The sequence below is a fragment of the Haplochromis burtoni genome, unplaced genomic scaffold, assembly GCF_018398535.1.
Source record: "Haplochromis burtoni strain Fernald_Lab_line unplaced genomic scaffold, NCSU_Asbu1 Contig_48, whole genome shotgun sequence".
NCBI classification, from domain to species: Eukaryota; Metazoa; Chordata; class Actinopteri; order Cichliformes; family Cichlidae; genus Haplochromis; species Haplochromis burtoni.
The window spans coordinates 170,707-231,654 of NW_024582409.1; the positions used below are offsets into that span (position 1 = coordinate 170,707).

General features: G+C 40.1%; 4 protein-coding genes across 9 annotated transcripts; 2 read left to right on the plus strand and 2 right to left on the minus strand.

Moving 5' to 3' along the window:
* Positions 1-1,661: 1,661 nt before the first annotated feature.
* Positions 1,662-20,540, plus strand: itga6a (integrin, alpha 6a). Of its 3 annotated transcripts, XM_005921505.2 has the most exons (26): positions 1,662-1,924; positions 9,538-9,662; positions 9,783-9,862; positions 9,950-10,211; positions 10,330-10,461; positions 11,398-11,608; positions 11,820-12,013; positions 12,096-12,190; positions 12,735-12,862; positions 12,949-13,038; positions 13,124-13,185; positions 13,273-13,439; positions 13,750-13,890; positions 13,985-14,103; positions 14,388-14,550; positions 15,738-15,824; positions 15,916-15,995; positions 16,093-16,167; positions 16,259-16,361; positions 16,861-17,037; positions 17,159-17,254; positions 17,330-17,440; positions 17,542-17,634; positions 17,730-17,858; positions 18,804-18,927; positions 19,432-19,527. In XM_005921505.2, the coding sequence occupies exons 1-25, from the start codon at positions 1,737-1,739 to the stop codon at positions 18,909-18,911; spliced, it is 3,216 nt and encodes a 1,071-aa protein (XP_005921567.1). In that variant the 5' UTR covers positions 1,662-1,736; the 3' UTR covers positions 18,912-18,927; positions 19,432-19,527. The 3 variants fall into 3 exon arrangements, with proteins under 3 accessions (XP_005921567.1, XP_005921565.1, XP_005921566.1); XM_005921503.3 differs by lacking the exon at positions 18,804-18,927 and having other exon boundaries at positions 19,432-20,540; XM_005921504.3 differs by lacking the exon at positions 18,804-18,927 and having other exon boundaries at positions 17,162-17,254; positions 19,432-20,539.
* Positions 20,541-21,980: 1,440 nt separating this feature from the next.
* Positions 21,981-24,519, minus strand: nup62l (nucleoporin 62 like). Its single transcript, XM_005921499.3, has 3 exons — positions 24,123-24,519; positions 22,471-24,006; positions 21,981-22,378 (listed from the first exon to the last, which is right to left on the minus strand). The coding sequence occupies exons 2-3, from the start codon at positions 23,998-24,000 to the stop codon at positions 22,220-22,222; spliced, it is 1,689 nt and encodes a 562-aa protein (XP_005921561.1). The 5' UTR covers positions 24,001-24,006; positions 24,123-24,519; the 3' UTR covers positions 21,981-22,219.
* A 371-nt stretch (positions 24,520-24,890) lies between these two features.
* On the plus strand, positions 24,891-31,887 carry pdk1 (pyruvate dehydrogenase kinase, isozyme 1). 2 transcript variants are annotated; one of them, XM_005921501.2, is made up of 11 exons: positions 24,896-25,374; positions 26,429-26,570; positions 26,673-26,744; positions 26,834-27,018; positions 27,872-27,961; positions 28,069-28,146; positions 28,267-28,343; positions 28,440-28,538; positions 28,665-28,775; positions 29,131-29,244; positions 29,344-31,887. In XM_005921501.2, exons 1-11 carry the CDS (start codon positions 25,266-25,268, stop codon positions 29,482-29,484), a joined length of 1,218 nt encoding a protein of 405 aa, XP_005921563.1. In that variant the 5' UTR covers positions 24,896-25,265; the 3' UTR covers positions 29,485-31,887. The 2 variants fall into 2 exon arrangements, with proteins under 2 accessions (XP_005921562.1, XP_005921563.1); XM_005921500.3 differs by having other exon boundaries at positions 24,891-25,374; positions 28,440-28,775.
* On the minus strand, positions 31,472-57,736 carry ppp1r9ala (protein phosphatase 1 regulatory subunit 9A-like A). 3 transcript variants are annotated; one of them, XM_042220389.1, is made up of 20 exons: positions 57,556-57,736; positions 55,008-57,038; positions 44,189-44,321; positions 43,506-43,626; positions 42,327-42,431; positions 41,817-41,952; positions 40,483-40,641; positions 40,333-40,386; positions 39,013-39,242; positions 38,054-38,150; positions 37,835-37,964; positions 37,555-37,706; positions 36,936-37,260; positions 36,791-36,848; positions 36,633-36,704; positions 36,113-36,314; positions 35,570-35,614; positions 34,626-34,742; positions 33,602-33,790; positions 31,472-32,614 (listed from the first exon to the last, which is right to left on the minus strand). In XM_042220389.1, exons 2-20 carry the CDS (start codon positions 56,868-56,870, stop codon positions 32,456-32,458), a joined length of 4,347 nt encoding a protein of 1,448 aa, XP_042076323.1. In that variant the 5' UTR covers positions 56,871-57,038; positions 57,556-57,736; the 3' UTR covers positions 31,472-32,455. The 3 variants fall into 3 exon arrangements, with proteins under 3 accessions (XP_042076323.1, XP_005921559.1, XP_005921560.1); XM_005921497.3 differs by lacking the exon at positions 35,570-35,614; XM_005921498.2 differs by lacking the exons at positions 34,626-34,742; positions 35,570-35,614 and having other exon boundaries at positions 57,556-57,735.
* Between the last annotated feature and the right edge of the window lie 3,212 nt (positions 57,737-60,948).

The window sequence follows — 60,948 nt, forward strand, 5'->3', positions numbered from 1 at the left end:
TTGCTTTCAGGTGAACTCAGGTAAAGGCAGATAACACACCTTTTAACTCTCTCATAGACACGTAGACAAAATCTAACAACAAAAAAAACCTCTTAGTTTCTTTACTGAGCATAAAATGAACACAAAAAAATGAATGATTATGAATAATTATTGGAAATAATTATATCTGCAAATAAATACACTGTTTATGCTGAATAGTCAAGATGTTAATAATCCTAAATGCGTTGTCAGAGTCAAGAATGGTGTATTAATCAGTATTAAATGCTTTAAATTACAGGAAGAAGTTATAACCTTTTTTTGCTACTGCCCTGCTGTGAAGTTAATATTGAGCATTTGCCATACCAGATCTTGACTGTAAATATAGTTATCTATATTTTAATTGATCTGCTATAAAAAAATTTTATGCCCGCACTCAGTGAAGAAAATGCGGATGACATCAGTGAACATGATCTGATCTGACGCATCTGTGACCGAACCCACCAACAGAGATGCCTTTCACATATCTTACACTAGAACCCCCCAATCTCTTGCCACATTAGGAATGTGGCTAAGACCCTGACGCAGACCCCAACCCCCTCACACAACCCCCGCCCGACAACACACACACACACACACACACACACACACACACACACACACACACACACACACACACACACACACACACACACACACACAAACTGGGCACTGGGCTTTCTAGTTTCAACAATGCCCACATTGTGTCGTCTTCTGCTGTGTAATTGTGGCGGTTCAAACTTCACACCCGCACCGGCAGCTGATGCAGCGGGAGAAGAGAGCAGACAGAACAATGGATCTGTTTAATGCTCCTGGTTTTGGAAGATGTGACACAAAACGAATCAAATGACAATTTTCAGGGACTCAGCAGCTTCTGCTCAGCTGTTTGTGAGACTCCTTTATCATTTCCTCGTCTCCAGAGAGAGTACTCTGCGATACTTCAATAAGAGTTAAAACATGACCAGAAGCAGAAAGAGGAGCTTCGGACAGGAATGACTGCTGATATTACTAATTAGTTATTTATGAACACGGAGCAGAGCAGGTGCTGCTAATGACAGCCCACATAAATATTTCATTATGATTTTCTTAGACGATTGAATACAAGATCTTTTATGATAGATGCTAACAATGGCAATTTTAAGGTAGTATAGCTATATAGTGACCTGCAGCATCTCGTCTCTGTTGTCTGCCTGATTTTGGAGGCTTTATTTGTCCACCTGATGCAAACATTTGCTGTTTACGTGCGTCCATTCAGCACAACCTGAATCAGTGCGTTTAATCTGAGAGCTGTCTTTTTAAGCATTTATCCGAGAAATAATAAATAGAGCAGTTCTTATGGCATTATTCTTGTTATGTGTATTTTTATTATACACATTTTATGAAGGAAGTATTCTTAAATTCACTTGTGAGAATATGAGGAGTTCTGTAAAAGGTAGGTCATTTATTTGATATTTTTAAGGACTATAATTTAGAGTAAAACACGTGTCATAAATTAAGCCTGCTTATTTCAGCTGAGACTAAAAGATATTCAGTTTCTAACGTGTAATTATGACACTGATAAGTGATTCAGTGACACACTCCGCCATCATGGCCAGAGGTGGCGCCGTGGAGTACCACCCTAACCCGGTGGGGTTCAAACAGAGGCAGCTTTCAGTCATCAATTGACAGAGCAGAGACGAGCCTAATTTTGGGACGGTTGGGCAGATCTGTACGACGCTGCAATGCTGCCGCAGGGAGGACGCTCTGCTGCTCACGCTGCACTTTTATTCTTCGTTTATGTCCTGGAGGCAACTTTTGTGCTCGGCTTTAACCTGGACACCGATCATGTCCTCAGGAAAGACGGAGAGCCTGGGAGCCTGTTCGGCTTTTCTCTGGCCATGCACCGGCAGCTCAACCCGGACAAAGTCATGTGAGTGATGTCTCCAGATGTTCACGTCTGTAGAGCTGTCTGAGCTCCTTGGAGCACCTGAGCGCACAGGTTCATTTAACAAGCAAGTTTAGGGACTTTTCTGTCAGGTGGCATCAGCGCAGAAATTCAAATGTGACTGGAAGTGCTGTGAGGACTGACTGGCTTACACTCTACCTACTTTCTGTTTAAACTTTAAATAATGAGAGAAAATAACTCTTTAACCCTCTCACGTGTTACAGTCGTGCGTTAGAGCAACTTTCTAATACAATGTCCTTTAACTTTATCTTTTTTTTTTTTACCCAGTTTTCCCCAAACCCCACAGGGTTTCTCACACGTTTTGTTTCAATTCTCGGTGATATCAGCAGTTTCCCCGCTGATACTTTGAATATGAAGTAGGGAAACAGCCAAAGGATAACAAGTGAATTTACAATGCTTGTAGTGTCATGCAAATGTGCCTGCAGGGTCAAACCGAGGCAGCACTGCGAGGAGAGAGGTAATAGGAAATAAAAGGGTCTCAGGATTGCTTTGCAAACGAGTGGATTTTTCAATGTACATAAAAAGGATCGAAGCTATTATTCCTGACATTTCATTCACCGATTACAAACAGCCAAAAAATTTCCATTCAAGATGCTATAATAATGTGGCTTTCATTATTCTCTTGTCTTTTAATCTTCTAGGTTTCCTGTTATCAGCTTTGTTTGCTGGCGTTCTGCACGATCCTGGCAGTTTTTAGATTAGATTAGATTTTTGCTCTTGTGAGACAATTAAGAAGAGAAATCAGAACATGCTGACTAATGCAGCCTCACTCACATGTCAGTGAGTTTTGTTTGAGCAGTGCAGAAGGGGCAGAATCGACAGCGGTGTAGTGACCCTGATCATCCTGCCTCCTCAGTGTTGAGAAGAGGGTGTGGTGTATAAAAATGCTGGCACTCACGGGACCCTGCAGCAGCATGTTGAGAAAAAGAGATCAGGGATGAGAAGCCCTGATAACACGTTTACAAAAAACCCAAGAGATTCCTCAAAGACGGCAGAGATTACTCTTAAATTGTGTAATTTAATCTAACTGCTGTTTTGACCACCGTGCCAAGACAGGTCATGTTGAAGTGAAGTTTTTAAAGCTGGATTTTTCAGATCGCTTTTTCACAAACATTTCTTTGTTCACAAAGAAGCATTCAAACTGAAAAGAGGAACTTTAACATTTGTCTGGCTTGGCAAGTCTAAAGGGAGGGAAAAGTCATGAAACTGATGTCATATTTGTCGGGCAAATAGAGCCTTGAAATGTGACACTGGCTTGAGAGTTTGTTTTCAGCCTGTAAAAGTCTGGGGAGCGTGCCTCTTTTACATCCTGCTCAGTGAGGAAGCAAACCTTATTTAGGGGAGGAAAAACCAGAGTATCTTTTTTTATGTGAAAGGAACCTGAATATTTCAGGTTTTGGACTGTTGTTTAGACAAAAAATAAAAGCTTATAGGGAAAGCTGAGTGATGTGAGCATTTTCATATAGGAAATGTTTTCTTCCTAATCACCAAGCTCAACAGCTGTGCAGAAGTAAGCGCACATCTACCTGACAAGAGGCCTGTGCTTATTACAGGATGTAAACATAACCGCCTCGCTTGGTTGAGCTGTAAGGGCAGCAAGCTGCACGTTTTCATATGCTTGTCAGATATAGTTTGCAGTAAAAAAAAAAAAGAAAACAGTACTCACAACAAGGTTTATGGAGCTTCAAGTAACTTGGTTTCATGAGCTGTTTTGTGTAGTCAAGAGAACTCCCTTCAAAATAGTTTACATGTTTAAATAATGCCAGAAGAAAATATGCACTGCTAAAGAAATGTATTAGACCAGCTCTCGTAAAAACTAGAAAACACAAATATTTCAGAAATCTTTAAAAAACTTGTTTAAAACTAAAAATGATCCAAATTCATGTTTTCATACCGAAGTTTGAGTCGGCATGTTGAACTCCTCTGATAAGTCAGAGATAAAGCAAGCATAACCACTTGAACCACTCAAACAACTTCTTCTTTGCAGGAACCACTTTTTTTTTTCCATATGTGAGCTAATTAATATTTGATTTAGCATTACTTAACCAGCCACACCCCCAACCACAGGGGGCCACAAACCAGTGTACCGTACTACCAGTGCCCATAAAAGGGGAGGGTTGTGCCAGGAAGGACATGCTGTGTAAACTCAAAGATACGCATCATCTGTAAAATTTCCATGCTGGATCAATCAAAGCCTGAGTAACAACAGCTGTCACTTGTGCAGCTGACCAGCAAGATGTTAGTGGAAATTGTGCTATTGTTGGCTGAAGACAGATGAGGACATGTATGGGTTGGTGTGACACTGGAGGAGGCTAGGAATAAGGTGAGATGGAGGTAGACAGTCCACTGTGGGAGACCCCTGAAAAGAAGAAGATAACTCCACAGAGTAAGAATGAGTCCTCCTGATCATATAAAAGAAAGATATGTTTATGGTTTTATTTAAAAACTGACTTAAATAATTACTTTGTTGTTTTAGTTGACAAAACGTACAAGCACTGAAGTGACTCATTAACTGGAGCCCTAGTTACAATGAGCTCACATTGTTCAGCTCTTCTTGGTTGAAACTTCAGACACTGAGACACTGAGAAAGTGTAGCTGTACGGAAATAATAAAAGGACAGTAATGACGTAATAAACAGCAGCTCAGTCATGATCTTAGCTCTAGATCCTTGTGTAACCCTGAGATAATCAGTCAGACGAGACAAGAGGAAGCTCGGCAGAACAGCAGAACAGCTCTGCGTGACCTAAAGCTCTGAGGACCTCTGAGCCGGCGAAACCGCAAGTCAGGGATGCGTCACGCTGTCCAACATCCGTCGCTCCCGATTTTTTACGAAAACGTGTCATGACAATCGCCGGCAGCTGCAAATCTCTGCTGGCTATCACTACTTACTGTGCATCAGTCTGATTATGATAAATCATATGTGACGAGAGGAATGCTGGACTTCACTGGCTCTTTTTTAGGCCCTCTGCCCTGATGAGTGGTAGATGTAACTCCTCTCATGCCAAACCTACACAGGCTGAATTTCAGCTAAAAAACACATTTTTTTGACTCTTCTGATGATTAAAGTGCTGGTGAATTTAATAATCAGGGAAACCATCGCGTTGGTTAAGTATAGTCATAAGGTGTTTTGTTTTTGTTTGATTTCTAAAGAGATAATTAAAGCAAAGTAGACTCTCGTTTCCATAAGTCACTGAAAGTATTGCAAAAAGTTGCTATTTGGCATTTTGATGCCTCTTTCATGAGTAATATGTTAAAGATGGTTTTAACATTCTCTCAATGAAACCAGACTGGGCATGCACGGCCATCTGTGCACATGTAACCCGATAGATTAAACGCATCAGTGAATCATCAGTGGAGATACTCCAGTCAAACTTCACACCAATGCCTGGCTAGTGTCAAGATAACAGATAAGTGGTCAATAAACAGACCCCCCGAAAATCCTCTAAAAACTTTAATCTTTACTTAAAGTTGACACGATTCTGTGATGTGTGTCAGCCAATCACAGGTCAGCAACAATCAGTGTGCGATGTGTAAACTGAAACAGTTGGAACAGCTGTGAGTTTCTTCTTGCTTTGAGTGCACAGCTGTGAAGGCATTGGAGCACATCTGTTAACAGAGACCAGTGAGATCACTGTGAAAGCCAACACCCGCCACTATGCATTTACGCCGCAGTGAAAGACACCCCACATGATGACTCTGAGTGGGACATTTTACATCTGACATGGTTACATTTTTCCTCAGTAGCCCAGAAAAAACGAACAAACTTTCACAATCTTTCTTCATTTCTTGTTACTTACATACACATGCACATCCATGATGCTAATATCAGCATGTGTGGTCCCTGTTTCGTTGATTAGGCTGTGTTTTTGGCAGTTTACAAATTGGACCGTGCAAATTCTCATATGTTGCTCAATATGTTTTTTGTACTGAGTCTATCCTCATCTGTTCGGTATTAGTGTCTTTTTACTGTCCACTCTCAGATTAGGCTTTTTCTTTGCAGCTCTGCCTAGATTCTCGTCACCTCCTCACTGTCACTGTTGGGGGTCTTTATTTTACAGGAGCCATTTATTAAAGCTGCGAGCTGAGGATGCTTTCTCAGTTTAGATCGATGTACTTGTTTTCTTTCTTGGTTGTACACAAAGGCCTCCCACTTCTGTTTCTATTCTGGTTAGAGCTTTTTATGCACATCTTCAGAAGAAAGTTCTGTTGGCAATATCATCACATGCACCAAGACTGACAGATACTCAGCTAACTACGTTGTTGCTTCTTTAATCATCAGTTTTCAGCTGTGCCAACATAATTAGCTTTTTAAGGTGATACAGTTGAATTAAATAACATGATGATGATGTGCTACAGGAACATAGGAATGATGGATCTTGAAAATGGGCTTCCATAGGCACTAGATATGTTGATATTCTGTTAAAAATGTCTTTATGACTGAAATTATATTTCAGAAGGAAAAACAAACAAAGCAAAGTGAGGGGTTGATCCTGACAACTACAGGTCATCAGTCAACGAGCATTCCCTTCATATTCCTTATTTCTAACACTTAAAATGACCTTTGTTTACAAAATGGAGTTAATGATTTCATCAGCGTGGCCAGAAATGAGTGACTGAGCAGACTGGCAGAGAAGCTGGCGGTCTTTTGCAACCACAGGTATCAGATGGCCGATAAAAAGAAGGCAGGTTTTTCTAATATACTAAATATAGTTTAGATCTGAACAGGGCAGGAAATAAAACATACCACAAAGGAACAAGTAGGGGAAAACTTTTAACATTACATTTATTCTTTTATTTATTAAGTCATACCTTTTTTTGCACTTTTAAAAAAAAATCCACTTTATGGTCTACTGTGTTGTGCTTTGTGTGTTTTAGTTGTGCTTAGGTCCAACATGTGACCGTTTCCAATTTCATTGAACCAAATATGACTGTGCAATGAAAAGAAAGTGTTATCTCTTATCTTATGTTACAGCAGCTGCAGAGTGTTGCTCAAAGAGCTCACAAACACAGTGGCAAACACACCAACGTCCAGCTGCTTTTAAGATTTATTGAATGAACCTGCATTTAAAATAACTTTGATATTTCTTAGTTTTATCATTTACCCATAATCCCAAACTGTAACAAACTGTAAAGGTTCCTTTTTAATATTTGCATGTCGCCGGGCTTTGTTTGAGAGGATGTTTAACGGCTCGGTTAGGAGGGTCCGTGTTGAGCAAATGAAACGCCGCGGGGCCGACCCTACAGATCAGTAGGTGGGTCAGAGTCAGCTGCAGTGAGGAAGAAAGAGAGGATTTCCTTTCATTCCTTAAAACAAATTCCTTCATTGTAAGCTTGATGGTCAGCTAACATGTGAAGTGTTTAGATGACTGTTAGTGTAAAATGCGTCAAACTATTGTTTTGGTGCCAACTGGTCCCCAGTGACTCACATCCTGTAGTCTGATGTGTCCTGTTCACTGGCACACAGTTACAGTGTATTAAAGTTTAAAATCAATCAAGCCTGAATATCAGACGTCTGTATCAAATGGCAAGTGTCACAATTTTCTGTTAAGAGCTGAGATCTATGTTAAGATTTTATCTATTTGTCTAAATGATAACAATAATATCATCCACTGTGTCTTTGACCTGTGCAAGAACCACAACACTGAGTGGAGGGAAGAGTTGTGGTTGAGTCTTGATGCATGCTCAATCATCCAGCTAAGGAAATCCCAGAAAGTTGACGTAGCGTTTTAAGCGGGAGAAACGCTTCATCCAACCGACTTCTTCAGTCTGTGGATGAGGTGATAGTATTTGTTAAAACTTATATGGCATACTGTTATATATGATGTGATTTTACTCGATCACAAGTAATAACCTTTATTTCCTTTTATTTTTAACAGGCCATCTCAGTTGTGTGCTCAGTGTTACTTTTAGTGCAGGAAGTGGTTCAACCCCACTCTATCTGATCAAGACTGCTTGTGGTTTTTCTCCCTCACTTCCTTGTACATTTACTTGGCTCTGACACTGTGTAAAAAGTCACAGAAAGCAGGTGCTCACTGCATTTCATACCCAGATACAGTATCTAATTGCAGATGCACTGCAACTGTATTTGAAGCTGCTGAATGAATCCTAAAAATGTTTTTGAAAAGTGTTAACGATTACATTTTGAAGCCAAGTAGTAAAATGTACTTTATGAGAAGCGCTGTATATCAGTGTATTTTGTACAGTTAATTCATAGAAATTTCATGTTTTTAGACCCTTTCACTTTCTTCCTGAAATAACTGTAAAACATGTTAAAAAACGCGTAAAATGTGACCGTTGCACACTGCACTGCACAGGAGGGACCATGATTCATGTGCAGTAAAAGCTCGAAAGCAAAACATAAAAATATTCAGATATATTTAAGTGCAAATGTAGGTGTATAATCAGCATAATCACACCCAGTCTTACTATTTCATAGTCCTGTAAAATAACCTGGTCTGCACATAATTTTTGGCAGAAACAGGCTGGGGGTTTTGAAAACTATTTGTTCATGCATTTGTCTGTGTTTATTAAATCAATCTGTAAAAAGACAGTCTGTTGAACCCCAGTGACCTGTGCGTTGGTGCTGCGTATGTCATCGTACCGGCTGCTGAAAACATATAAAACACAGAATCTCTTTCTGAGATGTTAAAAGATGTGTGAGTCTCTGCAACAGCGCGGGGTTTCAAAGGGAAGTGTGTTTAGAAGAGAGCAACAACCACAATACTGAAAAGCAATAGTCTGGTTGAGTTCTCCCTTGCCCTCTGCAGGGTGTGAAAACACTAGTTTATTGCCATATTTGGAACTTCTCTAATTTTTGTTCCTAAAAAATAAAAGATGCTCCTGAGAGCCAAGAAAACAAAAAGGTTTTGATGTTTTATTTTATTGTAAACAGTTTAAGAATTGTATTGTAGTATTGTAGCTTAAAGAAACATGCCTTTCAATTGTCAATTGTTATTTCTTTTTGATCTTCTGCTCCTGGTAGTGGACGTCTGGTGCTGTTTGATCCCAGAAGGATATGATGTAATGATATTGTTTTCATTTTTGTCTGGCTTTCTGGTGAAAGTTCTTTTTATTTTACGAATTTTAAAATGAAGCAAACACATCTGAGCATTAAAACATTATTTTAACAAATAATTTCTCATAGTCAAGCTTTTGTTAACCTGCATTCTGCATATCTGATAGTCACCTAAAGCTGGGTTGTTAGATCATGTCACCCATTGTACTAATAGGGATCATGAAAGGTATGACAGAGAACTGAGTGAGGCAGAAGGGAATTTACTCAGAATTGTGGAAGTGGAGCCATAAATTAGCCTCAGAGATAGGCATACTAGCACTTGAGGAGCCCCAGCAGGGCCAAAATGATGACAGCTGTCCTTTAACCATCAGTATTGCACTCATTTGTTGTTTCCCTTCATTATCACTGTTGATGTTTTTACATATGTGTGTGAAATTCTACAAGCTGTGGCTTTGTTGAATGGTATCCCAGCAAAGGTAACTAAAGCAACAGTTCCCAAACTTTTTATGAAATAAGTTTTGGATTAAATATATTTCTGTCTTGTTTTTTGTGTGTTTTTTAGGGTACTGATTGGTGCACCCAGAGCCCGGTCTTTGCAAAACCAAAAAGCCAATATCACTGGAGGCCTGTATAAATGTGAAGTCACCCAGTCTAGTAATTGTGAGCGTATCAAATTTGATGATAATGGTGAGAACTCTGCCTGCATACCTACCTAAACAAAATCCACTGCCTTTGTAATTTTGACAATTTGTAGAAACCAAGCTTTCCAAGTAAAATGTTCAATTATGTCTGTTGGCAAATTTTCAGCGGATCTGAGACTTGAGAATAAAGAGAATCAGTGGATGGGGGTGTCAGTGAAGAGTCAGGGACCTGGGGGGAAGATTGTGGTGAGTCAAACTAAGTATTAAAACCATCGTTCTGTGGATCCTCGTGTCCTGGTTCAGTAAAGGTCTTACTCGTATCTTTTTCTTCAGACATGTGCTCATCGCTATCAGAGGCGTTTGAATGTGAATACTCCAGAGGAGACTCATCACATCCCCGGACGTTGTTATATTCTGAGTCAGGACCTAACCATTGACCCTCAGTCTTCTGAGGATGGAGGTGAATGGAAATTCTGCGATGGCAGACCTGAAGGCCACGCAATGTTTGGAACATGCCAGCAAGGACTGTCGGCTACTTTCACCAATGACTACCATTACATGGTTTTTGGAGCAGTGGGAGCTTACAACTGGAGAGGTCACTATGTGATTGTGTCTTTATATGCTGTTTATCTTCATTAGAGGATTTAATTTTTGTACATGAATCTCATTTTTTAATCCTAATTTTTCTCATCACTTTGTGCTCTTAAATCTAGGGATAGCGCGACTGGAGCAGAATAACAGTACTTTTCTGGACATGGGAATATTTGATGACGGCCCATATGAAGTTGGGAATGAAAAAGTCAGGAACCCTGATTTTGTGCCTGTACCTGCAAACAGCTACCTCGGTGAGTTGAACACCCACAGATATTTTTTTCCGTCACTTGTTTGATGTTAGTTCATTAATTTCCTCAAGCAAACGTGAATGAGCTAAAACAATAATGTAAAAAAGAGTGAGCCAAAATTCCTTTAAAAAGATGTAAAGACCAATATGGTCATACGGAAATATCCAGATAAACAGAAGTAACTTTCTGGGATTTCCTTACCTGGATGATTATGCATACATGAAGATATTCATCAAGTTATTATTGCTGCTACAGGTGATTTTACAAACTACTGAATTCTGGGGTGTACTTAGTTTTTCAGAGGACTTCAGAGAGACCTGTAAAAACTTTGGTTTTCATATCATTGTTTAAAGGGGGTCAGGGGGTCCTTTGTCCCACTTTGGGGGGAAACTCCCACTGGGTTTAAATCTGGGACTCTCCGCCATTTGACCTTAGAACTGAAGAAGCTTCTCGGATGAGAGGTGAAACGTCTTCAAGCAACTTCAAGAAGTCCAGACGCTTTTCTTGCAAGCTCCTTTGACTACGATGACCTGGATGACTGAGAACCTTCACAGACATTGTATAAAAGTACAAAATTAGGCTTACCAAGCAAGCATGTCCCTCAAACCTGCTCAGGCCAACATCGAAAGAAGAGCTTTGATTGTCCTTCAAGAAGCCTGGAGAACTATTTCTGAAGACGAATTAGAGAAATTACAAGAAAGCTTGTGTCAGAGAGCTTTGAAGAGTAAAGCTGGTCATACCAAGCACTGACTTTCAAGTTTGTTAGATGTTCAGACTCACGTGTTTCTGCCTTAGATACTATATTTCCATGTATTTTTGTGTATGTGTCAATAAACTGCTGCACCTACTTTCCATTTTTCTCGCAAAATATAAAGCAATGAGAGGTAGCTCAACACTTTTGCACAGCACTATAAACCTACTTCATTTAACACACTTTAGGATTCTCTCTTGATTCGGGACACCACATCACCACTAGGGGTAAGCTGACAGTGGTGGCTGGAGCGCCCAGGGCCAATCACAGCGGAGCTGTAGTCCTGTTCAAGCAGGATATGGTAGCAGGAAACCTCTCAACGGAGTACATTCTGCATGGTCCGGGTCTGGGATCCTGCTTTGGATACGACGTGGCCGTAGTGGACCTGAATAACGATGGGTGTGTAACATTTCTGACTGCCTTTGGGTACATTTATTAGATTGTTCAGAAGAGTAGACTCGATCCAAACTTAACAAGTCACAAATAGTATAAAACACATAAATTTCAGATTTACACAACTTTCTTTAATATCACTTCATTTTAAAAAATATTTTCCGTTTTTAAGTACTTTTAATAGCGTTTTTTGTTTTTTCACTCTATGTGATACTAGGTGGCAAGACATAGTAATAGGAGCCCCTCAGTTCTACATGAAGGGTGAAGACATTGGGGGAGCTGTTTATGTTTACATCAACAATGCAGGAGTTTGGGAAGGAAACACTCCTGTTCGTCTAATAGGGACCAAAGACTCGATGTTTGGCGTGGCAGTAGAGAACATCGGCGACATCAATCAAGACTCATATAAAGGTGATTAAGCTGACCTTTTGCGCTGTGTTTGTCTTGTCTTTGTCATTTGCAGTCACATAAATTGTGTTTTTTCCTCATACAGACATTGCAATTGGAGCTCCGCAGGAAGATTCTGGGACAGGAAAAGTCTACATTTATCACGGCTCTGCACAGGGGATCAAAACGACCCCTGCACAGGTGGATATTTGTTTAGAAAATTATATTACATCAGTGTTTTGTTACAGTCTGAATGCTTTCATGAAGTCTGGTTTATGCTGTTGCAGAACCATGTTGCTAGTGATAAACCTCTAAAGCTAGCTGCCAAAGTTCAAAATGACTTTTTTTTCACCAGCTTTTTCCTGATGAACCTAATAACGGCTGTAAATGAATAAAAGTGTTTCTCCATAACTGCTGGACTTAAGAAACATCGGTTTGGTACAGTTTAAAAAAAGAAGAAGAAGAAAAATACACGGCTACCCCTAATAGTGAGCCTTAACAGTCTTGGAAAAACAGGATTTTGCATCTGAATTTTTTTTCAGACTTGGGATCAAGAGATAGAAAGCCTGTGCTACAGCATTTTCTCATTGTTAATATTTCTTCTTGCTCTTAAACTCAGACATACTAAGGTAAAGTAAAATCTTCAGCTAGTTTAGCTGCTAATTTAAAAAACCTCATTGGGACAACTTTGTCTTTACCGTGTTTCTTTTCCTCGCTTAATTTCAGTTCCATCTTTATTTTCCAGATCCTTTCAGGGAAAGACCACAACATTCGATTTTTCGGCTATTCTCTGGCAGGAAACATGGACCTGGATGGTAACTCTTATCCAGACTTGGCTATAGGCTCTCTGTCAGATTCAGTTATGATTTACAGGTAACTGTGGCCTTAACCGTTAGTTTAAATTTAGTTAAAGTCCTACTGACCTCAATCACAGTTTTATTTAACCATCTTTCTTTTAGAACAAGGCCAGTCATTAGCCTCAACAGTGTTGTCAAAGTGTCTCCAAATGAAATAAGTCTTACAAATAAGACGTGTGGGGACCGTGTTTGGTAGGTGTTCTTATATTATTATATTCAAACAGACTTCAGAGTGAAAACTTTCTTTTTCCTAACAATATCTGTTTTCTGTCCATAGTTTCACTGTGATGGCATGCTTTTCCTACAAAGCTAATCCTGCATCTTATAATCCAAAGCTTAGTACGTAAAAATTTATTACATTATTTTTCCATTTTCAAATTTCTTTTTTTCTAACACACATATGTGCATTTTACTTCAACACTGCAGCTGTTAGCTATTCTGTGGAGGTGGACAGAGCTCACAGGAGAGGACTGACTTCCAGAGCGATGTTCTTAAACGACTCCAGCTCTGAACTAGAATACCAGTTCAACGGCACCTTAAAACTCAAAGAGCAAAATCAGCAAAAGTGTATCAAACTAATAGCCAGACTTAAGGTAAATCAAGTGTCACACAGCTACATCACTGAGAAAAAGCTAGGAGCCTCTCTCAACTTTAAACTGGAGAAATGATTAAAAAAATGAAGACATGGACGTTGACGATAGTAATAACGATTTCTTGGAGATGTCAGTATTCGAAAAATGACCGTGCATGAACATATGTGGAGCTAACTTTGAGGTCATTTATAATAAATGAATACTGAAATTATATAAATCAAAACTGTAATAGTATATATTAAAACAGAGACAGTAACAGTAAATCATAATAATAAATGCATTAAAAGCCTTTTTTTTGTGATTCACGAAGGATAACATCAAGGACAAGATGCGTAGCATTCCCATTGAGGTGTCGGCAGATATAAGTACAAAACAAGAGGAATCAAATAATGGCCTCCCTCGCATGATTCCCATTTTAGACGCCACTCAACCGAGCAAAATCATTTCTGAGGTAAAGGCAACTTCTAAATGTAAACACTAAAACTCATTGTGTCGAGTTTGTTATGTAACATTTGTATATTTGTCGTCATTTCCTGTTGTTTCAGGTGAACTTTCTAAAAGAAGGATGTGGAAGTGATCATATTTGCAAAAGTAACCTAAAGATGAATTATAGTCTACACTACAAAGAAGCCAACAAAGAGGAGTACCCCCCGTTAAATAAGAGGTTAAAACTCATTCTCAGACTGTAGTAATATAAAGTAGCATTGATTGAGTTTTGTAATGGGACCAGTTGGACTTTAAAACCCACCCTGCTTTTTCATGCTTTGGCCTTTTGGATGACACACATTAGAGTGAATGGTTGAGTCTCACTGGGCCACCGACCCTACTTAAGCTCAGACATGCTGATTGCACAACATACACAGTTTGCTACACGATTGTTATCACTGAAGAAGCATGTTTTCTTTGTTTTTGTTTTTTTCATCACTGGTTATGACTGTGTGTCTGCAGCAAGAACGGCATCCCAGAGTTTATTGTGAAATCCCAGAGGAAGGACTTGGCTGTGTTGGTGACAGTAAGCAACATGAATGGTGACGATGCTTATGAGGCAAAGCTGGTGGGGACCTTCCCAAATACCATGTCATATTCTGGAGTCCGCACCGATCAAACAACAGTAAGTCGACTGTAAAATTATTTTGTTGTATTGTAAGAAAGTTACAAAATTTAAAGTCCTTTACCTGCAATTGATTCAAGCCTTAAAAGCATTAATCAAAATACTAAAAAATGACTTCCACTGTGGCTTAAAATACCTGGAGCATTTCCGCTGTTTAATATGCAGGAGGTATGAATACACAGTATATGGATGATGATGATGAGAGAGGTGGGCCTGGCAAGAGGAAAATCCAGTATTCAGATAATTAAACACAAATCCCTGACTGATTGAATCCATGATAGTGACTGCTTGTTCCACTCTTCTGGCATATAAAAAACAACGTAATGGGACTGTTACGGGTTTAAAAGCTTGGCCTTCTTTGTATGGAAGCCCGTTTCTGCCACTAAAAAAAAAAAAGGATCCATAACTCAAAATTTCGAGTTATTTTCTCAAAATTCCGAGTTATTTTCTCGAAATTTCGACATATTAACTCGAAATTTCGATTTATTAACTCAAAATTTTGAGAAAAGCAACTCGAAATTTCGAGTTAGCGCTGCCAATCAGTAATCTACGTGAATGACGTCATTTCCTTGTTACCCAGAAGCTGAAGCCCTCAGCTACAAATGCTACAGCTATGCTACCGGTATTACATCCAGTCGTGAATACACAGATTGCTGAGTGTTTTCAGCCTGGCTTCACAAATGATGAAATCCCTGTGTTATTAGCTGAATCACATGGTGTTACTATCAGCAAACGTACTCGCGAAAGCGCCAATTTGTTGGGATCCGTTTTTGAGTGCGCGTTCCTCTGCGCCATATGCTTCCGGGTAACAAGAAAGCGACCTCATTCACGTATATCTTTGATTGGCAGAGCTAACTCGAAATTTTGAGAAAAGTAACTCGAAATTTCGAGTTATGGATACTAGCTTTTTTGTTTTTATTTAGTGGCGGAAACGGGCTTCCATATCTTTGTGCATGTTCTTTAGCGTTTGTAATAGTTTGCATGCTAGCAGCTAAGCTCAAGTACAGTTCTACATCATCAACAAGAGAGTCGCCCCCTGTTGGCCCTTTGGAAAATTGCAGGTTTAAGGGGCTTTACCTTTTCTAAAGCCTAGTGGCTACATCCATCTTTTATATACAGCTTATGACCGTGTCATAAAGTAAATACTTGGATATATTACACACGTTTTCCGACGTGTTCTTTTCTAGATGGAAAACCTGATCACCTGTGATGCAAATGTAAACAGCTCTCAAGCAGAATGTGAGCTGGGAAATCCTTTTAAGAGAAACTCAAAGGTACAGAAATGTCACGCTCCTGCGCTAATGCTTTCTAAGACACTTGGCTGTTGTAATTCATATGTAAGAAATGCTACTGCTTTTTCACAAGGTTACCTTTAAAGTCATCCTGAGTGCTGCACATCTGACTTTAGACACCACTGAGATTGAGATCGACCTGCAGCTGAATACGTAAGTAAAGATGCTGAGATTTGCTTTCTATTATGTGCTGCACACTTTCAAACTGGAATGTGTTATTGTTATTAATATTACTATCCTTTTCGTTTAGGACCAGCTACCAAGAAGCAATCCATGTAAAAGTAAAGTGTAAAGTGATCATTGAATGGCCTTTGTCTGTCTCTGGGTAAGTTTGTTCTCGCAGAGATTCCTTGACTTGTTTGACTTCACCTTTATACCTATACAGGACCTCCAACCTTCTCGCTTGTTGTCATCAGGGAAGCTAATCCTACCCAGGTGTTTTTTGGAGGTGTTGTGAGAGGAGAAAGTGCAATGAAGTCAGAAGAAGAAATTGGAAGTTCGATTAACTTTACTTTCACTGTAAGTTTATACATTTCACCTATTTTTTTTATATTAATATCGTTTTCATAAAACTTACTGGTCACTTTATTGGGTATACCTGTTTGTTAATGCAAATATATAATTAGGTACTTACATGCGAGTATTGTTGCTGACCACGTCCATACCTTCATGATCACAGTGTCACAAAGCTCATACCCTCTCAAGCTGGTTTCTTGAACATGACAATGAGGTGATTGTACTCAAATGGCCTCCAAAGTTACCAGAACTCAGGCCAATAGAGCATCATTGGGATGTGATGAAACGGGGGATTCAGATATCAGATATCACATCAATATGGACCAAAACCTCAGTGTTGAATATTTCCAGCACCTTGTTCAAGCTATAATATGTAGATTTAAGACAGTTCAGGTTAAGGGAGATTCAACCCAGCGCTAGCAACGTGTACCTAATAAAGTGGCCGGTGCTTGCAATGTTTATGTGAAATTGCAGAGTTGTTTCCTGTTAATTTCTCCTCCAGATAAACAACTCGTGGAAGCACTTGAAACCTTCTTTCGAAACCTCACTAAACATTTTTTGGCCCAAAATTAAAAAAAATGGGAAATGGCTTCTGTACCTGATGAGCATCACTTCTGAAGGACCCGAGAAAATCCATTGCTCCCCTAAAGCTGAGATCAACCCTCTGAATATTGCTCAGGTAGCATATTTAAGCGTTCAGCTTCATGTGTTACAGCTGAAATTAGACCACTGATGAATGGGCCATTATGACACGCCTGCCCTGTTTGATTCTGTGTTGAATTAACGAGATGTTCTTTCAGCAGTCCTCTGTGCATCGAACAAAACGAGAAATTATGAAAGAAGAAAGAAAAACTGGTGGAAAAACGTCTTCGCTGAAGGACAAGAAGAGAGTTTTTGTAAGTGATATAAATGGACATGCACAGTTTAATAAAAGTGTTTATATGGTGTTTAACTGTGTATTTGCCTACTAGTCCTGTGAAGATGGGATGGAAAAATGTGTGGTGTTCAAGTGCCCCCTGCAGGGGCTCGATGGTACAGTAGTCGTATTGAGATCCCGTCTGTGGAACTCAACCTTTATTGAGGTAATAAACAGCATTTTTATTGTTTTCACGTGTCTCTTCATGTGAGATAAATCAAATCTCATGATTTTGCTTCATTAATAATTGTTGTTTTTTGCACACAGGAGTATGCCCCTAGTTCAACTTTGTCAGTAAAAGCCACACTTGAATTTGATACTCAGAGGGAAAACGTCATACTGACCAATCAAAACACGAATGTAAGCAATTCAAGCTGCATAACGACATTAACCTTATTGCTGTGTCGGTCCCAACTCAATCTCTCGATTTTCTTCCCTTTTATGTTTTTTTCCAGGTGAACGTGAACGTGTCTCCTGACGATGAAGCAGCTAAGCATCAGGGAGGAGTTCCCTGGTGGATCATCCTGGTGGCAGTTCTCATAGGACTCTTGATTTTGATTCTACTGGTTTATCTGCTGTGGAAGGTGAGAACATGGATGTCACACCTACAGTTACACAATGGACATGGATATGAGAAAAGAACATGAATTTAGAGAACCCCTCATGAAAATTAGCCAATTAGAAAAGGTAAATGAAGCCTGAAAATAAAGCTAAAGATACTTAAAAATAACATTTTCACCTTTTTTGCTAGATTTTTATGCTCTGATTGCCTTTCTCGGTTTGGTTTTATTGTGAGTATATGAGATATTGATACACTACATGGACAAAAGTGTTGGGCCCCACCTCTTATTCTTTGAATTCGAGTGTTTTCAGTCCAATCCCCACAGGATTATAAAGTCAAGCACCTAGCCATGCAGTCTACCTTTGCAGACATTTGTGTGGAAAAATGGCCTGTATTTGTATAGCGCTTTACTTAGTCCCTATGGGACCAAGACACATGGCTTTCAAAACAAGTATTTCGGTGCCTTGACATTATTTGCCAGCCTAGCTCTGATCAGCTGTAATAAAATCTGCCAACCGGCTCCATTAATAAAAACTTTCCCCCTTTTTTCACTTTACAGAAGCTGAAGTGTAAACATGAAAATTCACTCTTTAATTATGGCAAAGAGCTCTGCACTGGAGAGCTTGTCAGCTCTAAATGATAGTTTATTGTTAGATTTGCATTAAAAGTTTCCATCCATATAAATCTGTTATTTGGTGACTAAAATACACTGTTGGGTAAACTTACTCAGGGTCTGGGTGGGTCATACCAAAACCTGGACATATAACCGATAATAAAACTCGCCACAACACAGTTTTAAGAAGGTGTAAATCATAACCCGAAGTTTAATATTTTCTACACGTTTGTTATTTGTCATTTAACATCTGCACATCAACACTGGACTCCGGAGGAAGTATTTGCTTTAAAAATGTATGTTTGCTCCTGCTGGACACGTTTGTAACACTTCACCACCCTTGCTCCTCCTCAGTGTGGTTTCTTCAGGAGACCATCTAAAGACCAGTACAATGCTGCATATCAGAAGGCAGAGATCAACATTCAGCCGTCTGAAAAAGACAAACTCAGTGCTGAGGACTGATATATGCTCTCTGAACGTGGGTAAAGTCAGCATGGCGTGTGGTTACTGCAGTGACTAATGAACTTGCTTTTAAGCAAATTCTGCTGACTTGTTGAAGGAAAATTCAAATCAGACTCATATTGCACGTGTTATTTGTGGGGAAAAAGTCACTTTTCTCCTAAATTGAGTGAAATAGACATGCTGAAGAGAGATATTTTTCGTCTACATAAGAAAATAAATGTATATATTTTTTTAAATTAATAAGCTCTTTGTGCAATATGGTTCTGTGGATTTTTCAAGAGTAATGCATTTTCTCGCCAGTAGACTTACTAGTTTCCCCTAGTGCTTCTGCAGGCGCTTTTCCTGACATCCCTGCACCTGTTCTGCTGCAAAAGTCAAGGTTGCAAGCATGCTCTGTTGCCACTGAGCATGCTTCCTCAGCATTTCTGCACAGCTCCTTTACAGACTGTGGGAATATTGCTGATACATTTTTTTAAAGTTATTAATGCATTGTGTTTTCTTTAAAATTTCTCTTTCCTAGTGTGGATTCTTCAAACGCTCCAAAGAAAACGACAGCGTCCCTCGTTACCACGCAGTGCGGATAAGAAAGGAAACTCTTGAGCACAAAGATGGAAAAGTGAAACACGATCCTTTTGAAAAAAAGCAGTGGATGACGACTTGGATCGACAATGAAAGTTACTCATGACCTTTTTCTGCTCAGATGTTTGAACAAAGACAAAACTGATCTTAATTAATAATTTCATTAACATGTTGCTCAGATATAGTTTTTTTTTATTGCTAAATGCAGATAATGCTTTTTACACTGTATAGCCTATGAACTATTTTTTTCTAATCGTTGTATATATTTGAATATGTCTGCGCATTTTATATTTATACTTTTTTTTTTTTTGGAAAAAAAGAAATCGAATCAAGCAACCAAAGTTTTATCCACTCATGTCTGAAGCCGAATAACAATGGGCAAAGTTTACTGCTGTTTTTAAAGTTGTACTGTCTCACTGGAGGCCTGAGGTCTGTTCACAGAAGGTACAGCCAGTCACTGTAATATGAATGTAAATGAGGTTTTTTTTCTGTGAACGGTAAGTATGTAAATTTTCTGTTTTTTCTTCTTTGAAATGACATTTAGGTACATTGTCTTGTCACAAACAATAGATATTTGAAAATAACTGTGTGCGAGTCTAATGTGAGAGCAGCTCCATTTTTCCTCTCTGCTCACATTAGCTCACCTTGGTTCTCACATATGAACTGCATCTACTGTACTACGAGCCTCACTTTTTGGTCTCTGTGGGGAATTCAAAGCGAAGACGGTGAAAATCAAGTGAAAAGCTTTAATTCAAAATGCCTTTAAAAAAAAGTTTTTGCCAAGTAAAATAAAAATGCTTAAAGAAAATCTTTTCCTGTTGAATTTTCTTGTCATGAACATATCTGACATGAAAGCAGGACTGAAGTCAGTTATCTTTATAAAGTTATTTCACATTCAGCTGTAACAAACTATTTGTCTTCAACTTCCAGACCCATTCTGCCCGACTCTTCCAGCCCAGTCAGGCAGAATGTAAATGAGTAATTACATAAAACATAACAAACAACTATTTATGGCACTAAAACTTGGACTCTACTGGCAGAATCACTTCCTCTTAACCCCTTAGCAGTCCTATTAGTCCCCTAAACCATCCAATGTCCCGTGGGCGGTACGTCCGACTGCTAACAGTTTAATAAAAGCTGTAAACTGAAGAGTTAAGAGGCTTCCAGCACAATTTGTCTGCATTTTTAAAAAATAACCAGCAAATGAAAACTGAAATCTTAGCTTGGCTATGATCATCAGAAATGTATGGCTTTGCAAAGTGTAAAAAGTCCAGTGAAATCACTAGTTACTCCAGATTTTCAATGAAATGTGTTTTGGGGCTCTTATTGTGGTGAGCCCAGCTTCACTACACAGGAGTAGAAATTGATAGAAAGCTTTTTTTTTTAACTTGCTTTTTAAAAATAAATTTCATTGATTTTTTTTGTTTTTAAAATTCAGTTTCATTTTGGTTTGATTCCACGGTGGGTTTCCTTGCTTCAGTTTAGCTGTCATTGTTTGAAAGTCTTTAGTTTTTATTAGTTTGGGTGTTTTTAATTTGCATATGTCAGAGACAAGATTTAGGAAAATCAGTACAGGTAATACCTTAAAAACAGAAATCTTTGAAAGCAGTTGACTTTCAGTCTTGAAGGCATTCAGAGTCTCGATAATCATCAAAGTCTCATCAGTTGTAATATTGTAATAACCGATGCTAAAACTAAGATTTACAGTAATTTTTTACTTTTCAGCTAGTAATAATTTCTTGAAAGTTTTTATTATAGTTATAAAAAAACTTTTTTTCTTGTTTGGGATCCAGAACAAGTTTCTTCTTCAGGGAAAATAAAGTATAAAGTAAATTAAAGTTATATAGTGGTGCTACTGGATTGGCCTACATGCCAGTTTAAGCTGTATTTGGCCCATGAACCAAAATGAGTTTGACACCCTGCGTTAGAGGCTAAGCCAGCCGACTTACCAACAAGTGCCAAAATCGGGAAATAGCACTTTAATGAAGTCCCAGAAACTTAATTTAGACCCTGATCCTTGTGATGGAAGCGCTTTGAGTATCACCAAATGGTTCCTGCAGGAAATGATTACTGATGCAAAAATTTTCAGCTGCCAGTCTAACAAAATAAAAAGCAACAAATCCTGCATCCATTTCAGTCCAAGTATTGGGTGGCCTGTTCAACGTGCCATGTTGACAACCTTTGAAAAACAGTTATCTTTAGTAATAAGAGATATGGCTTGTTTGCACCAGAAGGTGGCATGGTAGAAGTTCATGTTTGCCTTATTTGTCCATCAACAGTTTGTTTTTTTGTTTACTGCACAAACTTAAATCTGTAAATAGAACAAATCAATTCCATCCACACCTCTCTTATCAAAATATATACGCTTAGCTGTAATTCAGCTATTACAGGGGCACCGGATATGTGAACAAAGCACTCCCTCTGACACAGAAAATAATTTTGTATTTAATGCCCGATAATTAAAAAAACAAAACAAAACAAAAAAAAGACTTCCATTCCAAAGGTTTATTTAATCAGACTTTTTAGAACAAACATAACAATTGACATAGAAGGAGAGGATCCTTTTCACTACTCTAAAGGCAAATGCACTGAAAATATCAATCTTTATGCAACCAAGAAAACTCAAAATAACAGTAATGAAGGTTGGATCTACACCATCTAAAGCCCTGATGACACCTCTGATTACAGAGTAAAAATGTAAGCACACAAGTAAAAGTATTTACTGCAGATCAGTCGAATGTTAACCGGAAGGTTTTCTCCTGCTCCTTTCGTTGGGTGTCGCAAAGTTTGGACACTTCCTCGACCTTTCTCTGCAGCAGAACAGAGTTCTGATCGATCCACTGAAGTGAATCCATGTGGGCGTTGAGGATCTTACAGATCTGCTGCAGCTGATGATGAAAAAAAGGAAATTAGACATGAATTACGTGAGCAAATCTTTGTTAATCTTATCGATTATCAAAAACTGGAGGCGTCATCTTACCGGATCACTAGTGTCAGCCGGGCCGCTGGACGTGTTCAGGTGCTCGATGATCTCCTTCAGGTCCTGCGACATCCTCTTCAGCTGTGCGTCCACGTTCTCAGCGAGCTTGTATGTTCTTTCACGCTCCTCGTCGGCGTTCTGCATGTAGATGGTTCCACTTTGCTCTTTTACCGACTCCTCGAGGGGGCAGAGCAAATCTTCCAGCTCCTTCTGTTGGGACAGGATGAAATCCAGCTCCTGGTTCAGCCTCCTCTGATCCAGCTTCACTTTCTCCATCTCCTTGTGGAGGGATGTGATCTTCTCTCCGTTCTCCACCAGCATGCGGTCCCAGGCATTCACCTGAGTTGCCTGCTGTAAGAAATGTCTCTCCTGGTCCTCCAGCTCAAGACTCCACTTGTTAATGAGCCCCTCTAGCTGGGCATAGGTCATCACTGGAGGAGCTGTGCTGGTGGTGCTGGCAGTGGTTGTGGCTGAAGCAGCTGTCGTGGTGCTTGTGATCGATGAAGTTTTGGCTCCCAGCAAGAAGCCTGTAACAGTACCTGTCGTGGAGGCTGCAGCTGTAGCGGTAGAGGGGGGGGCAGATGTGGTGGTTGCTGGAACCAGAGGTTTGATCATAAAAGTCAAACCTCCACCAGTAGCTGTGGTTGTTGCTGTGGATGTGCTTGCTGCTGAAGCGGCATTGAAAGCGAAGCCTGGACCTGCAGCTGTGGCAGCAGCTGTTGTGACAGGCTGAGCGAAGAGAGAAGGCCCGAAAGATGGTGGGGCCTGGGTGGATGCAGGAGGAGCTGGGGTTGATGACGGTTTAATCCCAAAGGTAAACCCTCCACCCTGTCCTGTTGCGGCAGCGGCGGCGGCAGCAGCAGCAGCAGCAGCAGCAGCAGCGGCGGTGGAGGTTGGCTGGGCAAGGCTGGAGGGAGCACTGGTGCCGAAGCTGAAGCCTCCACCTGTGGTGCTGGTGTTGGTTGTGGTGGTGGAGGCTGCCGCTGATGTCACCTGGACCTTGGTAGCTCCGAAGCTGAACCCTCCAAATGAGAGGCCACTTGGTGCTGTGGAGGCTGCTGGTGCGGCTGTTGCTACAGGCTGGGTTTGAGCCTGAGATGCAGCTCCAAAGGTGAAGCCCCCTCCTGCAGGTGCAGTAGCGGTGGTCTGCGCAGACAAAACTCCACCCAGAGTGAACCCCGACCCTGCTGCTTGAGTCGCCGTGGAGCCCAAAGTCAACCCTGAAGCTGCTGTTGTGGTTGGAGGAGCTGCATTCATTCCAAAGGTTGTGGTGGGTGCCCCAAAAGAGAAACCCCCGCCGGCTGCTGTGGACTTTGCTGGGGTGCCAAAGCTGAAACCACCGGTGGGGTTGGTAGTGCTCTGGGTCTGGATGGATGAGCCGAAAGTGAAGCCCCCTCCGGTGGCTGCAGGAGTGGACGTTGTCAGTCCAAAGCCGGTGGTAGGGGCCGGGGCCGGGGCCGAGGCTGTGGTTTTCTGCGTTCCGAAAGTAAAGCCCGAAGAGGGCTGCCCAAAGGTGAAAGCGCCGCTCATTTTCTCCTTAAAGATAAAAAAAATAACATTATTAAAATCGACGAACGCACAAAATGGTTACTTCCTCGCTGAATCATTTAGCTTTTGGCGGGTCACAAACACACAGACCAGGGGGAACTTACCGAAGAATCGGCTTCTCTTTTACGACGGCTTTCTAGACGTTGGCGTCTAATAAAGTTGACTACACCCTTCTTAATGTCACTTTAGTCGTAACAACGATAGAAAACTGGCAACATATCCTTCTTAAAAACGTGGCCAGCTTCCTCGACACTTTTTCAAGTAGGCAGTTCAGTAGTCAACTAAAGGAAATGACGGCAGTTGGCCTGAAAAACAAGCTGTTTATTTGCCCTGTATTTTGTCTAGCGGAGTACAACCCGCCTTTCTTAGTAATATTGGCAGGTCTAACGTCCAATTAGAATTATAATTTCAGACAACTCAAACTTTGATTGGTTTGGCTTGTCACCTAGCAGACATACGTCGGAGATTATGACGCTCACGTTATCAAAGACCAAATTAACAACAAGAGGTTTTACGTTTGTACGCAGTGCGAGCTGCTTCCCACCAAAATCGAAAGTTACATAAAATGAACATTATTCTATAAAGTTAAGATACAAATAATTCTAAGTAACAAGAAGGCGCGTTATTAGAACGGTTTTCTAGAGCAAAACGAATATTGTTCTATTTTGTTGCACACGCCTATGTTAGTTTAACTCAAAAAATTGCTTCAAAACCACAAGAAGCCAGTTCACAAACTTCACGGGATTCTTCTGAAAAACTCCTCGATTGTTTTTCAACGTTAACAGTTTGGCTGTGTAACGTTTAGCTATAACGTTACACCAAATTTTGGTCAATAAAGTTTGCTTGAAGAGGTAGCTTATCTTGATGTCGCTGTGACGTCTTTGAATTTACTGGCCGCACACTCTCCTTTCCACGGTGACAATTTTCTACGTCTTCCAGGCATCCGACCACGAGAAGCTGAAGTAAAAGGCGATTTAGGAAAACAGTGCCGAAGCTCTGAGAATGGAGGCTGAAACTGCACCAAATTACGAAAAAACAAATCATTAATTACTTGTGTGTTGGCAGGCTGTTAAGGTTAGCTAACAAGCTTGTGTCAACACAGATTAGCAAACCAAGCTGCAGCCCTCGCTAGGCTCTGTTGCTGTGGATGCTAATTGCAATTAAACCTAAAAAAAGAGTACCGTTTGTTTATTTATTTATTAAGCAGCAGTCACAGCTGGAAGTGAGGCAATACAAAACGTGCCAGCATGAGGATTTTAAGGTTTCTGAGGAGCAGCGTGTCCATAGGGAAGGACATCGACTACTATTCCAAATTCTCACCATCCCCTCTATCAATGAAGCAGTTTCTGGATTTTGGTAAGAAGCTGCAAGACTAGTAGATATTTACTAACATAATGCTTTACTACATCGTTAACGATACTCTGCCCTAAAATAAGGAGAATCATCATACAACGTGTATGATTCATACACATCCAGGAAACTATATGGAAATAGAAAAAACAAACTACTGTAAAGTTAAACCGAGGATAACTGCCACACAAACGGTCCTAACACAGGCTTTTCCTTCTGTGATGTAAAGGTAGTTGATACCACAAGGATGTATTTCACAAGACGAATGATGCTCTTAAAATCATCTAGCCTCCCCTTATTACACTTCCTCGTATTAAACAGGAAGGGATTTTAAAGTATCTCTTAACACATGACTAATGGGATATATGCCCTGTCTGTGTAAGTCAAGCTTGAAGACTTGACTGTAAGAGTGAATGTTAGGCCCTTGATTGATTGGTTGATTTTCTCTATTTCATACTGAAAATGGTCCAGTTTGCTGAAACTATGGAAGGTTTACAGTTATAAGAGGTTATGGAGCCTGAATGGTTTGGGGGTAGTTTTGCATCTGATATGTAATCCAGCCTTGATGCTAACTAGAAGTGGGTGACATGGAAAAACTTTTATCATGTTACATTTACAGGATTGTGCAAAAGTGTTGATTTATTTGAGTAATGCTTCTAAGGACCAGACTTTATTAGTGTTCATAGTAATCCTTGCATTTGTTTAAACTGGAAACTGGACAAGTAGGGCGCAAAAAAGAAGTGCCAGGCCTAAAAACTATCTGCAGCAGATGTCTTTGTAGGTTCTCAGTCATCCTGTTCATGGTAGTTTAAGGAGCTGGGAAAGAAAGTGACTGGACTTCTATAAGTATCTTGAAGACGTTTCACCTCACATCGGAGAGGCTTCTTCAGTTCCAAAACCAAATGGCCGACAGTCCCAAGTATTCCAGTTTCCCAGTACATTTTTTGCCTTGTATATTTGTATTTATATGTATCTTTGCACATGTTCAGTAGCTTGCTCCACCTGTTTCCCATTTTTCAAGCAAAATTATTAAAAAATGTGCCTTTTCTTTCTCTCTCAGGTTCAGAAAATGCATGTGTGAAAACATCCTTCAACTTCCTCAGACAGGAGTTACCTGTGAGGCTGGCCAACATCATGAAGGAAATTAACTTGCTGCCAGACAACTTATTGAGGACGCCATCAGTCCGATTGGTCCAGAGCTGGTATGCAGGTTCTCCTTTTTTCCCACTTAATTTTAACGAATTAACAGTATTTAACTCTTGCCAGTCTGTGAAATACAAAAAGATAATTTTTCCCCCATGTAGGTACATGCAGAGTCTTCAGGAGATTCTCGAGTTCAAAGACAAAAATGCAGACGACGAGAAAGTCACATATGAGTAGGTTTCCTCTTTTAACCACCGCAACAGCTCATCTATTCCTGCAGATTCTTTTCACGCATTTCCTTAACTTTTATGTCTTCAATTAGTTTCACAGATGCTGTGATAAATATCAGAAATCGCCACAATGATGTCATTCCCACCATGGCTCAGGGCGTTGTGGAGTACAAGGAGGCGTACGGCACAGATCCCATCGTCAGCCAGAATGTTCAGTATTTTCTGGATCGCTTCTACATGAGCAGGATTTCCATCAGGATGCTGCTCAACCAGCACAGTGAGCACATGTTGTATTTTTTGTAATGTGATTGCTGAGCTGTACTTGTTTGGAAATGAAAGCCCTTGGGTTCAGGAGCCAGACTTCTGTGCTGAGAAGATATCTGAGGTTTCAGGCTGTCTGTGTCGTTTTAAAACTCCTGCTACAGTAAACCAGGAATCAACAGACCCCACCCAGTGTCATTTTCTGGCAGTTGCACGAAAACTAAATGACTTGTGTTTTATTTACAGACAGCAAAGACCAAAACAAGCTCACTTGCGTAAAGCTACGCTATAAAAACATTGTAGATGGATAAATAAAATATGGCTTATTTTGGACATCGCTAAATATTGTGAGTCATTCAGAAGGGGCTCAGAGTAGAGTTTCCACTTTTCCACATCTAAAGGAGCCAGTTCAAGTGGTTCAGGCATCTGACCAGGATACCTAATCAATGCATGAGGTGTTTCAGGTATATCCTACCAGCAGAAGGCCCTGGAAGAGACCTATCACACGCTGGAGAGTTTATGGCTCTCTTCTGGCTTAGGAACACCTCAATGTCCCCCTGGATAAATTGGAGGAGGTGGATGGGTAGAGGGAGGTCTGGGCATATCTGCTTAGGGTGGACTCTGTGACCTGAACCCAGATAAACAATGAGTGGATGGAATTTCAACCAAAGTTTTTATTAGAATTTCCTGCATATGGTGACACTGGAAGAACTCGTTACGGCTCAGGTCCCCTCAGGATGGTACTGCTCATCAGTTTTGTTTTAGCTCTAATCAAAAGGTCTCACATGAAACCCTGAACTTACAGAGACAAATATCAGTAAGTATTAAGACTTCACAATGTTCATGTTGTGTGTTTTTTTTTTCTGTAGCTCTGCTCTTTGGAGGGAAGGTGAATCCTGCACACCCCAAACAGATTGGCAGTATTGATCCACACTGTCGGGTCAGCGAGGTTATCAGAGGTGAGACTTTCTTATATTTATAGAAACATGCCGGAGAAAAGTGTTAATCTATGCTGTTCTTCCAGTTTGCAAGCGCCATGTAACAAAAACAAACCACTTCCTTGTAGATGCCTACGAAAATGCAAGAAACCTTTGTGATCGGTATTACATGAACTCTCCTGAGCTGGTCCTGGAGGAATTCAATGGTAATTTATGTAGTTAGAAGAAACAACACAAACAGTTTCAATGATGCCGCTCTTTGAACTGGTTAATGAATGAATTGTAACGTAATCAAATGTTTTCCAATCATCTGTTTGTCCTGATAGCCAAAGAGAAGGGGAAACCTGTCACCATGGTCTATGTTCCATCTCATCTGTATCACATGGTGTTTGAACTCTATAAGGTGCTTTTTAAAAGCCTGTCTTCATATATGTCAGCATTTTATATTTCAAAATATCTCTTTTCCAATGTTAAACATTTGGATAAACACTTGTCACAGAACGCCATGAGGGCCACCATGGAGTTATACGGAGATGCCATGGAGTACCCTTCTATCCATACACAGGTTGCTCTGGGAACTGAAGATCTCACAGTCAAGGTAAATGTGCAGATAAACTCCTGTACAGTAAAGGTTAAAGCAGCAAACTTGGCATTGAAAACTCTTTCAGGTTTTTGTGTACGTTTTGGAGGAGCTTGTGTTTATTCATGCCGTTTGCTTTGTGAGGTGAGCGACCGTGGAGGAGGTGTGCCACTGCGTAAAATCGACAGGCTGTTCACCTACACTTACTCGACTGCTCCGAGACCCAGCATCGACGGATCTCGTGCTGCTCCTCTGGTGAATACTCCTAATTTATCATCACTAGTGACTGAATCAGTGTCAAAGAGAAATCAATCAGTGAGTGTTTGAAAATGGAAACAGCTGTACCAGCGTCTCCACAGCTGGGGTAGGTATCCAGCTATCCCGTATACGCCCTGAAGTTCTAGAGTTTCTTTTCGACACACATACTTGGCTTTTGCAGGGCTTTCACACGTCCCACCTATCAAAACAAAAAGCACTGCTGCAATTTTCCCCTATGTTCCAGAGAAAATCCACAGCCAGTCACTTTGTTCCAGTGAATGCTGTCTTTGTCATGGAGCTGCTCTGTTGTTTCAGACTTTATCTGGATGAACTCTGCTTCATTTCTCTTTAGGCTGGTTATGGGTATGGCCTGCCCATCTCACGACTGTACGCTCGCTACTTTCAAGGAGACCTCAAGTTGTATTCTATGGAGGGTTATGGAATCGATGCTGTGATCTACATACGGGTAACCCAGTTTCACAGAAGCAGCATTAGTGCCTCTTATAGAGAGAAGAGCACATTCCTAAAGTATCTTTTTTTTCTTTCCCCTTCAATCACATTTTAGGCACTATCCACAGAGTCCATCGAGAGGCTCCCGGTGTACAACAAGTCAGCCTGGAAACACTACAACACCATCCACGAGGCAGACGACTGGTGCGTCCCGAGCAAAGAGCCAAAGGACATGACGACATTTCGTAGCTTGTAGATCAAATGTAAATGAAAGTGCGCAAGAGACGTAACCGAATGTGTGAGCGTGTGGCAGTAATTACATCAAACCCTTCAGTTATTTACAAACAAAGCTTAAAGAATAATAGAACAAAGTTTTAGTGCCATATAATCCACATGGAACAATGGCTTTGTTATGATTAGTACTTTAAAGTGCAGCAGCTCTTGGTTTTCCCCATTCATCTTAAATGTTAACTGTTATCTACCAGGACCAGGTTTCAACAAATGCAAGCTGTATGTTTTTTATGTTTTATATTTATATTCGACATGAAAAACTTGCAGGTGCAGAGAAATCAACAATTTAAACATACATTCATGTTTTCTCTTTAAATGATGAACAAGATGGTACTGCACAGCTGTCAGCGCTCTCTGGTGGACAAAGCTTGCAAAGGTGTCATGTTTGTCTGATGAGCTAAAGATCACCTGATGCGTTTATTAGGACATGTATAATTTTTGGGATGCTTTAAGAATAAGACTTAAAAGCCATGTTGTATTGTTTGTATTAGCAGAGGTCTCTGCAAAACAAGCGGTCTGCAGGGTTCAATGCCATCGGGGTCGGAGGACAATGTATTAAAGCTCTTATGTGAGGTTGTCCTTACAGGTATCAGCAAAAGTTTAGTTTGCTTTGCTGCTTTTCCTTTGTCTGGTTTAATTACGGTGAACTTTAGTTTCTCCTGTTACAGTTTATCTGTGCGTAGAGTTTCTCTCCCCTGTTTTTGTGGAGTCTGTTACTTTGAAAGAAAAGCACAGCTGATGTGAAATTAAAAGCTTTGCTTTTTGTTAAGCTGCTGTCTTCTAAGCATTTCTCGTGTTTCTTTTGTTTATTTATTAGGGCATTTCTAACAGGGTATTGGTTAAAGTAACGTGATGGAAAAAAGGTTTGATTTGCTGTCTGTAAATTGTTGTATTGCACTTGTTTTACATGCTAGTTTGAGAATGTTGGGGGTATTTATTGGGAGGGTTGCAGCTGGTGTGGTTTATTGGGTCAGTGTTTGTGGTTTTCTGTTATGCTTTAAAAGAAGATACAACCTTGAACTCTTTTCCACATGATTCTTCTGTGTCCTATAAGGAAACTTAATACAGTATTTTAGTGCTGTGGTTGTATTATTTGGGCTCATTCAGCTAAACTGACAAAAGTCCTTGTTTTCCATGTTACACTATCTGCAGTTGTCTGAGTGGATCATGTTCAGTATAGTAGGTTATTTTCCAGATAATTACTTTTGTTAAAATAGCTTTGTGCATGCAGAGTCGAGGTGAGACAAACTTGTTTATTTGTGATCACCGATTTCTGTCAAGTATGTAATTAAAACTGTAACACCAGCAGTTTGACTGTTGAAGGCATCAGATATGAAATCATTGCCGTGGGGGCAAAAGTTTCAATAAACAGTTACAAACACTGACTACTGCCTGTTTTTAGTTTTAGACCACACGTCTGCTGGATCGAGACTTATGTCACATGTTTAACTCATCCGGCCAATTGACTGATGTGCTGCCACGATGAGGCGTTTGTTATTGCTCTGACAGTATTGGTCAGAATGTAACTGGACTTGCACACAGTGATCTCATAACAAGTTTTCACACAAACTGAGTCCAAGAGAAAAATGGCTTTACTTTCTCAAGACTCACTCCTCCTCCTCTATTTTTAGTCGAATGAAATTAGTGCTGGATACGACTTTTGCAAGCTGCCTCAGCTACAGCAAACCAACGATGACAATAACATCACTTTCTTTACACTCACCTGTGAATTGTGTGCCAGATGAGCTACATCACAGACATCTGGTTAAAGCAGACTTTAATAGTCTGCAGCTGTGTATAAAAGCTGTAGCAACATCTTAAGCAATCAGTCGAATATTCACCTCGTTACTTGGGTGGGTTTTGACTCAGGTCTGTGAAGCTAACCCTGAGACTGTTGTGCATACAAGCTTTGCTTTTTGAAAGCGCAGCAACATAAAAGCACACAGGCCACATAAAGTGAAAATTAGTTTATTGACGTTGCATACACCAAGAAACATTTCTCTGATTTTGCGGTTGCAGTCCAATGTCTCAATCGATACGCAACGTGGAGTCATGCTCGAGAGGAAAGGAAGCGCTTCGGTTTCGCGGTGAACTCTTTACTGTTTAGACCTCAAATCCCGCCTCCCACAAGTCATTGTCACAAGCTGTTTAATGGACCAGTGAGGTGCACGTGTAGCAGACCTGCACGCTGTTTGTATTTACATGGAGCATCACTAACGACACAGACTTGGGGACAGCAGAGCAGCATTCACCTTGTCCCAGCTTGATTTCTTTTTGCTTTTCCATTCAGCAAAAATGATGGCCTAGCTATTCTACTTAGTAGAAAATTTTTGATAATATAAAATGAACAATGATATTTAAGTAAAAACTAAAAAAAAAAGAAGATATGCAGTTAATAGGCACATGTATAAAACTCATTTATACATTTAAAACCTTGTAGCCCCTTGAAGCTTAAAAGACAAATATAGTGCTTTTATCCAGCTGTACATTAACCGTTCAACACTGAAACGGGCATATCATTTTAGAAAAAATATAAAATGCTTTAACAAAAAAAGAAAAAAAATCAGTATACATTTGACTTCGATAGGTAAATGTGTGCATGATCTGCAGGAACTACATTATGTCTCAATACAGACTTTAATTATCACTTCTGACTTTTTAGTGGTAAAAAGGCTAGGATCTCTTTTTTGGAAAACGTTTTGACGTTTGCCATCTTTGAGTTAAAATTTGATTTTGATGATGCATTTTGGAGAAAACAAACAGTATAAACATAAATCACAGCACAGGGCTGCTCCTGGCACGGATATGTTCTGTGGCTGCCGGCATGGACAATGTCACGTTATTTTAAAAACAAACAAACAAACAAAACAAAACATTTCTCTCCGGATTGTGATGTTGATGAACTTTATGCAATGCATAATCGCCGAAGTGACGCCTCAGCAGACGGAGTCACTGGACAGGGGCAGTTTTGCACTGCGTCGAACCTCCTTCTCTCGTTTCTCCCGCTGCTTTTCCAGCTTCTCTTGGGCCTTCCGCATGTCCTTCAGCTTTTTCTTGATGGTTGAGCGATCACTCTGACTCGTCACTCCAAGTGCCTGACAGAAAAGAAAATTAAAAATAAATCAATAAATCAAGCACAGACTTGGGGTAAATATAATTCCACCACATTTTCCATACCATTACTGAAACATTTCAAAATTAGGACATTTCAAACCATTTATTTCATCACAATTTAATTACGTTAACTGTCAGAAAATATCACAAAAAAAACCTGGGATCTTCAAACTGACATGTTTAGTAGAGAGACAGCGCTAACTGTGGATGTATGGAGAAATTGATGCCGTCCGTGTGTTGTCACTGCAAACCCCTCCTATGCTACTAGGGACTACTTTTTCACAGCAGTTTTTGAATTTATCACTGAGTAAATAACAATCATTACCTCAATGTAAGGACTATATGCCAGCAAATGTTTAAAGGAAGGTTTGCTGAAACCACCAGGATGCATGTGAGGGAATGTACAAAGTGGGAAAGCTTGAGGAACAAAAACCTGACCACATCAAAGAGTGAGGACCCAGGAGGGAAACAAGTCCTGGAGTTTTATTTGTTTCTATGAGCTGCCATTGAATATAAAACACCAGGTGATGACCACAAGGCATTTATGCCACACACCCACCCCCATAAATGCTGTCCACGATGTTGGCCTCTTACACAGGTTATATCGTAGGCTCCACAAAGATTCACTGCAGAAGTCTGAATCAGCTCTAACGCTGCCCTTTTACAAAGAAACAACTTTTTTTAATATACTTTTAACATATTTTAGTTTCAAACTTGTGTTATATGAAATGCAAATGTAGCAGTGAAATCAGACAAATATTTAGTCTTATAAACACCACAGTCTGACTAATACGCTTCGTGACATGACTTTAACCCCACACCCGTTAGAAATGTGAAACCTAAATCTGGCCACAAGGTGGCAGTCACAGGCTGACCTGACTGAAGATTTTTTTCTATAACAAACTTTGTTTGATCAATCTACAACACTGACTCATTTGTAAGTGCTGTATTTGAATTTTGTGTTTTACCTTTAATTTGTCGCTGTCCAAGTGTAAGAGCTGCTGGCCGTCCACTCCCTTAGCGGTGAATTCGGGTGTGTACTGGTCCATATTCATGCCCATCAACCAGTGACAGACCTGTTGATTGGTCCAATCAGACACTGGCCGGTTCTGCCACTGGTACTCTTTTCCTGTGGCTGCTGGTTCATCATCCAAAGTCTGCAGAGGAAACAGATATTAACAAATATTAAAATCCTCATACTGTTGCTTCTTGCACCTTTTTTTTTGGGCCACGTGTTTTGTTTTTTTTAAAGATTATGACTCGAAATGCTGGGAAAATACATTATACAGAATAAAGATGTATAGTTCATGTTCATCGACTAAATAATGCCATGGGCTTGTGTTGCCTTGTGTAATGCAAAGTATAGTGATGGGTGTTGAGCAACAAATCTAAAAATGTCAGCAAGCTAAAATTGCAACTTTGTGTAGGTGAGAAAATTTTGCCAGGAATTATAAGCTGGTCGAGACACCCGAGGAAAGCCAACAAACGGACATGTTCTACGAGTTGATTTGCATTTCCTAATCTAGCTCAGAGAGAAAAACAAAAGCGTGCAAAGACAGCAAAGTACCAACAACACTCTGATGCATGTCAATGTCTTTATGTTTTCCTGAGACACCTGAAAAGAATTGACGACATCAGAAAAAACAGACAGTGAAACATCACTCAACAGGCAGCAGAGCAGTCAACAAGGTTCTGTGTGCTGCCAAAGCTTGTAAAAAAACAAAAAACAACAAACGAAGCACTGGTTGCACAAGTTCAAACTATTAACATCAGCTAACAGAAAAAGCTAAGCCACAAGACTCACTGTAACACAAAACAAAAAGATTTAACAAGCACACATGCAGCTCTCTTATATTCCCTCTCCATTCATGACTTAATCTGTACTATGAAAGGAGGGCGAAGCTCAAAGAGCATGCTTGAGAATGTCCCCTTTCAGCAGCATCAAGGCGTCCCACACGGCTTTTGTGACTGTGCAACAAGGAGAGCACTCACCTCGCTGGAAGAGAAGATTAAAGTGTGTGAGCGCCCAGACAGATTGGGTTCAGCAACTAACCCAGAGATGTCTGAACTGGGACTGGCAGGGTTAGAATCATCTATGACTGAAAAACTCTGGAACAAGTGGAAACAAGGAACTTGTTTACTAGAGTAACACAGCACCACTCAGCAGTTCTTTACGAGAGGCAAACAAACAGCATTAAGTATGAGGGTTAAAAGCTAGGTTGTCTCGCTTAAGACTGAAATTAAGATTTAATCTTATTACTATGGCAGCAGTCCATGTCATTGATTATAGGCATTGATTGACTGTGATCTTCAACATGTGGAAGGATTGACTATGTAAGAAGTACTGAAGCTGCTAGACTAACACCAATCCACCACCAAAACTACATCGACAACTTCTGAACTACCACAGCTGACACTAGAACACAAACACACAATTATTCAGGTATGGGGTAATGTTTTAATTAATTTGATGCTTGGATCATTCTTAGATATAATGCAGACTCAACTCTGGGTTAAATTTAGAGAGAGGGAATTTTTATCCAGGCCTCCAGGTTGTTGCACCAACTAAGAGCAAGTTCATATGCAGTTAAATTTTAAGACTGTTAGTTACAAGGTAGCAGTGAGTGCTGGATTTTCACACAAATCTCTGAGTAGATTTCTGATTAGCCAGCGCAACAGTCCCTGGAAACTAGTTTTGGCGTCTCCGTTTCATTTAATAAAAGCCAGAAGGCTCTCTCAGCTATAACGAAGGAAAATTAGACAAAAGTTTCCTGAAACAGTACCACATACCCACTACAAAAAACACAAAATAAAACTGTGCACTATACATGGGATGCAGCTGAGGTGAGAATTTAGGCATCCAGAGCTATGATTGTTAGTATTTCTCTACTGTGTCATCTAAAACCAAAGGTGAAACAAAAATGTGCATACTGTACCAAATCTAACGAGCGACTGAATAAAGAGGACCAGGAGAGATTTGTCTGTTTAAAGGAAAAAATGCCATAAAGCACACAGCAATAGAACCAAAAGCAAATTTTTTCCCAGTAATCTCCTTTTGGTGCGATCATGATCTCATTAAAGAGCATTCTGGGAATAATCCAACCACACAGCCTTAAATGAAAATCAGACTTTTCACTGGGGGCAGCTGATGTGTCACTACTTCCAAAGTTACTGAAAAGGGAACCAAATCCCTCACTGATGTGTCTCTCTAATGGCAAACTCGTGGATCTACTTATTAGAGCCTTTGGAAAGCACAGTGTATCTGAAGAACAAGCCCACAACAGGAAGTCAGCCTAACACTGTTTTATATAATAATGATAAGACTACAGTCAAGCCATCAGTACTGAGAGCTGGTCACTCTTTCAAGTTCAAGTGAAATTCCATAAAACAGTGTTAATCTATTAAGGCTGTGCTCGATACAAATATTTTCTCTAGATTCCACATTTACTTCTTTACATACATTTTCAGGAACTTCATACCTTATTCTTGCGATCTTGACTTTGCTCGCTGCCAGTTTCATTGGCAGCATATGCCAGGCTGTTGCTGGAGGAAGAGGGCTCTCTGTCTCGGTCCCTGTCTTTGTCTCCAAACCAGGAGAAAGGCATACAGGTGGGGATGGAGGTCATTGATTCAGCAGGGGACAGGTTCCCTCCAGATTCCTCTAGTAACTCTGCTGAGCCCCTGGTCATAAAAGAAAAGTTTAAATGTAATTAGAGAGACACAAACTTACACGTGTTTATGCTGAAAATGTGCCACATTCTATAAAATTAATAATTGTTAATAAACACCAGCTATTTGAGCAATGAGCAAGCAAACCTTTGGAAGATTTGGAATCAACAATGAAGAAAACCAAACAGGATTTCTATAAATACTGCAAAATTAAAATCTTGTTCACCTTCCAATGTGGCAAAAGCAACGTCCCCATAAACAAATCAGACTTTTTCAAATATATTCATTTTTTTTATAAACTAGATTCAACTGTGAGTAGCCATAAAATACCTGCTGTCCAAAGATGCCCTCATTGCATCTTTCTCATGTTTTCTTCCTTTTCCACCCGACTTCCTGAGACCCCTGTTTCGATCATTGGAAACATTCATTTAGTTAGTTTAAAAAGCCAAAAGCTTACACATACAATAGTGATTGATTTGGATATTTACCCAAAGTCTGGAAATCTTCTTTTAGGCTTTCCTCCACTTGAAGGCTCATTAAACTCCTCTGTAATGAAGCAATAAATTTCAGTCTTGGGAGCAATGCAAGAAAAAGCCTTGCTATTCCACACATCTCAAAACAGACCTTGCATACCTTTGGAATCTTTGATCTTGCCTTTGGACTCCCTCTTCTTCGCATTTCGTGTGATACCAGAAGGAGACTGTGGTGATGAGCTGTGTTTTTGGGGCGACAAAGAGGAACTTTCAATGCTTTCAACACTCTCTCCCTGTGATGGGGACAGAGATGGGCTATTGGAATGCTCTCCTTTACTCCTGGAACCATCTCTAGTCTCGCCTGGATCATCTTTCTGTCCATTCCCAGGATAGAAGACCGGCACTGGGAGGGACAGACTCTCCTGGATGGACCTCCTCCTGCAGGGAGATTGTAGCTCCTCCTGCTCGTCCTCGCCGTCACTTTCCTGTTGGGACCAAAACCATAATTTACAAGGACAATGCAAGGAAGAGGGGATAAAAGCTATTTATATAATAGCTTTATATAAGCTCTGCCTCCAAGTAATGTTTGGCTGTTGTCTGTCTCAGTATAATGGCGCACTATTATATTGTTTATTAAAAAAAGAGAAAAAGAACAACATTCCCTAGCCTGTCAGTATGTTTAAACATCTTCTGGACAGAAGTGGTCTCACATGGCTTACAGTTCAATCACATGCCGATATTATGCTCTTTGACAGGATCACAAGCTTTTTCTTTCAGACCTGTGAGTATGACGAAGCCACAGCAAGACTCTCCTTCAGTTTGCTCCGAGACGGAGGCTGACGCCTGGACTTCTGAGCCAACAGGGCCTTTTCTCTGTGTGCACTGGTGTTCAGGCGCTCCGTTTCAGGAAGCAGCTCACTCCAGTCTTTTTCTATAGCAGAGAAAAAAACGAATGCACACCTTTTCAGCAATTTACAAGAGTTCAGAGTTTATTTGTACTTATGAATGATTTACAGATCTCAAAATAAAAGTGTGACATGTACACTTCAGTTTTGGTACCTAGATTTGAGTCAACAGACTGTGTGTGTGTGACCGAGTGCTGGCTGCTCAGTCTATCCTCTGCAGCAGATTCCTGAACAATCTGACTCTCCAAAGCTGACTGAGCTCCTCTGGACTCCAGGACAGCTATCTGTGGACAAAGCATCACACTCTGGTTCATTTCAGTATCTTACAAGTCTGGTTATATATAAGCATTTATTTTTTGAGCTGCAGTCTTACTCTGTTCTGCAAGCTCTCCAGCTGCTCCTTGTACCACTTGTCTTTTTCATCTAGACTTTTTTTCAGTTCCTCCTCTCTCTTCACAAAGTCAATCTCTCTGGGGAGGAAACAAGGAAATGTGGCTCCCATCAGGATTTAAGCTTATAAACATGTTCAGTTTTATGTGATTATCACTAAACCATGCAATTCCACAGAGATATTTTCTGCGGAGGATCACAAAATAAGAGGCTAAGTTTAGACCCAACTGTTTTTTCTGTTGTTTTTTAATGCATAGACACAAATACATATACTCTTAATTTACACATATACTCTTTTCCAACATCTTCCCACCATCCCTGAGTTACATGGTTGATCTCAAGCGACGTCAGTGATGTAAATCCATGCAAATAATAAATAAGCACTCTCCCACACAACACAGAGACATTATTTGCTGTCACACACTCTCAGACGACTCTCTTAGACCAAAACAGTTTTCCAAAAAATATTTTAAGATGCACCGCAAACGATTGCCTTCTGGGTGTTTTGATAATGCACTCTGTATAAAACGAAGATAGTGAAATACCTCCGTTATAACGTAACAGTATGGCTGTTAATAAATGTCCATTTGGTTGTAAAGTACTGTGTTGTTACTGGAAATCCCCCTGGCTCCCTCTAGTACTTGCTTCCAGTTACACTGTTAAGCTCTGTTCATATTTGGTGCTAACAGGCATTGTGGGTGATCAAATCACAATTGGGGAGCTCAATGTATGCAATTTCAAATGTTCAGTTCACAACTGGTATTATCTGTATATCCTGTAATAACAATTCTATAGTTTGAAACAACAGAAAGGCATCCTTCTCGCATTTGCTCATGAACTGCTTCAATCAGATTTGACCAACTTAAACCAACTTTTATAAACATCTGAATTCAACAGCGATGGTTTTTTTAAACAGTGTTTTGTAATTTATGACAAACTTACTTTTGCTGGTAATCCTTAAGCAGTTTCTTGGCTTTGTTGTACTTCTTGTCCAGGGTCTCATACTGGGTCTGAGTCTCAGCTAATTGTTCATTCACAGTCTTACACAGAGCCTGGGCTTCCAGCCAGTAATTCTCCAGCTTAAGGATCTTGTCATTATTCTCCTCAATCTTAAGCTCCAGTTCAGACTCCCTGGCTTCCCACACCGATTTATCCTCCTCTGCTGCCATTAGCTGTGCAGAGAGATGGTGAATGTTAGGCTACGTTCACACTGCAGGTCTTGATGCTCAATTCCGATTTTTTGATCAAATCCGATTTTTTTTGTCTGCTCGTTCACACTACAAATAAAAATGCAACAGCAAACGCGGCCCACATGCGCAAAAGAAGACGTCACACACAACGCACTCTGTTTAGACCAAGAGCAAACAATATTGTTTAACTGATGGCCGTTAATATAAAGACTTCGGACTTTACTTTTCCCAATTTTTGCTTTAAGTTATTTACATAATAATGTAGATAACCTAATAATTATCCTTATTGCTGTTTTAGAGGAGCGGTGCTTCAAAGGATAGTTGCAGATTTCTGTCAGAATCTGCAGATTATACAGTACAAATAAAATGTTCACGTTGTCTTCCCAACAGTTTCACTGACATCTACACGGGATGGCCAGGAAGCGTTCGTGATGTCTTCTCCGGCGCTGATAATTGGCGTCTGTCTTGTGTCAGTGATGTAAAAGACGGATTTAATGCGACTTGACCATTCACACAGCAGTCGCTTTCTAAAACATCGGATATGTATCGGATTCAGGACCACATACGAAAGTGACCCAGATCGGATTTGAAAATATCGGATTTGTGCCGTTCACACTGTCATAGCATGATCGGATATGGGTCGCATAGGGTCAAAAAAAAAAAAAATCTGATTTGATGCGCTTTCGCCTGCAGTGTGAACGTAGCCTTAGTTGGGGTTGGTAAAATAACTTAATAGATGAGCAGTGTTATTTTATTTGTTAAATACTGACTAAAAAGACACACGTCACAAATTCTGAATGTGTTTTTTTTTTCCTCCACAAGTCAAACTTTGGGGTATGTAAGGTTTACTAACTCAGACTTCTGAGATGATAACTTAAAAATCTGGCCAAAAATAAATACATAAATAAATAAATACATATTATTGCAGACATGGGTGAGCAATAAAAGAAACTCAACTTTTTCTATTTTGGTTTCTTTTTTTAAATAAAAATAGCATGTTACATATTATTTAAACTTAAGTTTTTATTACTACTGTATTATGTTATATGTTACATCAAGAGCTTCACCATACCTTTTCTTTTAACTGGTTTATTTCAGCTGTGGCAATGTTGTGTTTGAGCTGGAGCTGGGGGAAAAAGAAAATTGAATATTTTGTTACCTACATTATGTTCATTAAACACTTGAGTATTAACTTTAAATAACCAAATGTCGATAGTAATACCTCTTTAAACTTGAAGGCCATCTGAGAGCTGTTCATGTTGGTCGGCATAAACAGGGACTCCGAATCAGGGAGTTCAAACACCTCTACATTTCGCCCAGGAGAGAAATTGGATCCCAGAATCCTTTCATCCATTCCATCGTCGTCTTCATACCGGTCCTCCTAAAATGTGATATCACACATGACATTTGATATTGCCAATAGCAACACACCCTCTGTGCACAGGACAAAGGTTAGCATGTGTCAACAATGATCCCAATGTCTGGAAGAAACACTGTAATTATTTTATCATATTCAAACACCTGTAGGTTGACTACACCCATCTGCAGTAACAAATGTAAATACTATGATGACACAATTTTAGTTCATACCTTGGCTTTTCTTTCAAAGAAATTAATTTAAACAAAAGAAAAAGAATATCTCAAGGAAAGAAAATGTCACTTGCATTTATTTATTTTTGAGCCAAGCCTAATGACGTGATCATTAACTGATCACAAACAAAGAGGTGAATTCACCATTCAAGCATGCTTAAACTGCCATTAACAGCTCCACATGGGAAATCACTGGAAGTGGATGTGACATTCTGGACAGCTGTACTGCTCAGTTTTAGAACTGTTACAGCGTGAGCAACTGCTATGAATTAAATGAATAATTAAATGAATACTGGAATTTTGTGCTCCTTTTTCTCAGAATCAACCCTTAAAACATGGAGCTTTAAAAAAAAAGGGGGGGTTGCTATGCTTGATAAGAGTACAGTGTTTAAAATTAAGTGAATGAATTTAATCCATCTTAGAATGAGTCAAAAAAAAAAAAAAATTAAGAACAATGTGGATCACTTTAAAAAAGTGCCTGAAAACCTCCTGTTTGCACTGCATATCCTCTCGCTCTCTCTGCTGCAAAAGCTCAGGCCTGTGGCAGCTTGAACTTCAGAAAGCAAACATTTCACAACTCCAGCAGACAGACGGTAGTTAAATGAACACTTTCCAACACAGCCGAATGGTGACACATGGTTTACTCACAGCCAGCTGCTCATTTGCTGGTTGAGCTGAGTGGGATAGGTCAGGGCGTGGCAAAAGGAGATAGTGCTATTATCGTGGCATGTGAGCTTTATAATAATTACCAGTTTTCAAGCAGCAGACGCTTAATTTTTCTTTGGACGGTCTGATGTACAACATGGTTTTACAATTTCTGTTCACAGTACTTTAATGATGTCATGTCATCACTATGGGAATTTTCACATCTCTATCTTTCATCCCACGTGACAACAATATAGCATAAGGATGACCAATGATTAATCCCTTAAAGATATGAGAGGGGTGAAGGAGCAGCTGACTCACCTCTTCTGTCGAATGTTCATACGGGTCATCCAGGTCTTCCTGCTGCTGCTGTTGGTTCTTCTCCTGTTCTAGTGTCTCACTTATGAGGCGGGCTACCTCGCTTTGTGTTCCCGGCTTCTCCCGACCAATCAGAAACCTGTTAATGTTAACCTTGTTAGTAAACTATTTATCATGATACTTTACATGCTGCTTTGAAATACCACACTGCAGAGCATCTGTTATGCCTACTAGGGGGAAATGCAAATTTTGGGTTGCATTTCAGGCCTCCCCGTGTCACGCAGGGGTGTTTGATTTTCCTATGATAAATCAGTAATATAATGCATACTTTGTGCAACCTTTCCTCAAAAGAGAAAACAAACACACCTCACCTCTGACCTCTTATGGGAAAAAACACAGACTCTACTACTAGCTTTATTTTAATATTTTAAGATAACAGCGATACATTCTTGTTACCAGTAAGGTATTTTAACTAAAGTTGTTTTTAATTAAAGTTTTGGAGTTTGAACTGACCTGACTGTGCCTTTGGTGTTCTTTAGCACTGTGGCAGCAAACAGTTGAGTGACTCCCACCAGACTGATACCATCCACCTCCACTATCTGGTCATTGACCTGAATGCTAAAGACAGAAAATGAGGTGATCACAAAATGGAGTATTTCAAAGTACTTCAAATGGGGAGTTCTATTACACACCCCTTCTTTAGATGACAATAAAACACATCTAAATATCACAACAAACAGAAACCAAACGATTACTAAAGTGGAGAATTTCTTGAGTATTTCCATTAGCTTCGTTGTCAAAGGAGCTTGCAAAGAAAAGTGTCTGGACTTCTTTAAGTTGCTTGAAGACGTTTCACCTCTCATCCGAGAAGCTTCTTCAGTTCTAAGGTCAAATGGTGGAGAGTCCCAGATATAAACCTAGTGGGAGTATCCCCCCACAGAGGGACAAAAGGACCCCCTGATGATCCTCTAATCGCCTGAGCCAAGGTGTGAAACTGGGTGTGGGTCCCAATCAGCCAGAGTTTCGGGTGTGTTCATTGTGAAACCTGGCCCCACCTTATCATGCGAATTCCTGAGGTCAGATGGCCCAGGATGTGAGTGGGCGTTAAGGCGTCTTTGAACAGAGGCGGTGGTTTACGACACCAACTCTCTGCCATCTATAATCCAGTTTTGAGATCCCTTCCCAGACGCCTTAACGCCCACTCACATCCTGGGCCATCTGACCTCAGGAATTCGCATGATAAGGTGGGGCCAGGTTTCACAATGAACACACCCGAAACTCTGGCTGATTGGGACCCACACCCAGTTTCACACCTTGGCTCAGGCGATTAGAGGATCATCAGGGGGTCCTTTTGTCCCTCTGTGGGGGGATACTCCCACTAGGTTTATATCTGGGACTCTCCACCATTTGACCTTAGAACTGAAGAAGCTTCTCGGATGAGAGGTGAAACGTCTTCAAGCAACTTAAAGAAGTCCAGACACTTTTCTTTGCAAGCTCCTTTGACTACGATGACCTGGATGACTGAGAACCTTCACAGACACATTAGCTTCGTTGCAAAGTTATAAACAAACATGTTTTTTCAGGTGTGTCAGTAGCTGTGTGACATTACACTGTGGTGTAGTACACGGTGCATTTTATGCATTTTTTTTCTTAGAAGTCTAATCAGAAGAAGGTTGGAGCAGTGTGACTCACCGTCCATCTTTCTCAGCTGCTCCACTCTCAGTTATGGTTTTCACAAAAATCCCAAGCTTTTCCAGACCCTGGTCAGCTCCCACTCCCATTCCTATTATGCTGATACCAAGCCCATTGTCTCCTGGATAAAGAGAAAATAAGCACATTTTAAAGAATGGGCAGAAAGAATTGCATAACAGCAAACTTGAATTCCCACCTTTTAACTCTAGATAGCCTCCACATGTGAAAACATAAACGACTGGGTGAGCTCATCTGTAGCCTGTGCTATCGTCAACCTGTGAAACTGCTGGTGTTGAATACAATCTCTAGGAGTGTCGTTGACTTTTGGGGGGGTTTGGCAGCTTCATGCCATGTGTATACTTGGAAGATGAAGATGTAAAGCTTTGGCACGTAGAGTTAAATTTAATAATATTTTAATACATTAATGATTGGGAAGCTATCACCTGTCTTTATATTTTCAATGTCAGCACATCCTTGCAAAATTTTTTTTAGGTCTATGCACACCATACGCCATCATTTGATTAAAGAAACTGCTGACTGTCATAAATACTATTAATGCAAATCTATTCCAAAGTTACAATGGTCAACTGTTAAGATCTGTGAACATACGGTTGGCTTTGGAGAACAAACTTATCTTATTCTTTAATATGTGTTATTTATTCATTTAGTTATGGAAAACCCACCTTTCTCAATCTCCACGGGAAACACGTCCATCTTCTCCACCCTCTTCTCCAGCTCATACTCTGCAGATGCTGCAACTGGGTCAACATCATCGTTACGCCGATCGTATTCCTCATTAGAGAAGGTACTGAAAACCTGTGGCAAGAAAAATAGTCCATAGCATCAACAGAGTCGTTCTACTTCCTGACCTGGCAGATAAGCATCACACAAATTTATGAGTTAAATCCACAGGATCCTCACAGGCACAGGCTTTTTTTTGTTTCTTTTTAATAAATCTCGGCAAGCTTAACAAGGACACATTCTTGATATGGTTTGGGGAAGAAGGAATTTCACTCATGCACTGATCTTTGCTAGAGAAAATAAGTCATCAGTTCACTCACTACTTAACTGTAACAATGTGCTGGGCGACAGCTGAACCCATTGACTTGGACCAGTTTCACTAACATTTGCTCTTTCAAGTTCTGTTACACTGTCACCATTTTTGTCACCATTGGGTTTAACTTAGGATATATAGTAGCTTACATTTATAGTATTGATCTTCATGTCTTGAATCAAAGTAAAATGTCAGTGACACTAAAGCTTGAGACATTTTAAAACATACTCTATGTAAGTTGTGAACTTTGCAAGCAGGCTTCACAAAGTACTGGATGTGTCCCAAAGGCAGCATGTGTGTGCAATTATAAAGCACACACAAGCCGTATGTCAGAACAAGAGCAGCATGGAAAGCGGGGCGCAGCTGGGGGAACCAAGCAGTGGCTGTAGCAATGATCAATATTCAAAGACGACAAGTGCGGCCATCAGCACAGGAAAAAGAGACGCAGGAGAAAACCCCCCAAAAACATTAGCCTTGGTTAGCAGTCATTATCCAGGGCTCGGAAACAGCCCCATGGTTTAAAACACACAGCAAGACAACAAGTTCCATTTATCCATTTAGCAGAAATTATATTCATAATCCACTTTGAAAAACAACAAGGGTCAAGCCAAAGTGAGCAGCATAATACTGGGAAAAATGGACATTGGTCGCCATCTGTGGTCACTCAGTTATTAAAATATGTAACCCAAAAATACTTTGATTAAAACAAGAGAATTTTTTTCCAGCAAAATGCCATAAAGTGAAGACAGCAAGTTTCATTTGGTATTACAGATATAACATTACTGTTTTTAAAAGAAGAAAAGAAAAAGAAGTAGATTACAGTTTAGCAGACTCCATCAGAAGCTAATGCCTGATTATGCATTGGTAAGATAACCCCCCTGCTTGGCATTCATTGTTAATCTTAATCTGGGTGGAGTTATAATGATGCCAGTGTCAGTGTTTAATAGTACATCCACGCAGGTATGTAAAGGTTTTAGAGAAAACTGCTCTAAGCCAGAAGGCATCTTTTTCAGGAAAGGCCTCGGATATTTCAGCAAGACAATACTAAAACTACATACTGCAGCTATTACAACAGCTTTACAGTAGACAAGTACGTATGCTGAGCTGTACTGCCTGCACTGCTGTTCCCAGATATTTATAGACTGTTGCAAAAAGAAAAGAAAGAATTGGTGTTGTAGATTAAAATCAATATTATTAATTTCTCAAAATATAAATGTAGGGTTCTAAAAAATTTTGGTTTTTTTGTTTCATTAACAGAGCATTCTCATGAAACAATTTTCTTTTTTAAACAGAAAATTTCACATGAATCTTGTAACTATTAAGCAGATGTATTGTGCTCTAGTGTACATTCCTGGGAAACACTAAAACAAGAATCCTAGAACAAAAGATGACACAAACAAAAAACAGAAACTACAAAGTCTATAGGATTGGACTGATTGAGACATTTACCCTCAGATTAAATGATGTAATTAAATAAACATTTCCACTGAGGTCTAGATCCTGCAGCATGTCAAGACTTGAGGAATCAACCACAAACAATCTCATCCTTCCTCAGTCTTTCTTTCTCCTCACAATGTAGCCTTTGGATGAAGCCCAAATACACTGCTGATAGCAAGTTTCCCGAATAACTCACTAAGCTTTATGTTAAATCTGTCAGAGTGAATTACTGCAACCATTTCTGTTTTACAACATCCCACTGATTATCATCAAAGTGGACACATGGAATACATAACACTGCTTCCTTTAGCAGTCTTTTACAGAGGGGAATTCAGACACAGGTCAGTTATACCTTAATGTTCCTCACGGCTTCATTCAGACATAACCATGACAGTGCTGCAGAGTCATTTCCTGTTAGATCCTGTCTCAGTGACGGGGATAATTTATTTTTAGTATTTCAAGAAGTTACTACTGCTGTGCAATAGCACATGCAATTATCTTGCTTTGGAAAGCATGGGGTATATCCAAGATCCTAGAACCTGTTCTTTTATATGCTATATTACATATCTCCAGCAATTTATTTATTTAAGCAGTGCTATGCAAAAGACCCACATCTGAATAGCCTTTGCAGTGTGAGACCACTGTGAGGAGTCTAGATGGATTTATAGTCTAGGAAGAAACGCTATTACTAGTTACACTAGTATAGCATTTCAAACCCCTTTTTAAAAATAAAAAAATAAAAAAAAATACTGAAATAATGTTATTCCAGGTGTAGAATTAATATTCCTGTGCTCCCTTCCCACATGTCTTTTTTTTTTTTTTAAATCTACATCAAACTAAAGCAAGGTGTCTATACATAGTGTGTAAGCTTACATATTTCTATTTAACAACAAGCCACTCAAACACATGAGGGTTACTAATACTGCAAGTCTGTGACTGTCTTTATAAATAGAAGTGGCAGCTATTAATTTATGCAGTTTACATGGATTTATCAGAACTCAGCAAAAGTCTTCACTAAGGATAAAATCTACTGTTTGGTTTATACTTTAAAGAGTTAGTAGTTGAGGGATGAAAATTTAGGTTAATGGAATGCAACAAGCACCACTGAATCCTGGTCTGTGGCATTAGCTGAGGAGCAGCTTGGCTTCTACCCCATACCTTTCCCTGATCTCTCACGTCTGACTTCCCTGTTGCCATGGACTCCTGGGCCTTTTTCAAACAATGTCCTGTTCTGTCCAGAAACCTAATCACTCAACCGCTGTCTTCTTTGCAAGAAAGAGAAAAATCTGTCTTTATTAGCGTCTCCCTTTACAAAAACACCCTTAAACACAGCTCGCTGTTTCCAGATCAGACAGATAAATTCATTTTCATTTTATGTGCAGAACGTGCCCAGCACAGTAACCACTTGAAATGTAAACACGCAAATGTCGATCAGACAACTGACTCCAACAAGTATGAGAAACCAAAGAATGGAAGAACTAAAAAAATTCCTTTAAGTTTATACAGAACAAGGTATTTAGTGCGCATGGGAACCAGACAAATCCAAGAGCTCGTGTTTCATTTGCTCTGGTTCCCCTCCCGATCAAACAAATTTCCACACAGACTTGCTCGTGCTGGGCCAATCACAGCTGTTTGTGTAATATGGGTGGGTTTAAGATAATGATCAGCCTCTCCTCACACTGTAGTTTTCTTACATTTTGCCATCATTTAGTAGTGCATCACATGCAAGGTTATTATACACAACTAAAGGCTCAACTATCACGCTTTCTTATTTTAATAGAAAACTGGACTTGAAATAAAAATGACCATAAACTGAAAGAATACTTATTTACTACCTTTAGAAAATACAAAACTGTAATGCTGATCATGTGTTTTGTTACTTCTACCCTTAATTGACCCCTTTCTTTGATTTCTGGTTCTCTGGTTCTTTAGTAAATTAATAAAATAAGACGTACTTTAAGTATGCCATCTATACGTTTCCATGTCTTTCAATACACTAGCTGTCTGCAACATATGATATCTTAACAACTCCCACAACTGTAATGGTTGTCTGTTCTCTCCATGTGGGCTCACATGCACAGATGGATACATGCCCACACCCAAACTGAAATCCTTTCCATCTTTCCCTCCCCACAACAGAATACCAGTGTGGGAAATGAGTCAGCAGCTGTGAGGAAAAGTCAACCCAGAGAAATATTTTGCCAATGCAAAAAAAAAACAAAAAAAACAAGGGCTGACCACTGATTTGGAGAGCTCATAATGTAAGCAGACCTACAAAAAGACAACAAATCAAAACATGCTGTGGGAGCTAGATGGGGCAGGGGTGGTGGTCTGGCACAGATCAGAGAGTAAATGGGGAAAAAAAAGCAAAGGGGCCCAGTGCTGTGATCCTGGGTAAATGCACCAGCAAACAGAAAAATATGCATCTACTACTTCCTGCATACATTCTCCTAAAATGAGTTTGTAGAGTTCACCATGACTGACTGTAAGTCAAGTTTGAGTTTGCCTTTTTTAGACTTCAAAGTGTAAAGAACTGCAGCAGGAAGAGGTGGAGTCTGAGAAGCGCACAGTGCCATAACAGAGTCAAATTTCCAAAAGGAGCGCAAACATAAACAGGTTGAACAGGTTTGTTTATAAATAGCACAAAAGCCACTTTTGTACAGCAAGAGCTTCTGAAAACTACAGTTATCTTTGAGTGAAATATACACAGCATCTGTTAAATGTGCTCGCTGGTAAAGGGATAATGAAACCGTTTAAGGCCATCACAATCAAGACTCATCCCATGCCAAGCTGTTTAATGAACAGCATTGAGCTGACGGCATTAGTATTCTGCCCTGTTTCGTCAGAGTCACTCACCAGTCCAGGTGGCTGGAGCAAAATCGAATCCCCTCCATTTGTTGGATCAGGGTGGGACCAAGTCAGACAAATTCCCCAACACAAGACCCATTTTAGTTAGGAAATGGAAAGCATAACGCTAAGGGGTGGATTGGCTGCAGAGGGTAGCATCCAAATGTCAACCCCCCCTTTTTTTTTTAAACTTTCTATGTAAAATACAACTAGAAGGACAAGCCTTCTGCCTTGCTTCAATTAAGTTTAGCTTGGCAAATATGCACTCCTGGCTCTCCCGGTTTTTCACCTCATTTTAAAGTCATTAAACTGTGATCTTCATGACAGTTGAAATGTCTAAAGATCCCAAACAAAAGCTTTACTGCGGGCATATGGGACACCAACCAATAAAAGAAGGTGCGTGCTTGGACGGCAACCCATGTGTACAGTGTAATCACCAACAGTGCAAACAAAGAAAGATGTGCTATGAACTGTACAATCCTAAACCACACCCTGTGTGTTTGAGAAAGGACAATACAGTCACTTGACCAGCAACTGCTAGTAACACTTCCTGTGACTCTGTAAGTGCAGCAAAGCAGCAGGTGCAGATCCTTTTTTTGTGTGTTATGAACCACTTATGTATAATGTTCAAATTTCTTTGTGTGCAACACAACACACAAAACCGTGACAATTTGGACAGATGTAGAAAATATGTGGCCCGACAGTGATTTTGCAGACTTTGACCCCAAACAGCTAACACACCTACAGGAGAGATTGTTTATTTTAAAGAGTTCATTTGATCATGCTTGATGTTTTGCTCTATTACAGTGTTCAGGAAGAATGAGAAATCCAGGTTATACAAACATACTGTGCTACACGAAGATTTGTTTAATGGTTTATAGGCATGTCCTTGTTCAGAATTTGTTTGGTGACGATTAAAAACAGACAGTCGGCTCTCTGAGTGACCATTTTGCTTTTAAATCCGAGTATGTACGATATGATATATAAGAGCATGTAGACTTCATCAGACAGTGTCACAGTAACAAAAACTAGACTTCAACAGTGCAGTGCCTTGGTAAATGACTCCAGTGTTTTGGCAGTTTTTCCTTGTGTAAATGGGCCACGTTAATGTCAACATTTCATTGTTATTCTGTTGTCTAACAACAGGAGCAGAAAAATATGCCCGTAAGAAGAGACTGATTGTGAATTCAGCTGTATCGAAATATAATATAAATGAGTGCAGAGAAGAGAGAAGAAAACAAAACAGATGTAAACTGAACAGAAAGCCAGCTGTGTTTAGCTGCAATGAAAAAGACAAAGCAAAATTAAGTCCAAGTAACACACGACTCTTCTCTATTGGTTATAAATTGGTCAAGTTTCCACAGTTCATGGCCAGCATTTTTTTTTCCTGGAGATCTGATCTGTGTACAGTGATTAAAGCTAATCATTATGTTGACCACATTAGATGCACCAGGCAATGTTTGGTTTCTTTTACTGAAACTATCAGACTCAAGGGGGAAAAGCAAAAAACTCCTATTACCTCAGAACACCAGGTTACTGTTGTTCGAGTCAGAATTAACATGTTTGTACATTAGTCATACCAACACATTAACTAGTTATGCATTCTGCAAGGTAAAATTACTGTTTTTGTTATCAGCAGAGACTGATGGTTTTAACCAAGACAACAGCTTCAGTTCCTTTTTATAAAGAGTGGTCTGACAACAGCTTAAGCTTCTACCTAAAAAAACAACTTTAAATACAGCCTACAGTTAAACTCCTAATGATCTTTAAGTCTGCTAAAATACATTTTGCTCCTGACCATGCACAGTAGTGCATGTTAGCAGCATGCTTTGATACTCCGTTATCAGTAAATGCTAGCTCAATTCCAGCCTATTAGTTACCCATTTTCTAAGTAGAAAGAGGGGGAAACTGGCATGCAAACGTTCTTGTTACAAAGGGGCTGAAAGACTGCTGGGAGTAAGAGACTTTACATATTCACAACTCGTACTTTCATTTAGAAAATTCTCAGCAGAAATGTATTTTAATGATATGGGACCTGTAATGCAGTAGTGCAACATTTTATCCTGCTGATTCAGCTAGAAGGCCTCACAGGCTAACAGCACAGCAACATTTCCTTGTCCTACTAAAGTGTAACTATCCTACCTGCTTTATTTTCAACACCTTTATTCGTCTTATATAGAACATCATGAGTATCATATTCGTGAAATGCATTTGGTAGTCAATCATTTGGTATTTTACATGTTGCTGGACTGCCTTAGAAGAGCTCTTCATCCAGCGTGATTCGTTTTGACACTGGACATGTCTGTCTTTCCTTCATAAAGAGGAAAGACATGTCCAGTGTCTTTCCTTCATAAAGAGGACCTTTCTTTCACACAGCACACCACCTCCGTCAATAATACTCAGGTTACTTAGAGAGTTAATACTGTTCTGAGGCAGAGTACAAAGAACTTCCTCTCTCCTAGTCAGCTACAACTCAAGTGCACTCAGTCCCAGTGCCAACTCTGACTAATAGACAGTGGAGAATGATGCTGTGCTAGCAAAAGGCTTTAGTTTTCCAGGTAGGAATGTTCGCTGTGGGACAATCATGAGAGCACAACCAGCCCACGCTGTTGTGGTCCAAATCCGGGCAGATATCATCGTTTTAACAAACTCCTGCCCTATGATGCAGTGTGTGCATCAATCAGCCCTACTTTTCAAAAAGAATCACAGTCTAAGTAGAGCCACATAGAATATCCACCTGATCACATATTTGTCTGTTGCATAAGGTATCTGGTTTTCAGTTTCTATATTTGGGCGTTCATTATCTTTTGTTTTCAAATGGGAAACTATTTAACCACACAACCCTGAAGCCTCAACATACTTTTCACTCCAGACAATGATCATCATGTCATGTCACGTCATTATCGACATCTTGGCGACATCAGTGAAAGATTCCACCACTTTTCTCAGTCTTTTAGCAACTCTTTCCCAAACTAAATAAATAAATCACCAACCTAAAAATCTATGGACAGTAATGCTGCCAATCTCAAGTCTTCTCTACCACGAGAATGCTGCTCAGTCTGAGCTAGCTAAACTGTACACACAAAGGTGTCACCCAAAAAAAGTCATAGCCTGAGGAAAAACGTAAGAAACTTGGTTTCTTCTGTCTTTTTCTCAGAGTGATACTTATAAATGTAGCTAAAAATCACAGGCACCATCTTCAACTTATATCTTTAGTTACTTGTCAACTAACGTCTCAAATATCTGAAGCAAAAACAAGCTCGTATTGTGGACAGCACTCATACTAACTAACATTAGTCCATACATGTAAATCAACAGGGAAATTCATTTTAACATCATTGATCAAAATCCATCCAACCTAACCACTTATTCACCTGAGGAGGGGCTGGAGCCTATGCCACTGACAAAGGGTGAGATGTTGCGAGTCAACCAAGTAAGATTAATAACTAGGTGTACTTACTACACTGCCGACTTGCCCACATCATGGATGACAATATCCTTAATGTGCATCCACATACTGTCCACACAGCAATCAGTGCTCTGGTTAGATGTGCCACATATTGATCAAAATTGTGGTTCTTTTTCAGAATTGACTATGTATGCACCACCTGATGCACCATCAGTGAAGCAAACATTTTGACCTAGCAAACTATGACACACTTGTTTTTTTGTTATGAACAAAGTAACTCATTCGTTAGTTGAGAAAACTGATTTATATATAATTCATTATATATAAATCAGTTTTCTGAAAACGAGATGTCCAAGGCTAAGAGGGATAGTGGATATACTGGCCAACGGATGTTGAATATGAAGCTGCCAAGCAGGAAGAAAAAAGGAAGACCACAAAGATTCATGGATGCAGTGAAAAAGGACATGCAGAGCATTGGTGTAATAGAGGAAGATGCTAGGGTGGGATTGACACAAATGAGCCACTGTGGTGACCCCTAAAGGGAGCAGCCGAAAGAAGAAGAAAACAGTATATTAAAAGGACTATAATTTTCATATTGTTCACATACTCAAGTGTCATGCCAGCAGTTTAGTACGTGAAAATTTGGAACAAGCCCTGCAGATGCCCACTGATACAAACTTACATATGAACTAATTTAACCTGATATCAAGGAGTTCTCTTTTACAGACAGTGAATTGCTACAGAGAAGACAGCTTAGTGTTTTGCTGTGACATGTGTCTATAAAGCTGTGTTTATTCCTGTCATAGCTAGATTTTGGGGGGGCTAAGGCACACAGTTTGTGTCCCCTTCAGGCCAGGTCAGCTTCTGGTCCCCTCTCTCAGGACCCCCTACCAGGATGACTGGGATAGGGAGGAGGACCCCACACCCTCAGATAACAGCACATTTCAAGGCCTGGATAAACACTGGGCTGTTCAAATGCTGTGTGAAATCTGCTGGTGTGATTCGTTTCCCCTGTTTTAGCAAAAAGTTGATGAGATATGATGACAGTTAAGTATCAGTAGCAGGAAAAAAATAAATAAATCACTTCTGCTTCACACCCCCTAATAACTAGGTGGCGATGTTTGCGCTCGTGATCTGTGTCAATACCAAAAGAGATTACATCAGCTGAAAAACAAGAGTGCAAACTTCTACAATATATAAAACAAATGATAGTACAGGGTTGTCTTTGCTAAATCTAAATTCAATGTGATGCATTATCCCCTAGTCTAGAAGTCTGTATATTCCCACTTATGTGCCTACTCTAGGAAGATGAAATTCACCACTGCTTATTTGGGGAATTATTTTTTTAAAACAGGGACTGAAAGAGAAACATCCCAGAGGAATTTGTGCAGAGGAATTTGCTACCCCCCCAACAAAACCCAAAACAAACAAATACAAAACAAAAAAAAAGAAACAAACTAGCATTTAAATTTTTTAATTGGCCTTGTTAATTGACAATGCCTTTGCTCAAGTATAACTGATATTTGTGTTTATGCAGTGGTGGGTAATAACAGGAAAATTGAATAGTTTAATAAGGTGACACAGACTCTTTAATGTCCATGAATTAATGTTTAGAAGGTTCCTTTAGGTCAGGGGTGTCAAACTCAAATACACAGTGGGCCAAAATTCAAAACTGGAACAAAGTCGCAGGCTAACATTAATATTTATTGAGAGAAAAAAAAAATCTTCCTCTAGATATAAGAATGAATCTTTTCTTATGGACTCAAACAAGTTTTGCTGAAAAACTGAATATGGAACAAGCAAAGCTTAATACTAAACAATATATATATTAGCTGTATAATACCAGTAGGCCTGCTCCAATAGTAATTTGGTATGGCTTCGCGGGCCAAATGACATTAGGTTGCGGGCCAAATTTGGCCCGCGGGCCAGAGTTTGACACCTATGCTTTAGGTGGTGACTAAGCCTGGAAAACCCCCATCTCTGGGTAAAATGAGATGAGTCATAAGAAAGAAGTCAAAAATATGTTAATTACAATTGTCCTCTCAATGTTCACCAACACCAACAAAACTAGAGACTCAGGTGGACTATAATGTAAATAAAAAATAACAAGTGTTACTGTTAGCCAGGGTCAACCAAAAAGAGCTGTTGGACAAACTGGATAAATACGCACATCCATGTTGGACAGACATGAAAAATTCCTTATGACAGAAACAAATAATTCATGATCAAAAGGATAACCTGTCTAAATGAGTTAAAAAAAAAAAAAAAATTCGTACAGTGCAGTTTCTATGAGTCTACCTCCTTGCAGTCTTGTTCAGCAACACCTACTCTTGGACGCTTTTAAGCAAAGTCAACATTATTATAAAAAATATGACCAAACAAAACCACTACCCCCCTTATCCCCAAACATCTCCCCTATTAGTCATGGGGATTAGGGAGACAAGGTTGTCAAACTACCTGTTTTCCTTGACCCTATGATTAAATGAAGCATCGTTTAGATTTTCTCAGCTGTGGCAAAACTCATCTGATGATACAGTGCAGCAGCTGTGACGTCAACAAGTCCAACAAAAGCATTCATTCTGAGCATACACTCATTTGTCTTGTGTCTTCTGGGAAACACCCCAGTCAGACACCACTGCTGAGTCAGTGCGACGGTGGTTTATAATGAAGGTGCTGTGCAATTTGTTTTAGGTTTTTTTGTTTTTGTCTCAGATGAGCAACAATGCTTCAGATGTAAACAACACAAAATACTTACCAGAATGGGATCCGTAGAGAACTTGATTTTCCTTTTTAAGGGAGGCTCTTCCTCATCTGACAAACCAAGGACCTCATAACAGTCATCGTATTCCCCATACATCTGATCCTCCTCATCTTCCTCCTCCTCTTCCCTGAGGACCTGGTCCACTTCCCTGTCATCCACAAACGCTGCATTTTCTATACCATACACTACTGGAGAAGCTCTATCCTGTATGCCCTGGCCCACCTGCTCCTCCAGCTCACCCTCTTCTTCTGCTGCTGCTTCATCATCTACGTCACGTGTGTCTTCACTATCCCGACTCACAACTACATTGTCTTCCATTCTCTCTTTCAGCCCAAATTCCCCATTATCCTCTAAGAGTGTACCTTCGCCTACATCCTCTGCAGTCCATTGTGCCTCTTTTGTGTCATCTCTTAATAAGACCTGGTGGGCAGGGGTACAGTTCAGTTTTTCTGGAGCATGGGTTCTTTTCAGGTCTAACTGCTGATCTTTGGGTTGCTGAACCTTCTGAGCCTGAAACACATCGTCATTATTCTCATCTTCATTCTCCTCACTTTCCGAGGACTCATGCTGAACCACTACCAGTTCAGCACGTACCATGCCCACCCCTTTGGATTCTGGAGAGGAGTTTTGACTGGGAATCTTGTCCCCAACAGGACTGCGTGCTACACGGTCATTACTCTTGGCTTTTTCAGGGTATTTGCCCCCGTTGTCATTCTGTAAGCCACCAGCTGATGGAAGAGGCTGTTTCACATCCCTTGGGGGTGGACTTTGTGGTTTGCCCCTCTCTGAGTCAACAGATGTCCTACTAAATCCATCACCAGATGATGTCAAGCACTTGTGACCATGGCTAACTGGGCTTGTTTGCTCTGGTGAGAGAGGTTTGTGGGTGGCATCGGTTGTAAAAGAAACTGATTTGGATGCTGAACTGGTAGCTGGAAATGTTGGTTTTGGCCCAATATTTGTCCCTAAAGGTGCTGGTTTGTTGTCTCTCTTTTTGTTAGTGGCATCAGAGAAAGAGTCTACGGTGTCTTTAACAGGAGATGTAGGTTTATGTAAGGTGTCCCCTGTTGGAGAGGTAGGCACTATGTGTGCAGTGGTACTGTGTTGTTTAGCAGATGTTGTGCTACTGTCTTCTGAGTCATTCTCAACTATATAATTCTCCAACCTCTTTGACAAGGGCCCCGCATTTAGTGACACCCGAGGCAGTTTCTCAATATCAGCCTTCTCATCTGGCCGATTTTTAACTGCAGGTGAAGGATTTTGCTCTGATTTGTTAGTGGTCTCTGATCCTGATACTCTCCTTGTGCTTTTCCCTTCATCAGAGGCACTTCCAAGTGACAAACGATTTACTACTCTGTTTGGAGATTGTTTTTCCACGGCAGGCTGCTCTTTAATGCCCCTTTCAAAGAGTTTTCTGGTCACAGAAAACTTCTCTGCCAAGGCCACTTTGTCAATCTCAGTATCTTCTCCCTTGGGCGTTTTATCCAAAATGTGCGATTCTGGGCTTGCTGCACTGTTCAAGTTAAGTCTGTGAGTGCTGACCGGAAACTGCACCTTTGGTGGAGACACCTGGGTTACATCAGACTTTAAATTCACTTTCCCATCTTGGCTCTCCTGTTGCTGACCATCCATCTGTAGGAATATATTCTTTATCTTGTTCACTCTGGTCCCAAAAGGCCTCCCCCTTGAGTCCTCCCGGTTGTCACTGGATCCATTTGCAAAGGTATTAGACGCATTTTCGGACTTTGTCCCATCAAAGGAGCACTTAATGGCGTGGAAGTCAGACTTGTATGCATTTCTGTGAGGGGACGCGCTCCTCAGGCTCCTCTCGCCTGCTTTGCTCTCCGCTTTGATCATTCTGTTTGTTTATGCTGCACACAACTCTTAAAATCCAGCTCTGGAGAGAGTTACAGTGTTTGACGGTGAGCAATTGTCCCTCGACAACTTTACACAACTGATGTCATGGGTCCGGCGGAGAATTTCTGGAGCACGGTTGTATCAACTAAGCACAAGCAGTAAAGTCTCCTACAGAGAGAAAAGCAGAGCAAAGTCTATCAGTGCATGGACGAAACAATGCGGTCTCACCACAGCCAACGACAACGTTAGCTATTTTAGAAACTGCACGCAAACAGGTCGTTCAACTTTCAAATCAAAATAGCCTAAAATGTAGCTTCAGGTAAGCCTGCAACTTATGTTGCACTTCATTTGGCTAGCAACTTGGAAAGGTTAGCGTGAACAGCCGATTGTGTGTATTAGCGCTAAGGTACAGCAACATTATGAGGCTCTAAAGCCACTTTAATGAACTACGAACTTCTTTTTGAACAAATTAAACCGGTTAAACATTACTCAAAACGTCGGCACCGCCAAATATTGATTTAAAAAAAAGCGCGACCAACTTCAGCTTAGTCGGCCAACAGTTCAATAGGAGCGAACGTTGGTATCTCGCTCTCGACAACTCATTGTGGCAATTCCAGCACGAGTTGTTGACAATATTTCAACATAAAACACCACACCAAGGTGAACAACTTTCTCAGCCTCTCACCTCTTTGTTGTTCCATCGTGCTAGCCCTCTAAAACTCGTCAAGCGTTTCAGTTTCACACTACCAAAGTTGTCCCTTCTCCTTGCTCACCGCCATCATTCCCCCGCTCCAGCGGCTTTTTTCCCCCTGCCTCCTCTTTGCACTTCCAGACCTGCCGCGGAGCTGCGCGCGCACACGAGTCTTCTGTCTGTCTGCACGGGCGCGCCGCTGGGACAGACGGAGTGATCGGGAGCGCGCGCACATTCCAGGACTGTAACCCACCGCTCTCCTCGCTCCACCCTCCACTCTATTTCTCCACAGACACGAGGAGGAGTGGAGGGAAAGGCGTGGGAAGCTCACCCTAAAAGTCAGAGAGCTCACCTAAACCTTCGGGCGGATAAAATGGAAACTTTTAACAGTACTCGTTGCAGAACATGTAGAGCATGTCAACAATACTATTATTTTTCTTTAGATAGGCCCCAATGAAAAAGGCATTTCCTTACAACCTTTCCAGTAGAATGGGATCTCTGACTTTTTGCTGTTATAATATGTCACACATTAAGTTCAGTTTGGCCAACATACCACAGCAGGAGCACTCCTCAAGCTGTAACAAAGTTATGATACCGTTAGGTGTATCTGGGCTTCGGATTAAAGATTAATATAAAAGCAATAAAATAAGTTGGTAGTGTGGACCAAACAGATCTGAGATTAAACAGGCGAAGGCTGTGTAATAAAAAATGTCAATGATCATAGTGTCACGTACGGTATTGCACAAAGGTTTTGAGCCACCATTCATTTTTCTATATTTCACTTCCAAGGAGTCAGGCTTTCTTGTAATTTTTAAGAAGAATATTTCTCCAGGCTTTATATAGACATAGTTGCTTTTTCACTCATTTCCAGCCCAGCCTTTGTATCTGACCATTTTCAGAGGAATGTTTGTGCTTACACTAAACACTGACCTATGAATCATTCAAGCATAAAAAGCGCACTTAACGCAAGAGATGGAGTGTTGTGTCTACGCAAAACTGTCACACACAAAAACACATAATATTGTGCCCCGATATTTTCCTATTTCTGTTCCTATTTCTTTAACTGAATGTCAAATGTCAAACATAAGAAACTGACAGGCATACAATAATATTTCTGAGTCAACAAGCTGATTCCCAAAAAACTTGTGTACTGTGTCCTTAAGAAATCTAAGGAAACTGGACAGAAGAAATGGCAGGCATAAGAAAACAGCTGAACTATATCTGAAAGTCATGTCCTTAAGAATTGAGAAAAAAAATCCAACAAAGACCTGACACAGAATGTCAGGTCAGTCATGAATTGGCCCTGGAGCTCAACATTGCAGAAGTAGTGTGGGATCATCTTGAAAGAGAATAGCACAAAAGGCAACGATCATCCAGCTTTGACAGCTTTGAATGTCTTTCAAAAAGCCTGGCCTGTTCCTGAGGACTGCTTATGAAAAGACAAGAAGTCTTATCTAAAAGAGCTCGGGCTGTGTTGATGAATAAGGGTGGTCATACCAAATATGGAGTTTCAAATGCGTTAGAATTGTACAACCTCTGCATTTGCTTTTAATTACAACGCTGACTTGTATGTTTGCATTATTGTTTAAATAAATCAATGAATTTGCTTCCAACTTTAATAACAAAATATAAAGAAATGAGGGGTGGATCAAGACCTTTTGCACAGTGCTGTAATTGAAAATCGTCTCTGCTTTTATAGCTTGGACATCTTTGACCTTCCTCAAAGGCCCAAGACCCAGGGGAGTCAGTAGTTTCTGGTATCAGATTAATAGGTCTTTTGACACCACACAGGTGGAGCAATAAAATGAAATTGTAGTTTACTGATTTCATGCTGAGCTTTTCACATAAGGGCGGTCAGTGTTACACTGGGATATTTGAGTAGAACAGAGTGGTTGTTAATATTAGCTGCACTGACATTTTTTCCTTCAATCACAATTCAAAATGTGTGAAAAGGGCCCATTGTTCAGAGCAGATAATAGGGTCATGTAACGCAAAGAAGTCTTATTCTGTGAGCCAGAAATGCATTTCTATGCTTGCCTTTCTTATCATTCTCTTATCACATCTTTTGACCACTCAGATTTATCTCAGGAATGATGCTGGGGTTGTTAAAAGCCTTCAATTCTAAAGCCACTGGAGCAGAGCTCATTTCATGATAAGGTCCAAAGTATACATCCTGTATGTCCTCCAGGCAGATGGTTAGAAATTTACAGAAATGTATAGCTTCTGGGGGGAAGTGCAACCCGGAATATGGCAAAGCAGAGAAAGTTTGTAACACATAATCATACAAACACACGCTAAAGAGCCATTTTGGGTTAAAATATGAAACAGGAAGTGCAGCGCTAAACGCTAAGAGACAAATTAAACAATTTAACAAGACCAAACTGAAATGCCTACCGTTAGGTCCAGAATATTTTTTTGCAATCTTACCTTTTCCGTCTTTATGACCAGTTGACACTTGTTGATTCGAAGCACTGAACTTGAGTTCTGTAGATGTTCACTTTAACTCTCAAAACAAGGTTACAAAAAGATGCTGATGCTAATGAAGAAGAGCATCATTCGACTGGAAAAACAATATAAATCTATCAGACCGAGGGCAAAACATTTAGGACTGACTAAATAAAAAATCTTGTACATATTAAAAAAGAAATAGAGAGAATGCTTTGACCTGTTCAGCAGCACAACTTTTGCAACCTGTTCTTTAATCTGTGCCTTTTCTATTACGTGCCTTTCTCTTGTTTTGTATATATTTCTCCTGTTTGTTATTTTTTCTTGCTGTCTTACTATTTATATTTTATTCCTACAGATTTGGTGTGAAGCATGGACAATAAAGGGCCATTCTATTCTATTCTATTCTATTCTATTCTATTCTATTCTATTCTATTCTATTCTATTCTATTCTATTCTATTCTAGCCCTGGTGGACCACAAAAGATAATTAAAGTGCATGATGGTAGAATTATTTCTATGGTTAAGAAAAACTTCAAAAACACCTTCATAATATCAAACAAAGTCATAAACACTCTCCAGGGGGTGGGCGTATCATTGTCATCAACAGACGCCTAAATACAGAGAGTTTTCAGAAGGTTTTCAAATAGGTGCAAACCACTGATTATGTTCAAGAACAGAAAGGCCAAATTAGACTTGGCAGAAAACTCTGAAAAGAGCACGCACAAAATAATTCTTTAAACAGAGGAAACCAAGATTAATTTGAACCAGAATGGTGGGGGCGAGAGAAGTATAGAGAAGAAGAGGAATGGCTCATGATCTGAAGCATACCATGTTATCTATCAAACATGGTGGAAGCAATGTTGTGACATGGGCATATTTGGCTGCCAGTGGAACTAGTCACTAGTTTTTATTGATGATGTGACTGCTGCTAGAAGTAGCA

What these genes read in the sequence shown, in the direction of transcription:
- nup62l (XM_005921499.3), bottom strand. Translation starts at nt 24,000, where the DNA reads ATGAGCGGCGCTTTCACCTTTGGGCAGCCCTCTTCGGGCTTTACTTTC. An exon ending in CGGCTGACACTAGTGATCCG is followed by an intron (nt 22,379 to 22,470) that starts GTAAGATGACGC and finishes TTTCATCATCAG; the next exon opens with CTGCAGCAGATCTGTAAGAT.
- pdk1 (XM_005921500.3), top strand. Translation starts at nt 25,266, where the DNA reads ATGAGGATTTTAAGGTTTCTGAGGAGCAGCGTGTCCATAGGGAAGGAC. An exon ending in TGGTGTTTGAACTCTATAAG is followed by an intron (nt 28,344 to 28,439) that starts GTGCTTTTTAAA and finishes CACTTGTCACAG; the next exon opens with AACGCCATGAGGGCCACCAT. An exon ending in GATCTCGTGCTGCTCCTCTG is followed by an intron (nt 28,776 to 29,130) that starts GTGAATACTCCT and finishes ATTTCTCTTTAG; the next exon opens with GCTGGTTATGGGTATGGCCT.
- ppp1r9ala (XM_042220389.1), bottom strand. Translation starts at nt 56,870, where the DNA reads ATGATCAAAGCGGAGAGCAAAGCAGGCGAGAGGAGCCTGAGGAGCGCG. An exon ending in AACACCAAAGGCACAGTCAG is followed by an intron (nt 41,953 to 42,326) that starts GTCAGTTCAAAC and finishes TAACATTAACAG; the next exon opens with GTTTCTGATTGGTCGGGAGA. An exon ending in GTCTGTTGACTCAAATCTAG is followed by an intron (nt 37,707 to 37,834) that starts GTACCAAAACTG and finishes TCTCTGCTATAG; the next exon opens with AAAAAGACTGGAGTGAGCTG.
- itga6a (XM_005921503.3), top strand. Translation starts at nt 1,737, where the DNA reads ATGCTGCCGCAGGGAGGACGCTCTGCTGCTCACGCTGCACTTTTATTC. An exon ending in CTCAACCCGGACAAAGTCAT is followed by an intron (nt 1,925 to 9,537) that starts GTGAGTGATGTC and finishes TGTGTTTTTTAG; the next exon opens with GGTACTGATTGGTGCACCCA. An exon ending in GTGGACCTGAATAACGATGG is followed by an intron (nt 11,609 to 11,819) that starts GTGTGTAACATT and finishes ATGTGATACTAG; the next exon opens with GTGGCAAGACATAGTAATAG.